The sequence below is a fragment of the Lonchura striata genome, chromosome 24 (assembly GCF_046129695.1).
Source record: "Lonchura striata isolate bLonStr1 chromosome 24, bLonStr1.mat, whole genome shotgun sequence".
Taxonomy (NCBI): Eukaryota; Metazoa; Chordata; class Aves; order Passeriformes; family Estrildidae; genus Lonchura; species Lonchura striata.
This window is the reverse complement of record NC_134626.1, coordinates 8,181,622-8,253,036: the sequence shown is the minus strand read 5'-3', so window position 1 is coordinate 8,253,036 and position 71,415 is coordinate 8,181,622. Positions and strand designations below refer to the sequence as shown.

The 71,415-nt window shown below is 47.1% G+C and overlaps 1 protein-coding gene across 1 annotated transcript; it reads left to right on the top strand.

The window, feature by feature from the left end:
* The first annotated feature begins 15,189 nt into the window (after window positions 1-15,189).
* On the top strand, window positions 15,190-57,228 carry ZBTB40 (zinc finger and BTB domain containing 40). The gene is given in 16 exon segments (XM_077788085.1): window positions 15,190-15,209; window positions 17,206-17,809; window positions 17,811-17,883; window positions 18,480-18,613; window positions 23,892-24,117; window positions 24,619-24,714; window positions 24,717-24,760; window positions 32,822-32,910; window positions 32,912-33,001; window positions 35,632-35,784; window positions 36,269-36,444; window positions 38,206-38,263; window positions 38,265-38,337; window positions 56,034-56,107; window positions 56,358-56,530; window positions 56,685-57,228. Coding segments are annotated over 16 exon segments (2,112 nt in total). The 3' UTR covers window positions 56,714-57,228.
* The last annotated feature ends 14,187 nt before the right edge of the window (window positions 57,229-71,415 follow it).

Sequence of the window (71,415 nt, the reverse complement as noted above, 5' to 3'; positions counted from 1 at the left end):
CACTTTATTATCTAAATGGGGATACGATTTCTGGAAGAACAGACTCTTCAGCCCAGGAATGGTGTTTGAAGCACTAGAACAGCTGAGAGAGGTGTTGATGGGGGCTGTCACCAGAAAAAACGAGTGTACGGAGATACTGTTTTTTACATAAAGCCAAGGCACGGGAGAAGAAATAGATACTCGGTTCTGAAGCCAGGAACTCTGCAGCAGCAAGGATCTGCAAAGGGAATAAAACAGTGGAAGAAGTGCTTGTGGTCAGTGCCCAGGGCAGTCTGCAGCTTGCAGATCTTGGAGCAGGGATCCTGCCAAGCCAGCAGTTTGCTGCTCTGCTAACAGCAGTGACAGAGAGGAGGGAGGTTGTGCTCACACAGAACAGGAGCTGTTGACTGCAGTCTCTGGCATGGGAGAACTGCCCAGTTCACTGCAGCACAGACGCTGAGCCATCCCTGCTTACCATGAAGCCCCTCTTGAGGAGTCTTGGAAAGAGGAAAGAGTTCAAGTGGAGCTGGGCATCCCTTTCACCACAAACAGATGAATCTTCAGTCCATTAGCTTGTGATAGTAGTGGTGTGGCTGGCAGGAGAGGCCCAAGGGATGTTTCAAAGATCCCAACAGACATGGATACTGAGGCAGGACAATAATTTGTACAGCAAGGTTGGTGAGATCACAACGAAAATCAATGTGACAGGTACCAATAGCTGCCTGTAGCAGGTAAGAGGTGAAGTCTGTGCCACATTTAATGTGGGATTTTGCTTAAGAGGCCAGGCACTCAATAGCAGGGGACTGGAGAGCTGACATCATGTATGGATGCCTAAGCATGCTGTGAGTGGAGGATGAAGGTATGCCTGGAGTGGTGCCAGGGCTGGATATTGATGCTTAGCTAAAGACAAGTGCTGTGCCCCATCCTGGAAGGAATCTCTGCAGCCTCCTGAAACTCCAACCTGTCTGTGGAAAGACTGGAAGAAACCTGATCGCATTTAGTAATGGACCACAGATACGTGATAGCTGCAATAGCAACCACGGAGCCTGGGAACTAGACCTTCTAGAGGCTACAGAAGTCAGAATCTGGTGGAGAAGCAGAAGATGGCCTTAAGAAAGCCTGATCTAAACATGTTCTGCTCAAACTGGACCACCACACTCAGCAACAGAATGAATACAGTTCATTATCCTGTGGGAAGCTGAACATAAGACTTCTTTCCCTATGGCAAATACCATGGAGATGGTCTCTCCAGGGAATTACTGCAATACAAAGTAATCAAGTCAAAAGCCAAGACAATTCATGGACCAGGAACTACAAGAAGGCATTACAAAGTCAGCCTGGGTGCCAGCAGTCCATGTCTTCAGGGAAACTTCACTTTGGCTGGAGAAACACAGAAGTAAAATATTTAAAATCCATTTACAGTCTTTGCTTCTTAATGGGAGCAGGGACTTCCCTTCCCCAAGACACCATCCAACTCAGTTTTGAGGGCAATTTAGGTAAAATAACAGGGCAACTTACAGTCTCTGAGTGCAAGCCTGGTATGTGCTGGCAAAGGCAAGAGTATGGTGCAAAGGGGGCCAGAAACTCCTCTGCCATGAACCAGCTGCTCCAGGGGCAGGAAGGAGAAGGACCAGGGTGGAAGGAAATTTGATTTGGTACCTGGAGAGTGTGCTTTGCTTGGTAACTCCCAGTGTGCCCTCTGGGACAACTTGGAGGGGTTGTGAATGGTGTTCCGCTCCATTAGCAATTCCTTTATGCCAGCACATGTAAATAATTATTCTGGCACAGGCTCCCAGTAGAGAGCTGTATGCAACCCTTCAGAGCCAGTACAGCACTGACCCCCATCACAGCCTGTGCTGCTGCCTTTCTTGGAGACTGGCACCATAAGCAAGGAGATTTGTGTTCACACACGGACAGGCTGCATGCCCCTGCATCATCAGTGCTTCTGAAAATCAAATAATCTGTGCAGGTGAAGTATAACTCCATGTTATCAAACTCTCTGCATCCCTTCAAGAAGTTCATTGTGCAGCCCAGCCTTTTTTCTGAGATCTGACCCTCATGAGAGAAACCTTGGGGTTAAAGAGATAGGAGAAATATTTACAGGAAAAAAATAAGATCAAAGAAGTACTTGATATTTTTTGTGAAAGGTTTTGCCCAAAACAGAGCATGCAGGCCAAAGCTACAAACCCCTAAGAACAGAAGCCACAAAACTGATGTGCCTCTGCATGGTAAAACACTGAACAAGTATTTCGCCCCAGGAATCTGCCTCTTTCCAAACTCCAACAGTGCCCTCAAGTGCTCAAAGGAGAAGTCGCAAGCCAGGGATGGATTTTGCTACCACCCAGGCTGCGAGGCAGAGGAGACTTACGAACGTGGAGGGGAGGGAGGTGGTTGCATGACGTTAAGCGTGGCTCACTGCTCTCCCTGCCTGAGATAAGGTGAAATGTCTGTGTTTTTTCCTACTTCTTTTCCTCGAATGGGTAGAGCTGTGCCGATAGCCCATCTGTCACCAAGAGAAGCTCCAAGAGCATCAGAAACAGATTTAATGTCTGTGTTGCCTGGAAGAGATGCACACGTCACAAGCTTGTGGAAACAGCATAGTTTGGATTTGGCCACTGGAGTGATCCCACACAGGCAGACCTCCTGGATCCACTCCTTCTGAAGACATGACCTCGGGAGAGCAGAGGACTGCATCTCAGTGTCCCAGCTACAGAGGGGAGGTTGGGTTTCACCCCATCTGACTCCCTGCCGTGAGCTTTCCAAGCTGTGTGGATGCTGTTTTGGCAGAGCTATGCAGAGCTGTTCTCACTTCTTCAGTGAGCTGGGTCTCTCAGAAGACACTCTTTCAAGGGACAGGAGATAAAGCCTGTTTGGATATGTGGGACTTCTGCCTGCTCCCAGTGAGAATGGTGGCTGGAAACATGGTACATGGTCACCTGCACTCCTTTGTGGGACACACAGGTGATCCCTAGCAGGATACTGAACTCAAGTCCAGCTCACCTTGCTCAGGTCATTCCCTGCGGGTTCCCTGGAGAGTCACCTGGTAGAGCTTTATCCTGCAGTCCTACACCTTGGGGAAAGGAAGCACTCAATGGTACAGCTCCACTCACCAGGACTTGCTGTATAAGAATTAAGATGTTTTCAAGGGACAACTGAATGTTACTGTGCTGGGAATTGACAAAGCTACACTGGGGACCTGAAGAGGTCCTATAACTGTTTCCTCACCCTTTTTCATATTTGGGGAGACTCCTGGATAACGGCATTGGTTTGATTTACATGGCATGGACAAAAATCCCATTGAGTTAAGCAGCAGAGGGCACAGAAACAGGGACATGGGGACAGGAACTTCTGAGTCTGTTTTTGTCCCTGTAGACAGAATGTCATGGTTCCTCTGACCACCTTACCGCAGCCTTTTCTCTGAAGGCATGTGTGTTCTCTTCCATCGCTGCTCATCATGCCACAGTCCAGTCACCTTCACACATCACCATCCATCCCCTCCAAGGTAGAAGACTGCTTTTCTAGCAGACCACTGTCATTCCATTGGGACCCCATGAATCACAGACGCCACCCAACAAATACCAATTTCAGTTCCAGAGCTGGTTTCAGCAAAGACCCACCCCTTTATGACTTTTTGTTTTACTGCCTTGATCTGAGCAGGGACATTCATCTTCTTCTTTTCTCTTATTCTGGCAAAAAAGCTGTTCCCACCAGTGCCTGCTACAGGTGCTTGTAGGAAGTAGTATCACAACACCAAAGACAGGCAGGCTCACAAACCTCACCCATTTTAGTGCCAGAGCTGCAAGTAGCTTGCATAAGGAACAATACTCAAGGTATCATGTCGGAATCTGAGGTATTAATGATTCCGAGGTTGTAGAAAGTCTCTGTCTTTCTGCCCCGCTGCCAAAGCAGAAGCCATAATTGGTCTGTGCTGGTTTCCAGGTTGTTTATTCTGTTTATCTCTCACATGTTCTGCTGCCCTGCCCAGCTCTGTCCTGCAGGGCAGCGTGTGGGGCTCTGCCCTCAGTGGGATGTGACAAACATTAAATACCAGAAACTCCCTGGGCTGCATTTACAAGAACGTGCCAATATCTGTCACCTACGTTGGACAGTGTGTCCCCAGCCTGAACCAACAGAAAAATGCCAACACCACAGTGAAACATGCAGGGCATGAAGAAGGAGAAAAAGGACAAGACACACCCAATTTCCTCCATCTTGACCCCTTTGGACCCCTCATCTAGAATCCTAAAATTTTACTTTTGCACCCATGCCACACTTAATTATTACTCATATCAAACACTCAGAGCTGGTAATTCATGCTGTAAGATTGAAAATCTTTTCCATGGACAGGGATCACAGCCAGTGTCTCTGGGGGCTCTGTCCAGGGGGGTTCCTGACCCCCTGCCAGGGTCCCAGACCTTCCAGGGCAGCTAGAGGGAAGCTCTGAATTCCCACAGTATCAGAGATATCAGGACTCTTCTCTGCCATTAAGGATGGCCTTGCAGGAAAAGTTTTGCTTCTTCAGGGAAAGCACCTACTGCAACACACAGCTCCTGTTCTGCTGTGGCTCAGCATGCCTCAGACAGCATGAGATGGCCCTGCAGCAAGTGTAGATCTGATAGTGATGAAGATGTTGCTTTTAGTGTGGCAGCCACTGTCCTTCATCTCATCAATACTCTTTGGCAAAAGCCAGCCTGTCCCCCAGCAGCCTGGAGCAGGTCATTCTCACAGCTGGAGTGTCATCTCCAGGTCAGCTGCTGTCATCAGCCATAGAGCAAGAGTCACTGGTGACTTCTCAAGGTATCACCCTGCTGGTGATATCATTGGTGACTTCAAGGCATCACCTTGCTTTGATCACTAGCCTGGGGCTAAAAATAACCAGATCTGCGTCCAGGTCTCTCACAGGGATCTCTTCAACACATAGAATAAGAACACTCAGGAGAACTCGTGGAGTGACAATTGACAGCTGTAGCAAAGACAGCTTAGTGCAGGAGACTGGCAAAGGACCATAGTCTGAGCAAGTCCCCATGAACCTCTCTCTACACCTCCACAAGAAAACAGCCTGTCCTGCTTTTGTTGCATTCACCAAAAGTGACCTTGAAACCTGCTGCTGCGATGCCATTTCTATTATAACAGCAGAATAGCTGCCATGCCACTCTCAGCTGACAGGCTCACTAAAGAGGCATTTCCTTGGAAGAGCAGAGGCCCCAGAGCAGAACAGGTCTCATCATGAAATTGTGGTTTTCTAATTAATGCCCATTTGTCTGTAAGATGATTTACTTGACTACATGCCCGCCTCAGAATTTCATCATCTTCCCTGAGGACAGGGTTTGGCAGTTGCCAAGACCCGCAGTCCTAGGCCCTACTGCCTGCCTGCTGCTGGTCACCAGGTCACACACAGCCCAGGATATCACTCTCCACACCTCTGGACACCTATCTCAAAATTAGCACTTGTTCATGCAAATGAATCAGTTCATTGGCTCTCCTCTGCAATCTATCAATAGATGGAACAGATAACGCCCTTCCAGGCCTGGGAATGTGAATGACAACTACCTTGCTACTCTATGTACTGCCTGGTGAGATAGCATGGGGTTTTTTTATTATTTTTATTATTTTTCATATAAATTTCAGCCAAAATCTTTCTTCTTCTTCAATGACACAAGTCAGACAAAACCTCCCCAGATCTCTGCTAGAGCTGAGTACAGAGGGACCAGCAGCTTTCAGGTGTGCAACCATACAGAGAGCAGAGAATGCCTACTCCACTTTAGTGGGAGAGGAGTCTCTATGAGCCGGCCAGGGCACAGTCCCCATACAGCTGTGGCTTAGTGAGGCCACCGGGGACACTCGCTGCACTGGCTGTTGGTAGCAGGGCCAGTCCCACTCACTGAGGCCATCTGGAAGCTCTCAGAGCTGCTGAAAAAAATGCTGCTGGAGGCCCTTTGTGAGCCATAGGCTGGGTCAGGTTACCGACAGAGGGACAGGGAACAGAAATACAGCAAGGTCTCCTGGAGGAGCAAGGAGCTCTCCTACAATGGCAGAAATACAGATGGGGTCTCAGGGAGGAACAAGGAGTACCTCTGCTGTGGCAGAAACACAGACTGGGGTCTTGGGGAGGAACAAGGAGCATCCTTGCTATGGCAGAAATATAGACTGGGGTCTTGGGAAGGAACAAGGAGCACCCCTGCTATGACAGAAATATGGATCAGGGTCTTGTCACCCCTGCCCCAAGAACAGGAAGCTGGCAGAAGCTGGCATGTGGGCTGTGAGAACAGCCTGGTCCTACCCTGCATCCTGTTGCACACAGACTGACACATGGGCTGACATGCACAAAACATGGGCAAGCATGGTGGCATTCAACATCAGGGGGCTTCTTAGCTATTTGCATATCCTAGGGGCAGCCACACACCCCAGGGTCTCTGCCTGTGACACACGCAACCTTCAGCACCCCAATTCTAGACCTGCTGCCCCAGGTGACCCTGGTGCCTCAGGTGTCCTCCCCAGCACACCATAGTGAGATGCTGCCAGGAAGGTGCAGGGAGCTGTGCCTGCAGCATGCAGGGGCAGGAAAAGGCTGGAAACCAGGCAAGCAGGTAATAGAGCAGCAGATCAGGACCAACAGCCACGGCTGTGTCCACCTTCCCCCTGTCCTGCAGCCAACACCCTAAAGTACACCCAGAGTGTGGGCTGGAAGGTCCAGCACTGCCCAAGCATTCCCTTGGCCCAGGCCAAGGCAGGTGACCCTGAGGCAGACATGTTTCCTGCTGCCTCAGCCCCACATGCCCCTCACTGCTGGCTGCTTGCCCACAGCCTGCACCCAGCCACCACTACCACCTCACCAGGGAATAAACCCTGGCTCTAACACAGGAAGGTGATATTTCATTACAGAATCACATGCCTCAGAGACCAAGTCCAACCTGTGATCTAACACCACCTTGTCAACTAGACCACGGCACTAAGCACAATGTCCAGTGTTTCCTTAAACAGCTCTAGAAACAGTGACTCCATAGCTTCCCTGGGCAACCCCTTGCAGAGTCCAATGGCAGCAGCATCATGAGGGCATGAGGTGGGGGTGTGACAGCAGTCAGCCATGGCCAGCGGGTCCCTCAGGGCTGCCTGGGAATGGGGCACCAGTGTTACTGGTTTAAGGAGCTCCCAAAACACAGACAAAACATCTAGCTCATAAAGGAGACATTGTTTAATCTGCACATGGTTTAAGATGGAGGTTTCCACAAATTAGGTACACCAAAGGGTAAGAAGCCGTATCTTTTATGCACTAACATTCACATGAACCTGCCTATCTAACACATATTCTCTGCCTACCTAAAGCATATTTAATTTTGGTGATGTGACTGTGCAATGCTTGAAACACAGAGTTATTTTCTTCATTAAGCAACTTCTGTTGTAGAAGTTATCTGATTACATCAGTTACATTTACAAAAGGTGAGAAAATTCAGCCAGGGGACATAAAATTCAGCTGGAAGACAGCAGGGCAGAGGCCGCGAGAGGCCCTGCTGTGGCCCTGTGATGGCGGTGCTGTGATGAGGAAACAGCCTGGACAGGGGAGGCCGTTGTTGAAGCTTTATTGTTCCCGCTGCTGCCGCTGCTGCCCGCTGTGTCCACTGCGCTGGGTCCAGTAAAGGCAAAACCATGGCTGGGGCTGCTCGGCATTGGGGGGTCAGGGCGGCTCGGCTCGGCTCCCCCGACGCCGCCGGCTGCCCCGGCTCCAGCCGCCCCTCGTGCCCCACCTTGGAGCCAGACCCGCGCAGGGGTTGGGGCGCTTCGCCTCGTGCTGGGGAGCCAGGGAGCCAGGCGGCGGGACGGACGGTGCCTCCCCCACTCGCAGAGAGGGACCAGCCCCTACGAAGCCTCTCCGGTGGATGAGGAGGTTGAGGGGGGCTGAAGGGTGCCTCTGCCTTCAACCTGGCCGGGTTCAGGGACCTCACACTCCACACATGTTAAATCAAAGTCAGTCTTGTAGGAGCTGACTACAAAAAATGCAGTCCTTCTCATTTTAAACACTCCCCACATCCCATCTGCCATCATTGCCTTGTGGCAGGGGACTTTCCTTTTGAAACCTACACATAAAAGTTGTTTCCTCTGAAATTTTGTCTCTTACCAGTGAGCCAAAGCCTGTCTGCTGGGTTCCATTACCCTCCAAAAGTGCTATATTACCTGTGCATTAGGGCTGTGCCACTGCTTGGGCAGGCGTGACCCTCCAAGAAGTTTTTAAAAGAGATGCATGGAAGGGGTTATCTTGTGCTTTGGTCACAGCAGATACTTCTCCTTGCTTTGAACCACTGCTCACATCTGTTCTTTGAGATGATCTATCAAGACTGACCCATCAAGAGACAAGTGAACAGTTTTTTTTTTTCACTACACCAAAAAAATGAGGAGTCTCATTTGGTTTCCTCTGTGATCTCCAGCTCTTCTGAGCTGCTGCAGGGGAGCAGGGAGAAGAGAGCTTCAGGGCTGTGTCTGTCCCCAGGCCAGGTGAGATGTGTTACCGAGAGATGCTGTGGTGGGTCCTGACTAGGACCCACCTCCTCCCTGCAGAGGGAGAAGCTGCACAGTGAGGTGAGGCTCAGGGGCAGTTTCTTCTACTGCACTGGTCAGGAAGGCTGACACACTTGATTTATGGGCCAGACATAACATAAGGCAGCAGGGTCCTGCAGGGTTTTGGTTAAGATATGCCAAGTGTTGTTGTATTGTGTTTTTATGTTTTATGCACGTATGCTGTAATGGTTTGCTCCTCTACCTCCCACTTACCCACAATAGTTTACCCCAAGTTCTCCCACTTCTTTCCCCAATGTCAATCATCCCCAAAACTGTCAATTCATTCCCCTGTCCCTTCCTTGGTTCCTTGTCTGTAACTTGGCTCCCCATCCCACTTCTCCAGAATATTCTTCCCTGGGTGTTGAGTGATTGGGCGAGAGCTAGGGGCCCCTCCCTTGCATTCCTCCCATGGGACCCTGTATATGCCTGTTCTCCCACCTTCCACTCCCCCAGATCCCTTCATTGGTCAGTGGGTGACCCCTTCCCCCTGTTTACACCCCCTCTTTATAAGTTGTTGCCAGAGCTTACTCTGGGCTCTTCTTCAGTTGTATCCTTCAGAGTAGACTCTGTACTTTTACCCTGATACAGCATCTGCTCCCTTCTTTCACAGATTGTCGCCTTGTCTCCTCTGTGTTAGGGCTGACTGCGTTGGTGCTCAGCCCTAGCTGGTCCCCCAGCCTCGTGCAGGCACAGGGGAGTGTCCCCCACAGCCAGCCATGCCTGAGCTGGTGGGCAAAGCCAGGGGGCTTCAGGTGGACACAGCAGCAAAGTGTCTCATGTTTGAGGAGGAATTTGGGTTTACACCCTTGTTCAAAGACAGGGTGGTGCAGGAACAACCTGTTGGAGTATGGACCAGAACAGAGAGGTCCTTTCCCAGCCTCCATGCCCTACTTATTCACTCTTGTTTCCTCTCTTTCCAGTATATTGTAACTGCCTGGATGTGCCACTTAAAGAAGGTGGCCAAAATGTCCCTGTTGTCCCTCAAAAAGCAGCTCAGCAATTATAAAATTCTTCCAGGAGATGGAGGAGGGCGTGTTGGCTTTGTGAGGCGAACCCTACTTGGCTTTCACAATGCTGCATCTTCCTCTGCTGTTTTGGAGCAGCTGCCCTCACATTTGAAGAGTTATTGGAAGTCCTTCTGTCTTAGTGGAGTTTTAGGGCTGAGGAGGTGCCTCTCTGATAGCCTGATGCAGGACGTGACAGTGATGGAACTCCAGGCGTCTTGAGAGACTCAGCTCCCAGTAAATCTGTGTACTTACTGAGAAGTCTGAGGGAATCAGACCCATTTAGGGGTAACCATGCCTGAGAAGTATAATTTTAAAGGCCTTTGCATCAAAGCGTCCTAGGGGTGTGTAAGAGCCATGTCTGCCCTTGGCTGTGGAACAAATGGCTCTTATACTTCTGCTGATGCAAAATGAGTCACAAAAACTGATCAAAGTAGTGTAGTTTTGTTTTTCTTAATAAGTCACTAAGCAATTGCAACATGCTGTGATGTAAACCTACCTGACAAAAAGCAGTTCAGATGCCCAGCTTTAGGTTTTTTGAGGATGTTCAGGGAACCTGCAAAATACAGTTAGCACTTTTGGTGTTCTTGGTCACAGTGATCCATGGCTGAGCAGTGACTGGAGCAAACTGTGGCTGTTTCTTTGGGTTTGTGCAGGTTTTCAATTGCACAATCTTTGCTTTTTGGGGCAACTCTTGGTTTGAAGAAAATTTGCCATTAAGAGTTGTAGCAGACCTGTTTGCTTTTTGATGTGTTGTATTTCTATTCAGAGCATCAGTGCAGACAGCCAGCCAAAATGTATGGGGTTTGAGTGGTATATTCTGCTGCCTTTAAAGACTGTGGAGTGCTGAATTTAGTCAAAAGTGTTGCTTATTTTCCTCTGTTACTAGTCTGCACTGATGATCTGAACTGCAACAAAATAGATTGAAAAACAAATTGGTATGCCCTGGTTCCTTGCGCTGGATTTAACATTATCCTTTGGGTGAGCTGCCTGTTCTGCCCCTTTAGAGCACCCCAGAGACAAGTAATGACCCCTTAGCCTCTTTCAGCACTTCAAAGGCTGAATTACTTTTTGTGGGAGAGGTAAGAAAATCGAATTGCAGTCCTTGATTTTCTGGCTTTCCAATAACCCTCAGTGTAAGATCATCATCTTGGTAACAAGAAAACAGGAAACTGGTAAAGAGGTGCAGAAAGTATTCAGATTGTGATTTAAGGCTGTCACAGCTCTTACCTCCCCAGAGCTAAAAACAGAACATTGCCCCCTCCCTCAGAGGCCATTGTCACTATATGCCCAAGGGACTTCAGGCCTGAGCAACAGAAGAGATGTATCCCAGCTTTTGGTCCTACTTCCTTCACTGATTTTGTGAGGGTTGTGAAATGAGCCTTTGATTGAGTTCAAATGGGCTGGGATGTGGCGACTTCTCACAGGGCAGGTAGCCTTCCTGGGCTGGCAAACACTCTCCTGCAATGACCACTTTGGATTTTAGCTCCCCAAGCAGAGAGCTGAGTATGGGGAACAGGAGGGTTGTGGGAGTGCTCCTATGAGCCCCTCTGCTGAGCTCCAACAAAAGTGGCATTAACTGAGGACGGATAAGTTGGATTCTTTCATTTTGCTTATCTCTTTCTGTCCTCTTTTTCCCCCTGCCTTCTTAATTTTAGCTTTTTAGAGCTTGCATAGGACTCCCCATCTTCTAGTTTTGCACCATGTGTGCAGGGTGATTTTATTCAGCATCATTATCCATGTGAGCACTGTAAGTTCTCTGTCTCTGTATGGCTGCTGCAGAGCAGTAGGTTGTGGGTCTGTGCCACACAGAACAAGTATGCTTGGACAGCTTCATCATTTGGCAGTGAGACAATAGTTGTTGGGTTTTTAATTTTTTTTTTGTTTGCTTTTTTAAAGCTGCAAAAAGCCCGCTCCATGTGCATCTCTGGTGAGAATTTCAGACACGGAATACATCCTCAAGCTAGCCACTGAGATGGATACAGGAAGAGCTTTTGTTGTTATGTTACTAATGACAGCAGCTGTGTTGAGCACACTTTGTAAAAGTCCTTAATTATATAGCAAGGGTTACACAGAATCCTTTTGCTTAAACCTTAGAGGCATTACATTTCTTCCTGTGCCTTGTGATGGATGTTCTGAAGGTATGGGTACTGTGGCAGCAGGAACTGTGAGGGAGGGATAGTCTCATCCGTGCACCTTTGGAGCACCTGTCTCTGTAGAGTCTGATTGCTAAAGTGCTTGGTCTTAAATTTCAATTATCTTTTGATGGACCTGGTGATGTGCATGGCTTTTGAGTCTGTTTGATCTAGGTGCAAGTAATTACATGAATAATGAAGAGAAGTGATTTAATTTGGGCACACTTTTCAGTTCTGTGGGTATAACTGGGTATCCCCTTTCCTCCTTCATTCTTCCTTCAACTTCCCCGAAGAAAGAAAGTTTGCTGCCTATCTATTCTGTTGTAGAAGATCTTTTTCCTCTTCTAATTTAGTTTAAAGAAAACAACATGATAGCCTCAAACTATGGAAGTGTGGGAGGAAGAAATAAGTGGAAAAAAAGCATAAAGAGCTGAAACTGGACAGTGGAGGGTGATGTTTTCTGCAGAAATCTTCTGGACCTCCTATACTTCTGCAGTTCGGAAGGAAAAGGGTAATGTTTGCTGAAGTGGGTGTCCTGAGAGCAGCTGCAGATGACAACTATTGCTGCTGAAGTATCAGTTACCTGCTCTCAGAGAGATTCCCACTTCTTCCCAGTCCCCCAGCCAAATCTCACAAAATCATCTAGAGGATGGCTGGGAGACATAGTCTCACAAACTCAGGTGAGAAGCCAGACATAAATTAACAGTGTAGCGATGGAGGGTACTCCACTTAAAAATCAGTTATCATGATTGGGCTCCTTACTGGAAGAGAGACATTAGCCAAACCTAAGTTACTGAGCCTGGAAATCTGGGAGGCAGTGATGAATGCGCAAGCAGATTGCTGATGGTGGTCCCCTCTGGCTCTTGGGTCCTCTGAATAGGGTGCAAATGCCTTGGGCCTGGTCTTGGCCAACACCCCTTGTTATAAATGCCTGTTCTCTTTGATGGTACTGAATGGTTTGGGTCCCTATAATTAAAGAAATAAAATGTATTTAAACAAATATATCTGTACTAATTACTCAGGGCACCTTTTCCAGTGCTCTGAGTTGCTGTCATGAAGAAGGTGAAATGCTAGCAGGCTGCTTAGAGCTTCACTGTTTTGAGCATTCATGAGCAAATATGTCTTCTGTATTCCTGCCAGGAATAGAGGGAGCAGACAGTGCTTGCCAGCAGTGCAAGCAATAAATTTCATGCAGGAGGCTATTCATGGCAAAGTGAGCAGATGTCTCTTCCAGGACATTTTTCCTGCTTATCATTTTGTAGGAAGAGCTGTAGCTATTATTATTTAATCAGCAGACCCAATTTCAACTCATCTGAAGAACTTCTAGTTGAAGTACTCCAGGGAAGGAGTGAGTGGACTAAAACCGCTATTACATGGAGTCTGGTAAAATAATCGGGTCTGTCTCTTCTCCCACAACCAGGAGCAACTCTGCTGATGGCAGCTTGGTTCCTTTTGATTTAAAATGGTGTGGGAGGAGAGCAGAGCCTGTGTGTTGGATTGAGGAAGCACAGGTGATTGGCCTTGTGCATGGGGGAGGGGGTGGATCTGGTACTTGGAAAGATGCGTGCTCGCCCTGACCACAGATCTTGAATCCACTCAGCCCCAGCTAGCTCTCCAAGGGGCGAGTAGGGCAGTGAGAAGCACTCCCTGTGGGACCCGGATGGGCTTTAGGGAGTGCCTCCATGGGTCCTGAGGTGTAGCTGACCCCACCAGCAAGTAACAGAGAGTCTCTTGTCAGGGGTAGAACTTCACAGCTTTATTGAGACTCCAAAGAGCCCAACCACATTTGAACACAACCTCCTGACAAGAACAGCAGGAGATGCATACCACAGATTAAGTACAGAGAGGGAGGGGAATCAACTAGCCAATGGGAAAACAGTAGGGAGTGGCTCTTGTACAAACTGACACCTATGATATCCAATGGGGGAGGAACAGGGGAGGGGCCCCAGGCCCTCATCCAACCTCCTGGCACCCGGGATGGAAGCTTCCAGATGTAAGGGAAGGGATGCCGAGTGATGGACAAGGCACCTGGGAGGAGACAGGGGAATGACTCTGCTCTTTTAGGGTGATAGACACATGAGGAGAGGTGGGAAAACTAGGGACAAACCAAAGGGGTACAGAGGGGTACAAGGGGATAAACCATTCTAAAATTGAAGTACAGTGAAAATACAATAAAGTATAAAAACACAACTCCACAGATGAGTTTCAGATCAGCCAGCCTTTGATAGTAATATGCCTGACGAAGCTGTGGGTCTGGGGGGGCAGTAGGGTGGGCCCACTCAGGTTTTTCTGCCTTCCAGAGAAGGATCCACTAACCCTGTGCTCTTGCTTCAGAAGTACTCAGAAGTACTGAGGAGTGTTACACATCTGCTTTGAGGTGATGTCAAAACCATTTGTGATCTTCTCCTGGTGCTTGAAAAACAAGTTTCATAGCACTTCATCTTTAAAGCCTGAGGGAGCCCTTGGCTGCACACGAGAGCTCTCCTACATTTCTGGTATGAACCAACCTTGTTGTTCAGCCTTCTGTAGCTCGGGATGAGGTGATGTCTCTACTCTCTTCTATTCTTCTATTCTCTGTGTTCCCACAGCCACCACAGGGAGTGCCATGCAAAAGGACGGCTGGGGTCCTGCCTGCCTGTGGACAGGAAGTCCTGCTTCCCACAAAAACTGAGCTCCAGAGGAGGTGGTGCCTTGAAGAAGTGAGATGTCGGCTCAGTCTGCACCCAACATCTGCTTATGTGATTTGGTACGAGCTGGGAGTTGCACTGAGCCTGATTTCATGCGAGGCAGAGCTTTGAGATTGGTGTATGTACATTGGAAGGTTAAAGCTCATAGCCTGGTGATAGGCTATACTAGTCCTGTTATCTATAAGAGGGCAGGAAGCTGAGTGCAAAATTGTTAAATGTTGAAGGTCATGTAATTCATGACTATCCAGGTGCTCTTTCTCTATTGCTCATACTGTTCTGTTTTGCCTACCATGCCAGTGTTAGGCATCCTAGTGTGTGCACAAGGCAGTAACATCTTTATCTTGTCTACCTTAGATTAAAAACTCCAGATGACCCACTGATAAAAATTCTATTAGCAGATGTCCTATCTGTTTTCCTTCCTGCAATGGGGTGGGGAAGGGTGGAGGTTAAAGAGGGGCTCTGGTAGATAGGATTAGGTTTATGGACTTCTCCCAAAAATTATATTTTAGGGGAAAAGACTCATAAATGAATGAGCTGAGACCATGGTGTGCTAAGAAAGGGATGCTGAAGGCCTTGGGCAGAGCCCTGTCTCTAATGTTCACGTGGCCCTGCTCATCTTACCAGTGATTTGGGGGAGAAAATGAACTGGTCCCAAATCCCTTAGTGCTTTGTAGGTTCCAGCTAACACCTCAGATTCTCCTCTGTGTTTGGGAGATGATCTGAACAGGTCTTCATGCTCTGCTTCCTGTTCCAGCACGTGTCCAACTGCTGGTGATCTCTCTGACGGGGCTAGCAGCAGAACAGCTGGAGATGGGTCACAACAAGTGGTGGAGAATGCGGGCACCCAACATGAGGTACTGAAGAGCATCAACCCCTCAGCAAATGTGGGGTATTGAGGATGGCACAGAGAGACTTCCAACGTGAGGTCCTAGAATACTGTGGGCTCTGGTACTTGGGAGCAAGGTTTTGTGAGGACGAGCAGAGAAGAGAGGGGATGTAAGCTTTCAATTTTAAGTCTTGCTTCCATTTAAAAGCTGCCAAAGAAGACCCTAAAACCATTACATCAACACTTTAAGATCAAAATAATCAACCCCCACTCCCCTCTAGAATTTTTCTTAAACAATTGATTTATTTTCAGATGCATTTATTGTGTTGTTGTTTTGTTACATTGTTAGGATGCTAAGAGATTATTTTTCATTTCAATAGGCAACAATCATTTCAATTTTCATTTTAATTGTACAATATTTAACAGACTTCCTTTCCCAGTTTTCGCATTCTGACCCCCATGTCCTTGAACCTACTGACCCTGAGAACAGAATGGGAGATGGAACCTGCCATAGAGCACATGCGAGCCACTTGCCGTCTGCCATCTCCCCTCCTTTTCTGTCCCCTACCCAGGACAGCACTGGCCACGCTGCCCTGCATTCTACCCTAACCTGCTTTCCATCAGCCCTCAACCCTACCCCCATTTTCCTGTTATATTAAATTGGCAGTTCCCGATTTTTGTTATAATTCATGTTGCAGAGATTGCCAATCTTTCCTGTTTAATTATGTCGGTGAGCCTCAGAGTTAGGCCAGTCTGCCCATTTGTTTAATTATTTTATTTATTTGGGTGATCCTCGGAGTTAGTCCAGTTGACCATTTGTTTATTTATTTAACTTTGCATCATGAACCCATCTGTTTAATTGTAAAGTTTATTTACAGTATTCTACATATTTTCGTTCTCAAGTTTAGCTAAATTGATTGCAAAGTCCATTAAGTAGAGTGTAGTTTTAGTTAAAATAAGACTATTATTTTTACTGTAATTGTTATACTTTTACATTTTAAATAAAAGAGGGGGAAGATGTGCAAGCTTGTCCTGGAGGGAACAGGATAGGGACTGGCCACACAGCCACACCCCAGACAACCAACATCAGGTGTCAAGAAAGACAAAGCCACAACTGATGACATCCAGGCAGCTTATGGTGAGAAGCAAAGGACTCGCAAAAGACTCTGGGACTAGTCAAGAATGGCCATGCAGATCAACAGCCCATGATTGGCCAGAAGGCTTCTAGAACATTCTGAGAGACTACATTCTGTGAGAGACTATATATATGCATGTTGGCTCCGCCTCGGGGTTTTCTGAAGCAGCCTCTTTATGTTTTGTTTTACACCCTTGTTTGTGCTCTTTTATTTATTTAATTAGTATCTTCAGTTTTGACACTTCAGCTGTACCTGTCCCTTCCTTGTTGCTGTGCTACTCAACCACACCATCGTTGAGCTTCCGAGACCAGAGGCTTTCCCCATGCACCCTGCATATCCCTCGGGTGTTGTTGCCGACCTTTCCCCAGCCGCTCCGCTGCTAGTTGCACCAGAGAACACCTGTGGTTGGACACATGCTGCAACAGCTTCCCCACCTGCCCTTTCAGAAACCAGCTGGTGAGTTCAGCATCAGCTCCAGCCCCTGGCTGCAGGCACAGCTTGAGACTGCAGTGCCTGATCTGATGGGCACTCACACCTCCGTGAGATGTATGGCACATCAGGGAGGCTCTACTCCCTTTTTATAGCTCCTAGGACTCAGTACTCAGTCCATATCTACTCATTTAGGTTTAAACACTATATAGACTCTTCAGGTGTCAGAGTAAGTTGCTGCATTTGAGGAGTGTGAGTTCAGAATGAGGACCTTGCTGTAACCAAAGAATTGAAGCATAGTAGACTTCTAAAACATGTAAACTGAAAAGTAATTTTCTTACTATTTCTTTCTGTCTTGTAGAGAGAAATGCTACCAGGACCCATTTCCTTTTAATTATTTGGGCTTTGTGAAAGCAGTGTGGAGACCAAAGCAAGAGGAGGCCAGTAGGAGCATCCCAGTTATGGCTGGCAGCTGCTGACCCAGTTGTACACTCTCTGCAAGGAGCAGCACTTCTGTGACTGCACGATCTTAATTGGGAATGTGCATTTTAGAGTGCACAAGGTGGTTTTGGTTCCTGCCAGCCTGCTGTTTGAATCTGTGTTGGACAGCACGCTAGACACCATCTCCCATTGATGCTTCTGTGGTAAAACTGAGGAGCTTCCACTCTTATTTGAGATTATGTATAGTGGCAAACTCCCACTGGGGAAACACAGTGTCTTGGAAATTATCTCTGTGGCAGACAGTCTGCAGATGTTTGATGTGGCTGTTAGTTCTAAGAACCTCCTCAGGGATCTCATAAGTTGTTCTGCTCAGGTCCAGGTAATGAAAGGAGTCTCCAGCCAGGAAGATTCATCTGGAAACCAAGCTGAAGCTAATTACCTGCCCCAGTCTGGAAGACCTGATGAAGAAAAAATATTTATCATCCTCACTCAGAGCATTTCTCCTTTACCCTATAGAAGCAGAAATGGAAGCAGATGTTACTGGGTTCATCAGGACACCATGTCGAGTGACTCCAGGTCCCTCCAGGAGGATTCAGGCTCTGGCCCTGACCAGCCCTGCCCATGCTGAATGGAGTGGCTGTATGGATGAGGAGCTTGCTGTGCTGCCAGAGGGGAAAGGGCAATCAAGGGATTTAGGTGAGATGTCATGGGTCTGGGCACATCATTGCCTCTTATTTGCAACACATTGGCTCATATTTGCCTGTTTTGGGGTATTTTTAGTTTCCATTTACTTTTTTTAGTTTGCCCTGGGTTAGGAGCAACAGCAGCATATCCCCCTGTTTTGCAGAGATTTTCTTCCTTTGGCTTTTGTAGTTGCTTCATGCTCATTGCTTTGCCAGAGCTGTAGTGAGCAAAACTTTTATTGCCCAGGCATGTGATTGCCATGCAGTGGGATCTGTGTGACTGCAGGACATAGGGCTGATTAGGCAATATGTCTAACAGCAAGTGAATAGAGTTGCTTGCTAATGCTACCTTATCCTTTAAACTCCTGTTCATCATGGGAGGAAAACAGAGGCTGTACTGAGTTTAAAATAAATGTTCCATTTATAACTGTGTTAAATAAACTGTTGGTTTTCCCTCCAGGCTGTGTGATGTCTTCAGAAGGGATTTATAAGTCACAGTTTTCCTTTTATAGCCAATGTGCTGGTTACAAACTGATGCCTTTCAATCACATCCTGCTTTCTGTGAATCCATTCAATTAGCAAATAACTCATCTTGTTTCCCTTGCACAGCAGCAGAGAGCAAAAGCTATAAAATGGGTTTCTTTGTTTGATCTGAAAATGTTTTCTCTGAGGCTCTTTCTGATGCCCAGGTTCTGCTGAAAAGTCTTGAGAAGTGCAGAGAAATTGATGCCTCTCAAAAGGAGGTAGGTGTGTTTACTTCCATAAATCATGCAAGTTTTTCTTCACCCTGTAATGAACAGGGCTTATGCCTTTATTAATGTTCAGATCTTTATTAAAAAGACACAGATCTCACCCCTGCTGTTGTAGCTTTCCGGGTAGCTGAAGGTGGAGAAGGCTGCAGAGTCTGTCCCTGGAGTCTCCGTGCCGGGGTAAAGACACCCCTAAATGAAGAACTAAACACAGTTGAGGTGGCTGGACAGGTACAATACGCTGGCTGAGGAAGAAGAAAACATATCCCTGATCGACATTTGACCTGTCGCCATAACCTGTGGAGGACAAGACTAGAGTGGGCTGTGGAAAGTCAGAGCAAAGAATCAAGAATTTTCTGGTGTTACTATGAGGAAAGGAAAGGGGACAGCTGCTGCTGGACTTCAGCAGCAGACTCTGCACATCTCACTTTTCAGCTGCCTGCGAGAGCTACAACAGTGGGGGCAAGTTCCCTGTCGAGCCCCTTGCCCAGCTGATCTGTTTAATAAAGAGCTGAGCACGAATAAAGGCATAAGCCCTGTTCATTTCAATGCTGACAGGTCCTGTTCCTGCCTCCCCGTACGGCTGGAGGCAGGGCAGAGCTGTGCTGGCAGAGTGCCCAGGCAGGTGAGCTGCAGCTTCTGCACTGCACGACAGCTTTGTTTGCTATTGCTTTGCCATCACTGCCGTTTCCTGCCATTTCGTGTTCCTTCACCACTTCAGACCCATTAGTGAAGGTTTACAGATCCATTCCTGGTCTTTTGTGCTCCCAAATGAGCTGTTACAGCAGGAGCCAAGGGAGAGGTTGTAGAGCTCAGAGCCAGTTTGGGTGTCTGACCGCACAGTGGTAGCTGGACAATTTTTCTGCAGGTATAAATAAGTGCTGAATAAATAAGAAATGTATTTTCTTTAAGGCTTCCTGAAAAATCACTTTTCAGCTGTGACAAGCATGAAAAGTGTCAGCCCCAGGGCAGTGGGAGAACAGGCTGGAGCCTGTTATAAGCAAGAGCTGAGCCAGATCTGTCCCTCTCTGATTACTGCTCTTCTGGGACCAGCAGGACCTGTGGACCTTAGCACTGAGAGTGTTTCCAGCACACAGAGCAGCTTTTCCCCACAAGAGCCTAGTGTTTCTTTGGGGGGAAACACAGCAGTGTATTTTTAAAGTCATGCTTGAAGTGCAAGTTCAGCTCCAAAGAGCCAAACTGGGATGTATAACAGGCTGAGGTTGTGCCAGTAGATGTCAATGGATTTTTTTTTTCTCTCATTTTTCCCCCTCCCTTTCTTTGTATTCTTTTGCTAGTCATTTGTTTGAAGTCTCGAGTGCATTGGGGCAAGTGAAAGTTGTCTGGAAGTCGGTGAGACACTGTTTCTGTGTAGAAAGCATTCTTGCTGGGTGTGCTTGCCCTGCTACAGGGGCGATTTCCCATTCCTCGGGAGTATTCTCTTGGGACCCTTCTGGAAGGAGCTGATCTCTCTAGGAAAGCACCAGTTATTTTGGGCAGTAAAGTTTTGGGGACTTTTGTCAGCCTGCCTATTGGCACCAAGGCTGTCCTGGTGTTCAGGCTCCGGTGGTTTTAGTGGAATTTGGCCTTGGATGCCTCTATTTATTTTCCTTTGCTGGTGAACTCATCCCTGCATGGTATGTTGTTCTGTGCAGCACTCTGGTCTGCTCCCCTCTACTGTTCCTGCCTATTTCTTCCTGCCTCCAGTGAAGACTCATTTTGTTGTAGGGTTTTTCCCCAACAAGGCTTGTGGGGCAGGGCTGGCTTTTGCGAGAACTGTTGCTTCTCTCTGAGTTTGATATTCTGTTCCGCTCCCCGTACTGAAAAATGCAGATGAATTGCATGTCAGTTTAGGGAGATGTGATTTTTGGGGTTGTTTCTGTTTTATAGTTTCTCTGTATATTTCACATAAACTATTCCTGTCTAATTTGGTTTTGGCTTAGATGAAATCTGCTTGGAAAGGAGAACAAGACTGAAATTGCAGTAATTTAGGGAAGCGCAGAAGAGCTTTGCTGATGTCAAGTCTTATCTTCCTGTGCTCTCTTAGAGAGACTCAATTCAAATTATTGCACAGCTCATTTGTTCTCTCTACTGCCAGGTTCAGATGAAGTGGGGGAGCATTGATTCTCCCATGTAGAATAAATGTCACTGTGTTTGTGGATCATTTCCATTGCCTGTGGGCCTGTCCAGTCATTGTCGCCTTTCATTTGCAGCTGCAGGGATTTCTGGATGAGGCAGAAGAAAGAAGTCTACTGTTATCTTTTGCATCCTGATTAGGAGAGATATCTTGTGAGGATTTGGTTTTGTTTTTTTTCATGGTGGCAGAGCTAGAGAACTTTTTTTCACTCTGATCTGGTGCATTTTTGTACAAGTTTGGGCTGAGCTTTTGTTCTTGTTGTGTGGACCAAGCAGGGGGTCAGTGTTTTCCAAAGAGCCTTCCTGGGGTCTCCCTCAAAAGTCATGTACAGATGCAGGCTTGAAAAAAAAAAATCCCTTTAGGTTTCTGAAGGAAAAACATGAACATAGTTCTTCTTTGATTATTGTATACACAATACAATAGTTGACTGATGGTTGATTGACTTAATGGTGGGGTCACAGCCAGGGGACTTCTCTGAGGATGAGGTGTGTGGAGCCAGTCCTGCAGTTGTCCATGCCACTGACCCTGTGAGCAGCAGCAGCCTAGGGAACAGTGCTGCCCAGCTTCCAAAGGTTGGATAACCATGGAGCCACAGAAGAGCCAGCAGTGAAATAGTCCGTAATCCTGCAGGTTTCCAATTGCTTTTTTATATTTTCATCACCTTCTGTACATCAAAACCCAAAGCAGTGTGCATTTACAGGGGACTGATGATTATGGCTGTGGAAGCTTCCCCACAGTCCTGCAGTGTACTGAAGTATCTCTCAGAGCTGAAGGGAGTCAACTTTTCCTGCCACCCTGAACATGTGTTTCCCAATCCATCTCTTGTAGATATGGATGCTTGCATTCACTCTAAAGCTGATGCTTGAAGGAGATCACTCAGAAATAGTCAATAAAGTGGCTTTTTGCTGGGATGTGCTCTCATGGTGGTAGCAGGAGCATGGATAAGGCATGAAAAGCCATAATTGTGCTCACCCACCTGCAGAATAGAGTTAATGGCCAGCTGGGCTAATGACTGTGCTGCGTGCCTTTCCTCTCTCCTCACGTCCCTCTTTAGTCTCAGTTATGGGCCACTGCACATTGCTCGGGGGGGGGGGGGGGGGTGTGTACATTATTTGCGCATGTGGTTGAGTCTCTGGAAAAACATTGAAGATGTGGAGATGCTATAGAGACAGAGATCTATCTATCCTTACCCTGCACATGTTCCTGTTCAGAACTTGCCATGGGGCTGCTGTGGACATAGGCATGTTTGAGATTAACTGGGAAGGCTGTTCTATGGTATGTGATGTGTTCCATGGTGCTGAGGTGGGAGTGCTTTGGCCACCAGAACTGATAGCCTCAGTGGGGGTGAGAATTCTGGAGTGGTATGGAATCTGTTTGGTGGCACAGCTCTGACACATAAGCCAGGTCTTGGTGGTGCAGTTTCCCGATGCAGAAGGCAGACTCTTCCTCGCATGTGGAAGCTGGATGTATGCTAATTGGTGCCAACTTGGCCATGAAGAATTTTACAGTGTCCCTGGCAGTGAAAGCCTGATGGATCAGGCTGTAATGTGGGGGGCACATTAGGACTAAGTAGAAGCTGGGATTCCTGCTGGTATCAGTATTTCTCCATTTTTTTTCCAGGATCTTTGGGAATTGTTAGTGCTTCAATGTAAGTGTGAAGTATACTGTGTGCTCTTTCACAACAGTGTTAAAAGGCTGTTGCTCCCACTGAGCAAAGTGTCAAAGGAAATGTCTTCTGGAAAGAGCCTATAAATAGCAGAATATTTCAGTTATTGAAAACTCAGTTCTATTAACCAAATCCATGTGCTGAGGAAGGGATGTTAACCTGGGGCTCTGGGTAGCAATGCTATTCTGATTTTAATTAAAAACCCTTAAAATTGAAAAATATATTGCAACAATGCAAGTTACTTTTCATCCATATTAGTGCAAACATGAATTTGGCAGGATCTGAACAACTTTAAGGTGGTGAGATTGGAGATATTTTGTGTTTTACATGCTCATTTTGATCTGGAAGGGGCCAGGCACATAAACCTTGAGAACAAACATGATCTGGTTATCAAGTCTCATTACAAATTATTGTTTGCATGTAAAAAATACCTTTGTATTTGTTCTTCAGCACATCTGCGTTTTCATTACACCAGAGCCCTTCACGTCCACGCTCTGTTCGGCAGGCAAACTGCTGTGAGTGGGAAGAGCTGGGACTGCTGCAGTTTTCCCTCTGCAATAGGTCATTGCACTGCCGAGCTGCCCTAATGTGTGAGCATTTACATCTGCTAGGAAAAGCCAGTCCAGCCCCTGGTGCGGCCCCAAGCAATTGCATACAGCCTTTTTATCATCAGAATAAAAATGACAATGACAGCAGAAAATGGCCGTTCTCCCTGGAGCAGAGCTGAACTTCCCACTTCAAAGGTACCTTTATCAAATCCCTGGAGTCTCCAATGAAGGCTGCCTGCTGCAAAACGCTGGCATCTCTCCTGGAGAGCTGGGAAGCATGTGTTTTCAGGGGCAATATTTACAGCATTAAAGGACTCTGGGGAAATGGGAGTAAGAGTTCCAGCTTATTTCTTTGCCTTTTATTTCCATATCTGTACAAGCACATCTGCCTCTGCTTGCTGTTTCAGATCACTGAAGTAGATTTTGGAGCTCTGGGTTTCATTGCCAGGTCTGCTGAGAGCCCATGGCATTCAGAGTTTGTGTGTCTTCTCTCCAGAGTTTTCTCTAGGAGACAGAATTCTATTGTGATTAAGAATGGAGATTCCTGAAAGTTCCACTTGAAATACCCTAGCTTTGCCTTCCAAAGTAGCAGTGTTAAATTCATGCTTTATCAGGTCTTTTACACTTAGTGGTCTTTGTCTAGTTGGACATGAGGAAACATTTGGTGCTGGAAGCTGCTCCAGTTTGTGGGATTTGCTGTATGGATAAGGGCTGGCAGCAGGGCTTGTTGTCCTGCTTCCCAGGGTGGGTGGTGACACACCAGAGTTTGCATTCAGTGGTGTGTGTCTGGGTGGTTATTTTTTTTTCCGTTTAATTTTTTTGTCCCCTGACCTAAACTCCAGGGTTCTTCTTGTTGTATCTGTCTGTATAGGGCAGTTGACTCTGCTCTGTAAACTTTCCTGCATTTCTGTTCTGCTGTAGGCTCTGGATGCCTGTCTGGGCAAGGCAGAAGAACATTCAGTGTTCAAGAAGCTGCTGGGCAAAGTTAAGGATGCTCACACTCAGGATAGTGACACTCGGGATGCTTGGCCCCTGGACACTCAGACCCTCGTGTCTTTTCTGAAGCTGTTTCAGGACACAAATCCTGAGCTGAGAGTGGCTTTGCTGGAGAGGGAACCGGGCAGCGGAGAAGCCCCACAGCAAGCAGGTAGGAAATTGGGTGCCACCTCAGGCAAAGTGAGTGGATGACCTTACAGAGCAACCCTGTATCCGGATGTGGGAGGTTTATCATGTGCTGGCCGAGATCCTGCAGCATTTCTGCCTGTAGCAGGAGGTGTGGCTGTGCCGGGCTCTCCTTACTGCTGCCTGGAGGGCTGGATTAATGGCTGGCAGCCAGTGTGAGTGCAGCTGAGGCTTGGGATTGAAAACTTCTTTTTTACTCGAGTTTGACACAAAACAGTGGCCTTGCAAACCTGGTGTTAACTTCCAGCTTGCTTTATGGCTTTGTGCTCTATTAGATAAACGAGACATTTTCCTTTCACTGAGTTTAAAGAGAATAGTAAAGTGATTTTCCTCTGCTGCTTGTGCTTGGGATGAGCTTTGCTATTCACTTAGATCTTTCAGAGAGTCTCCCTTACTTCAGGAACCTGTCAGTTTCTTCACACTGACTTATTTCTTGTCTTGTGTTTCTGAATCTTTTTCCCCGCAGAGAGCATAGCCGAAGAAGCGATGCTGAGTGCTCACTTGCTGTGCTGCAGGGAGGAGCTGATGCAGAGCGTGACACAGCTGAGCCCCATGACAGAGTTTTGGAGGCAGCAGAAGAGGGATTCCTGACTGCCTTAGAAAAGCGGGTAAAAAAATCTGAAATAGGCAAATTGTGTGGACAGGGTGGGGTGTGTGTGTCTTCAAGGTAGCATCATACATGTTTTACCAGATGATGGGCAAGCCTCACCTGGCACTTCCACCTGCCTTCTGCATAGCATCAACTGCACATATGTGTGGTCTCAGGTCCTTCTGTGCTGGACTGTGGGAATAGTGAAAACTGAGCAGTGAAGGCAATGGGAGATCAGGATCACTGTCAGACTACCCCTGCAATGGGAGCCTGGGCCAGAGGAGGTACCTGGTACTCCTCATACCCTGAAAAAGCCTTTTTGGGAACAAGGACAAGGCTCTATGGGGAAATTTGAGCAGAACCACCAATACCTCTCTGCTACCTGCTTGTCAGTTCCTGGTCAACAGCTTCCCTTTCAGCTGTCTCCCAGCTTTATGTCATTTTTGCAACTCTTACCACACAGTTGCCTACAAGACTAGAACATCCACTAAATAATTTAGTTTTATTTTTTATGTGTTGCAGGCAACAGTTGGTGGGGAGGACTGTTGCTTTCCTTTTCTGTAAGCAACTGCACTCTGTATGCTGATTTGCAGAAGTCATAAAGGACAAAATGCTGTTTGTAACCTGCTTTCCTTTGTCTTTGAGGGGAGCTAGCTGTACCCTGTGCAGCTGGAAATTACAGGGTGCCCTCACATGCTGTGATCAGGACACAGCTTGACCTCCTGTCCTAGTTTGTCACATCATTGAGCTCCCCTGACACAGGATTATGGTGAGTGGAAAGTTGTGCTCAGTGGCATGAATGATCTCTGCTTTCTCTCTGAGTAAGCCTGACCAGAGCCACAAGAGGTGGGCTGAGAACTTCTTCCCAGCTCATAAGCCCCTCAATTAAGGTTCCATGGTGCCTCACCACGTCCAGCGTGGAGAATCCCCAAGAACAGACATAGCTTGGAATAGGGTGCCTAAAAAGGTATTGCCAACAGAGGCATGTGTCCTGCCCTTGTGAGCTGGGGTATGACTGGTGTGACTGGGGTGTGACTGGTGACTGATGAACTTTTGCCTCTGAAAGTACACAGCTGAGCCTGGAATGGAGGTGTTAAGAGGAGAGAGCAGGGTATAAGTACAGCAAAGGAGTAGGCATTTGCTGGGGGCATTGTGGCTGTCAGCAGAGGCCCATGTGGGGGGCCTGGAGCTGAAGCTTCATCAGCAGTAGGAAGATTAGGTTTTTCACATATGCCTGTTTGTGTTGCAGTGCAGCCTTTCTTTTAAAGGCTTCACCTTTTCCCTGCTCTCTTCTCTTTGTCTTCATAGAATTAGGTGTTTAAAATTCAGCAATTCTTTTTCACCCTTCACATTGAAAAAACCAAACACAACACCCTAATAATAAACCAAAACCATTCTGCCATCATAATTCTGGTTCTTGGGAATAGGATACAGCCTGTAACTGCATCATCATGTACTGTAGAGCTCCTGCTTAGTTTGTGGAGGAGCAGTGTTTCTTTTCATCCTCACCAGATACTGTGTGCTCCGTTTGCTACAGAGCCCCCAAACCCTGCTCTGGATACAAAATCCTATTCCTCTGTATCGGATCCCTTCGTGCTCTTGTTTCAGCCCACAGTTTCTATCAAATGACAGATCTATTTGGGGAGCACTCCAGTGAGGCGGTGGGCAGAGCTCTGTCCTGCTGTGGCACAAGAAAACAAGAGAGAAATTGCCAAATGTAGACTGACCTTGGAGGGGTTTATTTGTTTAACTCCACTCTTTCTCCCCCAGAAAGTGGGGAAGTGTTTAATTATTCCAGAAATTAAACTGATTAAAATGATGGGCCCATGGCATGTATGCAGGTGGGATCCGTGGTGTTTCAGGTGTAGGACTGGGAAAACAAACATGGAATTATCAGCCACCTCTGAAGCTTTTGTCTTATCTGGTTCATCCAGTGTTGCACTGGAGCTCTGGGCTGGGAGGGATGGGATCTAGCTCTCCAAAGGTTCATAAAGATGAAGCTTTCCTTTTTCTTCTCACTGTCACTGCATCATTAGCTACACACTTATTCAGCAAGACAAGTATGAGTGTCTCATAGAACAGCCTTTTTTCATGGCAACTGGGTTCTTTCTGTAACTGATCCGACCTGTGCAATGGAGCAAGTTTGATTTTCTTTGCTGGAAAACCAGTACTTGATGTTTTGTGAAGCCTCTTTGTAAATCTCTGTTTTTTCCTGGATAACTTTTGCATCTAGCCTTTCTCTTTTTTGAGTGATTAACTTCTGTGGCTTTTTTGGTGTTTCTGTAATTGGGATGGGGTGGAGGAAGGATTTGGATACAGGTTATCACTTAAGAGAAATGAAGCGGATACAGAGGAAGAGTGGGTAACTTCTCCTGCATGGTGCACCACACCACTTAGGTTGTTTCAGAGTTCAGAGTGATCAGTCCACAATACAGCACTGAACCCAGAAAATCAGAGTAGGTAGTAGAACCATCAGCCCTTTCCTTCCGTTTAGGCTCTCTTCTAGAAGGCACCTGGGTATTCTGAGCTATGTGGCTTCTCTCCCTTTTGTCTCCAGTGCCTGCAGACCTTGATGCTCAAACCAAGCTGCTTCAGAGCTCAGACAGGTATTAGGGATAATACAAGCAAGTTGTTGGCCACTGCAGGAATCTTAACTGGGTACACTGGGAATGGAAAAATCCTACTGCAACCAGGATGGGGGCATCCTTTCTAATTTTGTCACCTGGTGGTGTCAAAATAAGTCTTAAAATGTCACCACTGCGTCTCCCACTACCAGGGACATCTCCTCTGCTTGGCAGCAGTGGTAGGTTACAGCAGGAGCTCCCCAAAGGATGCTGCTCTTGTACCTCTTCTTGTGTTTTCTCAGAAGAGGACTTCAGACTAGGGGATCTAGAGGCAGGTTGGTGTGAATTGAAAGGGAAAATACATCAGCAGGTTCACTAGCAGAGTTTGGTCTATAAAAGGAAAGATCTTCAGAAATGAGAGAAACTAATTAAGGAGTTCAGGTGCTCATTAGAGCGAAGGAGGAGCTGTTGGATTCGTTTCTTTTATGTTTAAGGTAGGGGAACTGTCTGAAGTTGTATCCTGAATGAGAGAGAAGATCTTATATGAGAGGTTATAGACATGAGTGAATAACTTGAGGAAGAACTTTAGGATGTTCTGGGAATGGCTGAAATGTCTGTCAGGCAAACAAACGTACTGTGGAGCTATGGAGAGGCTTGTGGCACATCAGGCTGCTGGGCATCACAGCAGATATTGTCTGACCAAGAAAAAGAATAAGGAGAGGAGATGACCTGCAAATTCATGGCTTAGACTGGAGCCTGATCCAGGAGAAACACAGAAACAGAAATTTCCTGCAGGTGAAGAAAAATCACAACTCAAATGACATCCCTCAACAACCCATTAGGACCAATCTGAAAACCTTCTATGATGGCATGGCAGGATGGGTTGATGAGGGGAGAGTGCTGGATGGTGTCTACCTCAGCTTCATCGAGGCTTTTGATATGGTCTCCCACAACATCCTCATAGGTATGCTCAGGCAATGTGGGTTAGATAAATGGACAGTGAGATGGATCAAAGAACTGGCAGAATGGCAGAGGATTGTGAAGAGTGGAATAGAATCCAGCTGGGGGGTCTGTAGTGAGTGGCATTCCCCAGGGATCAATACTTATTCAACTTATTTATCAATGCTCTGGACGAAGGGATAGAATTCTGGGCCCTGAGCAGGTTTGGTAATGATACAGAACTGGAGGGAGTGACTGATATACCTGAAGGCTGAGCTGCCATTCAGCAGGACCTTGATAGGCTGGAAAACTGGGTGGAGAGAAACCAAATTAGGTTCAGTAAGGGCAAGTGTAGGGTCCTGCACCTGGGGTAGGATAATGCCCAGTACCAGAACAGCTTGGGGGCTGAATTAGTGGAGAACAGCTCTGCTGAAAAGGCCCTGGGAATCTTGGTGACAAGCTGTCCATGAGCTGGTAGTGTGTCCTCTCAACCAGGAAGGCCAGTGGGATCCTGGAGGGCATCAGGAAGTCAAGGGAGGCCACCCTGCCCCTTCCACTTGTCCCTGGTGAGGAACACATGGAGTGCTGTGTCCAGTTCTGCCCAAGAAGGAAAAGGGGCTACTGGAGAGGTTCCAGCAGAAGTTACAAAGGTGAGGAGTGGCCTGCAGCATTTCTTTTTCAAGGAGAGACTGGGAGCTGGACATGGATAGTCTGGACAAGACTGAGAACAGATCATTAATGCATAGAAATATCTCAAAGGGAGGTGCCAAGAGGATGGTGCCAGACTGTTTAGTGGTGCCCAGTGACAGGACAAGAAGCAATGGCCATAAAATAAAACATAAGAAACTCCACCTCAACATGAGGAACAACTTATTTTCATTGAGGGTGGCAGACAACTGGAACAGGCTGCCCAGGGACGGTGTGGAGTCTCCCTCTCTGGAGACAATCCAAATGCCTGTGGATGAGTTACTGTGTCACCTGCTGTGGGTGATCCTTCCATGGCAGGGGGGTTGAACTAAATGATCTCCAGAGGTCACTTCCGGCCATAACTATTCTGTGATTCTGTGAACAGATGGGAAGAACTGACCCCTGTGCCATGCAAGTAACAGAAGACATCTTACTTATTGTTCTCCAAGTTGAGAGTGGTCCCGACAGTTGATGAGCAGGACCAGACATTTTGGAGAGAAAGGCAGTGATCTGAGCTCTTTGGGACAAGCAGGAGAGCACATCTAAGTGAAAGTTGTAAGGAAAAAAAAGAGAAAATGCAGTAAAGGATGTCGTCGTGTTCTGCTATAAAACGGGGAGGATTCTTCTAATGGATTTCTTGAACGAAAATAAAGTGCAAATACAACAGTATATCTGAGAACTGTTTATTCATAAAAACGGTTAAGTGTTCCTACTAAGGGGGATAGGAAAAGGAACAGAGAGGGCATAAGAGAGAAGTCGAAAGCAGACAGGGACACCGTTACCACAATAACCCCGGTGGTCTGTCGGCATCAGCTTAGCAGGCAAAGCGTGTGTGCTGTGAACCGCCTTGCGTCTCCGTAGCTCCTCTGGTGGGCTGGGCATCATTTCCGAACAGTAGCAGAGTGCGTGTTCTTTAGGTCGGGGGTGCGGGCTGCTGCGGCCAGGGGCGCGGCCCTGGGGCAGCCGCGAGTGTTGGGGGTCGGGGCGGTGATGCGGGCGGTGATGCGGGCGGTGCTGCGGTGCGGTGCTGCGGGCGGGGCGGTGATGCGGGCGGTGCTGCGGGCGGTGATGCGGGCGGTGCTGCGGGTGGGGCGGTGATGCGGGCGGTGATGCGGGCGGGGCGGTGCTGCGGGCGGGGCGGTGATGCGGGCGGTGCTGCGGGCGGTGATGCGGACGGTGATGCGGTGCGGTGATGCGGGCGGGGCGGTGATGCGGGCGGTGATACGGGCGGTGCTGCGGGCGGGGCGGTGATGCGGGCGGTGATACGGGCGGTGATGCGGGCGGGGCGGTGATGCGGGCGGTGCTGGGGGCGGTGATGCGGGCGGGGCGGTGATGCGGGCGGTGCTGGGGGCCCGGCGGGCGGCAGCGAACCCGGCGACAGCGAACACGGCTGGGTGCGGGCAGACTCGTGCTGCGGCCGGCGGCGGCTGTGCCCGGGAAGCACGAGGGCAGCCGGCCGCAGCAGCGCCTGCTTCAGTGCGGAGGCAGCAGAGACCGAGGGCGTGGCGGTGACAAGCTGGTTTTGCGGTGAAGCAGGGAAGCAGGACCACGGGGACGAAAAGGCGAGGAGGAGGGAGAAGGGTTGAGCGGACCCTACAGGCCAGCGCCCGCTCCCCCCAAGGTACCCAAAGAAGAAATGGGTCCTGTTGTGTTGCAGTTAGCTGCTTTTGTGTGCTCACGTGCCTCCCACAGTCTCATTTCCTGGGAATTCTTGGCCGGCATCCGGGCATTTGTCCCGCTGGCAAAGTGACGGGGCGTGGGGATGTGTGTATCACTCACGGTCCAACCGTGGAGGCTTTCTCTGCCTTGCTTGACTGCCAGGCGAAGCCTTCCTGGGGACAGGGTTGCAAGCACATATAAAGCCACTTTAAGAACATAACGTATGTTGAGGCATAAATAAAAATCAGATTTGTCCCTCTCAGGTCTTCACCGAATTGCTTCTGCTTGACCTGGTTTCTTTATTTGATGAGATAAAAATGGGGTTATTTTCCTGCCTTGGTCTAGATCTAGAGCAAATAATTTGAATTTCATGTGAGGAAGTTGTTATTCTAGGGGAAACAGGGATACTAAAAAGGATGCATTTCTTTGGGAGACAATGATAGGTTGTGCTGAAGGCAGGACTCACAACTTGTAGCAAGGTCACTATTGGTATTCTTGGAACATACTTAATATTAACACTTATGTTATGGACACAAAAATACCAAGGCATGTTTAGCAAATCTTGATGATGAGCACAATCAAAATCTTTTGTCCACACAGAGGAGGATGTGCAAGAGAGAGAAGAAGGAACTGTGCTCAATTTTGGGCCCCTCATGACAAAAAAGTCACTGACGAGCTGAAGTGTACAGAAAAGGAGCACAAGGAGTGGCTGAGGGAGCTGGGGCAGCTCAGCCTGGAGAAAAGGAGGCTCAGGAAGGACCTTCCCACTCTCTATAACTCCCTGAAAGGAGGTCCAAGCCAGGTCGGAGTTGGTTTCTTCTCCCATGTAGCAAGTAACAGGATAAGATAAAATAGCCTCAAGTTGTGCCAGGAGAGGTTTACACTGGATGTTAGGAAAAATTTATTCACTGTGAAGGTTATCAAACACTGGCATAGGCTGCCCAAGGCAGGGATCGTGGAGTCACCATCCCTAGAGAGGTTTAAAAGACAGGGGTTAAAGGTGAACATGGTAGTGGTGCTATTGATAGATGATCTTGATGATCCTGGAGGGCTTTTCCAGCCTAAATGATTCTATGATTATATGAGTTCCATGGCTGAGGAACTGAGTAGTGAGAACTGACCGATGTGGTGGTATGAAGTGAAGGGTGTGTGTTGGGTGCAGTAATAAGAACTAAGAGTTAAGACCTCACCCAAAGTTTCTGCTCCAGTCTGATTCAAAAAAGGTGAATTCACACTGAAACTTGACAGAACTGCAGTGGGAAGTCCAGGGGAGTGTAGAAGCTGTTTTATAAGAGGAGCTGCCTTATTTAGACGAGGGGAATGAAGACAGAGAGGGAATATGATCATGCTCTTGTAATGAAATCAAAGAGGAAAGGTAGGGTAAACGCCTCAGATAATTTAAAAGGCTTTTAACGCGAAAAGGTAATATTGGCACATGAACAAACAGACATACACTGTCCATGAATAAATTTCAGCTGAAAATTAGAAAAATCAGCAGGGGACTGAGGCTGTGGAAGAGTTTACCAGCCAGGAGAAAGGGAGCAAAAATGTACCTAGTTTCAGGATGGATCTTAATAATTTTATTGGCAGGACTCTGTAGTGCTTATTGACACCAGGGAACTGGGCTGGTGCCTCTACAGAGAGGTTCTGCTCAGGAGCACAGTGATAGTGGAAAGGAGGTCACCCTGTATTTGCAAGTGCTTCTCCCTTGTAGGAGCCTTGCAGGTATTTTACTGGCATCCTAGAGCTTTTCCAGACTACCATGGTGGCATCTCACATAAGAGATGTTTCGCGTGGCCTTGTCACAGAAATAATAGTTCAGTTAATAGGTGCTTATTTAAATAATAAGAGTATTTTCTTCTGGCCATCAATTTTTGGGGAAACGAGACTGACAGTTTTAAAAAGTATTTGCTAAAAATATTATGTGAAATGTTTTTAACAGTCTCTTTAAGTCAATTTTTTTTTTTAAAGTAGTTTTTGCTAGTCAGCCACTTCCAAGAGCTGGACTTGGTGGAAGAACCCACTAGGTTTGTTTTCAAGGTGACATGTCTGTTACACCTTGACCATGTTTTGGTGTTCCTGTAACTGCCACCCTACAACCCCTTCCAGTTAAATTGTGTAAGCAGTGGGTAGTGCAGTATTGTGGTACTCTTGCTGTTTTTCTGATCTGTGTTCAAATCTAAGAGTTTGTAGGAAGCTGTCAGAGTTTTGTGGCTGTTTCTTTGTTACAGGTAGCTTTGGATTGCTGTGAAGGCAGCTCTCAGAGGGAAGCCATGGGCAATATGCTCAGGAAGGTGGATGAAGTGAAGACCCTGAAAGTGGAAACTTCTGGGGGCTGTGAAAGGATACTTCCCTGGACTCCAGCTTCTGCCAGACAACTTGGTGGCAAGTTTAAACATCTCTGATGGTAAAGGTATGAGTAAGCTAAGCTTCCATTGGTAACTTTACTGTATGGTAGCGACTGCCTTTGAAAACAAATACCTAAAAAATCCCCTAAACTGGAGATGTCTTGATGTTAAATACAGTGTCTTACTTGGAATTCCTTGTGATTGAGGAAGATGGGGGAAAAATTTATTTGGGCTGTGCTTCTTTCCTTGATCCAAGTAGCATTTCTGCTTGTGTTGGTCACTGACTCATGGTCCCCTGTGTGGAGCAGTGTGCTGATGGAAATCCTACACTTAGTGTCCCCATTACACATCATTCTGTTGGATGGCCAGGCCACTCCTCTTACTCATTTTGGTGAGATTTTATTGTTTGCTCTCTGCCTGTGATGGCTCAGGGACTCAGGAGCCCCCGTGTTTTGCCTATGGGACAACCTTCCAAGTTTAGATAGGTTTAGGCGCACCCTGAACAATTGAGATCAAGAGACTCTGAAGTCATATAAAATTTAAAACTAAATTAACATGCAGTGAAATGTAAATGAGGATTTAATAGAAAGCAAAACTGCACTCATAATGCTGATAATTTCCTCTGTAGCATACATTCCCAACAGGCACTTGGCTTTGTCATTTGTTAAGCACGATTGCTTTCTCAAAACCAGATTCCCAGCATGGTTAATTATCTCATGGTAATACCCATTCCAAGGAGGAGCATTACTTAATTACACAGAACTGAGTTTCCTTAAATTGCAGCTCGAACAAACAGAAGCACAGATATTTCTTACAATGAAAATGAAGAGGGAGGGGATGATTTGAGTCCGCTGGCAACTGATGAATTAACTGGTGGTACCTTTGGTGTCCCATGCTGTCCAGCTAATGGGGAGCAGGAGGTCCTGTACTGTGGCACATGGTATGTGCTGGTTCTTGAGATCACCTTGGCATGGTGGCAGAGCAGTGAGGGCATTCATAACAACTCAATTTTGTCATAAAATCAGAAGCATTCTGATGGGAGAAGAAGGAAAATATTTCATCTGTGAATTTCCCTCAGTTTTGCTGGGAATCAGATTGATGTCTCCAAGAAGTCTTTTTTCAGGGAGCTGTTCATAGTAGCTCAGAATCTTCCACTGAATATCCCCTGAGCCTGCTATTGCTTCCTTCCCATCCCAGGGAGTTTTCTCTTCTCTACATGGCACTGTGTATTTTCTGAGTCCCAGAGACTTTACCTTTATTTCCCAAGCTGTGCTTCCTGCTTTTCTCCCATGTAGTGCTGTGAGAATGATGGATTGTTCTGGTTGATACCAAACCAGAATGATTAAAAGACACAAGCACAAAAATCATGCATGGATATCTGGGATGAAGGTTTGCAGTTTGGTTTCTCCCACTGAAGTATAACTGTGTATCTTCTTCAACTTAGTAACTGTAATGGTGAAAAAATCTTTTTCAGATTAATATATTTGCCAATTTCCAGTTTTATTTATCAAGTGACAAGAACAATCCTAGATTACTTTTGGGACACAGTAGATTTTTCCCAAGTCTCTTCATTATCCTGGATAAACACTGTTCCTCTTCCTGACTTAGTCTATCATGTCCTGATGCTGAGGTGTCTTTAAGGGGTTGGGGAGTCATTATTTTTCTGATTCATTAAGGCAAATTCAGCAGATCAAGCTTAGAATTAGATAGGAGAAAGGAGTAAGGTTAAAGCTGCATTTATTTGGTGTAAGAGTGAGAAGAAGATACTACAGCTGCTCTGCAATTGCAAGTCTGGTTTGTGTTCCTTTAACATTTTCACCAAGGGCAACTCAGCCCACTGAGTTCTTGATTACCTTGGACCACCTGAGTGTTAAATGTTGTTGTGTTTGATAGTCATACAAGGTCATGAGAGGGACATGAGCCAGGGCATTTCTGAGCTCCTTCTCAGTCGAGTGGATCAAACACTGACTTACAGACCTCCTAAAATGAAACTCTAGTTAAGAGTCAGTAATGGAGTCTTTGTAATTCCAGGGTATCAGAAGAGGCTGGTAAACATCTTGAGGTGTTGGCAGTGTTGCCTTCACAGATATGGCAACATGTTCATCTGATGAACACTGACAATTTTTTCTCTGGGCTCAGACTGGGACTGATACTCAGGAGACATTTGCGTGCCAAAGATGCATTTCTGTTTGCGCGTGGGGATAGAAGATATTCTGTATGGTCTCTGCATTTGTCATGTTCATCCTCTTCTTGAAGATGAATCTGGGTGTGCCGAGCACAAAGCCCTGAGCGTTAGTGACCTAGGGAGGACTGGGTTCCTGGGCCTTTCCTGTCTCCCCTACCTTTGAAGCCCTTTGTGTCACTAGAGGACACGAGAAAGCACAACACAGTCACTGTTATTGTCACGATAAAGAGACTAATTTGACTCTAGCATTTATAGTTTTCCAAAGGTGACAGTGGATTGGAGGGTGAATGTGCCCCCTCTCCAATGACACTGGACAAACTACCAGTCCCTCAAATTTCTCTGTCTCTATGAAGGAATGCAAAACATTAGGTTATTTACAGAAAGTTGTGTGAGAAAATTTGCTACAAGAATGTAAACTGAGAAGGCTTTAGAAAATATTAAAAAATCAGGGTGACACTTTGGGAAGATGCTGCAAGCTGAGGTGTTCCTTTTTCCATTCACTGAATTCGGGCAAATGGAACCCAGAGGATTATAGGGCCAAACTGTTGTGACAATACTGAGAGAACTTTATGGAGCTCCTGAGGGACACTCAGGTGCTGCTGCCGGGCATCTCTGCTGCATGGAGCCTGGCTCCTGCAGAGACAGAGATGAACGGGCTCCTGCACTTGTGCAAGCAGATACAGAGTTTTCATCCCCATCTGGGGGGAAATACTGGAATTCTTAAAGACTTGATTTACTACTTGCCATTCTGGGTTTGGGGCAGTCCTCCAGCAGGACTTGGTTTAATGATTTTTTAGTATTCTGTAGTGGGAGTGAGGCAGGGTAATGTATATGAAGCTGAAAATTAGCAACTAAGAGTGGCTGATTTGGGCTCTAAGGAGAGATGCTTGTTCACAGCAAGCTGAGGGAATGGCTGATATGTTGAGGTTCAAAGTGGTCACCACTTCACCACTGTGAGCCAGGTCTGTAGCAGGTAGGAGCAAGGGCAGGCTGGGTCTAGATGAGCCTTGGTCATGCTCTTGTTCCTTTCAAGTCAGGATATTCTGTAGTTCTGGGGGATTCTGTGTCTGAGTGTGATGCATGAGCCAGGTGGGTGGGAGTCATATTAGTGCCTCCCCGAGGGTCTCTCCAAGGTGATGGAGCAGGTTGTAAGCAGGAGCTGGTGGTTTCACCTTCCTTGTGTTGGCAGAGCTGGAGCAGCAGTCCTTGTCTGTCTCTGCTGTTTGGCAGCTGCTAATGGCTGTGCAGAAATCTGCATCCCCAAAACTATTAATGAAGGATATCTAGAAACAACCCAGCTCGTAATTTTTCTTCTTCACAAGTGTTCTCCTACTCTTTCCCTGAGTTTGTCCTGCTGCTGGCAGCAGTTGCTTTCTAACACCTCATCCCTCCCTGGCCAGTAGCCTCTTTTCTTCCAGTGGCTCTCAACACCCATGTCCTTGGTGAAGCAATTATAGCTGGAAAAGGACTTTGGAAAACACAGCTGCTTTGCTTGTGGCTCTGTGCAGGTTTTATAATGAGCAAACCTTTGAGAGCTGGCCACCGTTCTGTGGTAACAGTCAGCTGGAGGCACATCAGTTTGAGAGCCCAGGGCTCATCGGACGTCTCTGTGTGTCGGAACTCAAAATGTCCCTCAGACATTTTTGGAGGTTCCAGGCCCAGGTCAGAAGCATTTGAGACCCTGGCAGGCAGCTGGGAACAGCTGTGATTTTGGATTTGAACCATGGAATGATTTACCAACCTTGCAGGAAGTACAAGAAGTCACAAAAGTTTAGATATTATAGTAGAAGTAGTCACAAAGTAAAGGGAAGAATTTTTGAGTGCTGTACAGGGGGGGTTTAGTTTTGTACATGGGGGTCAGAGGTTTTAAGCTGGATTTGGGATTTGGGCCTGTCCTGTCCTCCCGCTTTCTTCTTCCTTACCTCCATGTTCTTGGTGATGTTGGCACTCACAGATTGGTTTAAAGTAGAAAAGCACCATTTAATATAGGTAATAGGCATTGGGGAAAAACTGTAAACATGTAACACGTAATGTACATATAAAAGATAGAAAAGCACCATTTAATATAGGTAATAGGCACTGGGGAAAACTGTAACCATGTAACACGTAATGTACCATATAAAAGATAGAAAAGCACCATTTAATATAGGTAATAGGCATTGGGGAAAAACTGTAAACATGTAACACGTAATGTACATATAAAAGATAGAAAAGCACCATTTAATATAGGTAATAGGCACTGGGGAAAACTGTAACCATGTAACACGTAATGTACCATATAAAAGACAGCAGCAGCCCTGGGTGGGAGAGAAGAAGCAGTCGGGGTCAGAGAGGATGTCAGGGTGTGTGTGTGCCTCTGCCTGAGCTGTGAGCAAACCACAGCAGCCCCAGAAGAAAATCTTTTAGATAACTTACAATAAACTGCCTTGAGACCAAACAACAGAGACTGCTGAACCTTTCTTTGGAAGCTCGGGTGGGAGGAGAGACTTTTCCATCACACGGAGCCACCTCTGACCTAGAGGTGAGCTCTGGCATCTGTGCAGCAACCATCCTGCCCTCCCCATAGCCTTGGCTTTCAGTTTTCCTGGTTTAAAACCTAAACTGTGTTTGTACCTCTAAATTGTTGTCAAACTCTCACACAAGTGTGAGGAGTAGTCAGTTTGGTGGTCTCTGCAGCAGAGCCTGACTTTGTGTGTTGGCCCTGTGTTGGTCCTCAGATGAGGCAAATTGTGCCTAGGAATGCCTGTTCTCTGCAGAAGTTGGAATCTCTATAACTAGGGAAAGAAGAAATCCTGAGTCTTGGGAGAACCATGCCTTGCCTCTTGAAGTTGTCACTGTCTCTTTTAGCAATATATCTTGGAAAACCTGGTCTTCTTGCCTGAAGTTGGACAAGCAGTGAGAAGGGAGGTCTGCAAGGACCTCATGCTGGATGTCAGTGCTGCAATTAGTACAGCCAAAGCTTGAATGTGGTAGTTTGCTGTTTTCTGTGCCATGCAGAAATCATTCCTGTTAACAGGTCAGCTTCAGGTTCTTCTTGGGTTTGTGCGTTCTTAATACCTTTGCTTTTTATTTTCACCTTCAGTGTCCATCAGTGAGAGCACAGCCACTGAGATCATTCTGCGCATGGCAAGCTGATCTTCAGGGCATCCAGCAAAGAGAGGACCTGAAGGGCTCGGCTTTGGGGGAAGCAGGGCTCAGGGAAGCAGTGAAAGAGGTATGATGGGATGTTCTCAAAGGGTGGACAGGTCCCAAGGTGCCCTAAGATCAAGGGTCATTGCTTAAGCTAGGGAAGCCATCTGAAGTTGGAAGTGCCCCTTTGCTGAAGTGAGAGTATCTGGATATTTTATTGGGTGTTTTATATAAATGAGGGCGTACAGAAAGGCTGGAGAGGGACTTCTTTTACAGGCAAGGAGTGACAAGACCAGGCCAAATGGCCTTAAGCTGACGGAAGGCAGATTCAGATTAGTTATGCGGAGGAAAGGTCATGACAGAGCACACTCGTCTAGTGCAAAGATGACCATGACAATGCAGTTTGTAGTCCCAGACTATTTTCTGAGTTAATTTTCTTAGAATGCTTTGATTTGGTCTTGCTCTGTATGCACTTTACAGATGAATACCCCCCTATTATGGTCTGACAGCAGTAGGACAGTGTTGCATGCTATACTAGTTTGGCAAAGTTATGGACAATACAGATACAGATAGCAATTTTTTAACTCCAGAAAAAAATGCAGAACAATAACCACAGGTAAGTCCTACCCTGAGCTTTCCAGCTGAGCCCAATTGTAACTTTGCATCCATCATTTGAAGGAAAAATGCTTAACTGAATTTGGTGCTTTAATGACAGGGATACCAGAGGGTCAGGAAGGAAATTGCAGGTGTGTGTTTTCCTGGAAAGGGTGCAAATGTGACTTGCTTATTCTGTTTGCTTACATATATTTTCATCTGTTTGCCAGCATATCCCGATTATTTGGACTGCAGAATCCTCTGGGATGTGCACAGTGTGGTTTTTAGCCAAGTACAGGCTCAATCCATTCCTATTTTCTCATGGTGCCAGAGCTGCTTAGCTGATAAGCAGTGTGAAAATGCCATCAGATTGCTGGGGAGTTAGAACAAAAAGCAGTTTGCTGTTAATGTGTTGGGGTTTTTTAGGGATAGAAGATTTGATTACTTTATCTGCAAATTTGGGTCAAGGCCACTGGTCTTTATGAATGAGCACAAGTCTTGTGCTTTGAGACTTGCCATCATTTCATGGGTAGCAGGGACAGGCAAAGCCTGTCCCCCATGTGCTGGGGGCAGGTCTTGTTGGCCTGCCTATGGTCTGGAGCAGTGAGGAAGTGCTGCTGGAGTGGAAGGTGGGAGTGGGTGACTGGGAGCAGGGCAATAGGTAGAAGAAACCAAGGATTTTGATTGTACAAAGCAACATGACGCAGAGTCCCCAGGCAGGTGCAAAGGAGAGCTGCTTCATTGGAAAAACCAGGCCTTTTTACACAGTTAGGACATTATCAGTTACATTCCATTGAAGTATAACAGATATAATTCAACCAGCCACTGTAAACCACTGTGTGAGCACATAATGGTTATATAACTTGTTTTTCTACCTCCAATTCAGCTGAGTCACTTTCCCATAGTCCCCTTCTGCTTAGCCAAAGTAGCAGGCCTGAGCTGTGATTTTACAAGGGTAACAAAGCCTTTATTTTATAAGGTTTTACCTATATTCCACACATGATGACAGCTGTAGTTGTAGGGCTTGAAGGATGACAGCACATGCTCCATTCCCATTCCTTGCCTCAGGTCTCCTGAGAGAGGTCCTATGCTGCAAATCCAGTATTCATTCCCAGTTCAGATCTACGTCCTCTCTTCTAGCTGTACCAAGAGCTGCCACCAATCCAGCTGGCATTTTCACCTGGTCATGGCTTTGATTTCTAGGGAAAGGGTGACTCTTTCTTATCTGCCATTGATTCTGTCCCTTTCTGATGCTGCAGGCACTTGTCCCAGTCCCCCTGACTCTGTGTGTCTGTGGGATGGGCCAGGGCTGATGCCCTGATGACTCTGGAGCAGATGAGCCAACAATTCATGTGTCTGTGAATGCACAGCCTGAGTGAACTCCTGGACACCTTGGTGTGTGCAGCAGAGGGGCCCGGGGAGTCAGTGGGACTGCTCTGGCAGCTGCTGCCTCTCTGGCAGCAATATCAAAGAGAGCAGACTGCTGCCACTGCATGGCTTTTCAGGGCTTCGAGCCAAGGTTGAGATGAAATCAAGCAAGAGCATCATCAAAAACAAAAGCCTTGGAAAATATTATTTACTTGGCAAAAACATCTATTCTAGATGAAGTGTCCAGAAGAGGATTTCCAGGTACCAGCTTCTTTCTGAAATCCTACAGATCTTTCCACTGAATTTCCGTATCTTAATTTCGAGGCCAGCCTACTCAGCTCTGACATCACTGCTTACCAGGCCCACACATTGCAGGTGACTTTATGGACCTTGTAGCTTTTGGCATGAGATATGAGTGATAACTGCAGGCCTCATGTCAGAGAGGTGTGAGCTTCCTATTAAAGCTGAGAAGACCTTACATTTCTGAGAATGTATGTGCTGCATGGAGATACGTTCCATTTGCACATCCACAGGAAAACAACAGTTTTTGCATCTCTACTGCAAAAAAACCTCAAAAATTTCTGGTAATTAAGTTAGGTGAACTGAAGCATTTGGAAGACATAGAGCATCCCTGTGGAAGAAACTGCATCCATCTCCCACTATGCTTAGCACTGCAAGTAATTAACTGGTTTCTTTGGTAGAGGTACAACATGGAATCTCTTGGTTTCTCCTTTGAACCCTGCTGTAGTCAGAGCACTGTCACTCTTGGCAGCTGGTGCATGTAAGGGCAGGTTTTGGCTCCTTCAGCCAACTCCATAACCTCCTCCGCAGCCATCTGCTTCTAGGGCTCTCTAGTCATTTAGGAGATCATGTTTGTCAAGACTGCTCTTATTCTCAAATATCAGAAATGTGTCAAGAGCTCTATAAAAAAGCCTTTTTCTCTCCATGGTCTTGCTTTTAAAAAAAAGGACAGTTACCATCTCACTGGTAGATTGAAAAATCATTCTTCACTTAGTCAGAAAAACTGACAGGGCTGGTTGAAGGGATGTGGAAAGAAATCTTAGAGGTCACAAGTTAGTGATTTTGACAGGAACAGGACACACTGGAAACCAGTTTTCCAGTTTGCTGTTCTCCCTTTATGTATTTGCAGATTATGGATCACCACTTACTGTCTTAAGATTTCCAGGTCCATTGAAATATGTCATCTGGTCTTTAACTGGTTGGAAATCTGGGACAGTGGTGCTGTGTGAGGGGACACTGTGCTGAGCTCTTCCCATAGAGAGGAAGGAAGAGATGACGTTTTTCAAGCACAGGCTGTGTTTTCCTGTATAGTGGCAAAAGGAGAAGTCTGTGCCAGTTTCCACGGCCACACAGTTCTGGGTTCTCATTATAGTAAAGAAGACAAATGTATCTGTTAGTATTTTGATTTCTCCCATACATACATTTCCTGTGGGTCTTTTTGGTAGATTGAGATTGTGGGTGAATTTTCTTGCTTGTGCTTTTTGAGGTGATGGTGTTAGAGGGACTCAGGAAGGCATTTTTGCTTTCTCAGAAATGAACACAATAACTGGTTTAAAATACCTCAGGGCCCTGAGCAGAGGACTCAAAAAGGTTGTAGCAAGACTTTATGTTCCTTTTCAAAGGGATTGTGTTTGTGGAGTGTTTCTGAGATTTCTTGTAATTAAGGGCTGGATATCCACTCTTAGTGACAGATTTTGACAGTATCATATCTGAGGCTCAGGTCTGCAAACATGGCTGTAAACTTCTTGTGTCTGAGCAGGAGGCAAATGCTTAAAAACAAGAGTTTCAGAAACAAGCTTTTAGGAAAATCTGGCCCTGGCTCTTAGCATCTTATGCAGACCCTTGCATGTGTGGTGGAGAAATTCAAGGATCAGTCTTTATGTTTCTAACTGTGCATGGCCAGAACCACTTCTGCACAGAGCTGTGTGTCACCATTGTGATGGGACAACATGTCTGATGCATGTCTGCTGCATCTGAGCAGGGAAAACTACGTAGGAGCATTCAGGAGATGGAAGACTGAAGGACAGGTGCTCAGTCCTACTGGTCACCACCAAAACAGTAATTATACAGGTCTCTTGATTGAGGGAAGAGGGCAGAAACCTGGAATCAGGAGGTGGATGGTGAACAATGAATCCCAGTTTGAAGTTCTGGACAAAGATAAGGAAAAGGCAGGAGGTGCCAGTGCCAAAGAAGCAAAGGAATCCAAGAAGCTTCTTCCAAGAAGAGTTTTGTCTGCAAAGCCTGTGATAAGGTCTTTCACTTCTACTGCTGCATGAAAGTGCACATGAAATACTGTCAAGTTGCCAGAGGAAAGCAGATCCAGTGTAAAGAGTGTGGGGAGGTCAAACTGACAAAAAATGAGCTGGAGAAAAGCCAGCTGGAGGTCCACGGTGGGGATGGCCAAGAAGAAAAAGAAAAAGAAGAGGCTCCCCATGGCATGTGACATCTGCAAGAGAGTTTGCTTATGCCTCAGGTAGGGTTGCTGGGAGCAGAGGTGTTTAGACAGAAGTTTGGACAATTTAATAAAGTAATAGTCTGAAATCTTGTCCTCTTCCTTCCTTCAGCTCTGTGTGAGAGAAACGTGCTCCATGTGTGAGAAACACAGCTCAGCTCATTTTTCCTGCCCCACTGGCACAACCACTTTCTAATTAGTTCTTCCCTAATTAGTTCTTCCACATAGCTCATCAAGGAAAAGTAGGGCTACTGGCAAATTTGAAAGTCTCCAAAAATAACCAAGCTGTTCCAGTTCCTGGCTGCTTTACCAGGATGTGTGTGAGGGGCCAAATCTCTTTGCCCTTCCTGGGGCAGCTCACAATGTTGTGGCAGACCTCCACATTGCTGCAAGGGAACAAGAATTCACACCAAAAGGAGACCTGCAGTGCATGAGACAAGGATCAGCTGTATTCAGCTGTATTCAGGTCATCAGGGACAATGGAGAAACAGAGTGAGGTGTTAGTGCTTGTCCAGTGGAAGGACAAGGAGGTCTTGTATCTGCTGAGCACAACTTCCCTGTTATGTTGTTTTCCAATGGTCTCTGGATGCCATGCTGTCCCTGCAACAGAATCATAGAATGTCAGAGTTGGTTGGGTTGGAAGAGACCTTAAAGCTCATCTTGTTCCACTCCGTGCCATGGGCAGGGACACTGTCCACTAGCCCAGGTTGCTCTAAGCCCCATCCAGCCTGGTCTTGGAGTCTTCCAGGGATGGGGTATCGGAAATCAGGTGACCCCCAATGGGAAGAAATGATGATGTCTGGCTCCACATCAGAAGGCTGAAGGATTGCTTTATTAAAACTATACTATATTACATTAGTATACTATTTTAAAGAGATACTGTATCATACTTACTTACTTACTGTCAACTACTGCTAACAAAACTCGGGACTCTCTCTGCTCAAGAGTCCCACATAGCTGGATTCAATTGGTCCATGAATCCAAACAACCTTCACCGGAATCCAATCAAGCAGTCACCCTGGGTAAACAATCTCCATACCACATTCCATGTGAGGCAAACATAGGAGCAGATAAGAATTGTTTTCTCTTGTTCTCTCTGAGGCTTCTCACTGCCTTTCCCAGTAAATCCTTGGGAAAAAGTTGTGCCATGCTTTTCTGTGTAAAGAGAAATGAAGCAACAATGGGGCAGTCACAGGTTCTCTGAGCAACCTGTGCCAGGGTCTCACCACCCTCCCAGGGAAGAATTCCTTCCCAGTATCCCATCTGAACCTGCTCTCTTTCGGTTTAAATCCAACAGCTCTGGATGGTGACTGTGGTTTGATCCTTGTCATTGCAGCAGTTGTCAGGGCTATGTTATCACAACAGGGCTCACCACCCCGATGTCTTTGCAGCTCAGAATCACTACTCCTCCAAGTTCTCCTCCCTGTGGTGCAGCTGCTGTGACAAAACCTTCACCAGCACTGCTGCTCTCCAAAAACACGTCAAGGCAGAACACACAGGTAAGAATCCATTGTGACTGCTTGGAGAGAGAGAATCACATAGTCATTTAGGTTGAAAAAGCTCTCTGGGATCTAGTCCTACCATTAACCCAACACTACCATGTGCACCAGCAAACCTTGTCCCCAAGTGTGACATCCACACATTTTTGAATGCTTCCAGGGATGGTGACTCCACCATTGCCCTGGGCAGTTTGTTCCAATGCCAGACCATGCTTTTCATGAAGAAGTTTTCCCTGATCACAGAATATGCTGAGTTAGAAGGGACCTACAAGGATCATTGAGTCTGATTTCCTAACCCTGCACAGCACCATCTCCAAGACTTATACCATGTGCCCAAGGGTATTTTCCAAATGCTTCTTGATCACTGTCAGGTTTGGTGCTGGAGCCACTTCTTTGGGGAGCATGTTCCAGTGCCCAACTACTCTCTAGGTGAAAAGCAAGTTTCCTGATATCCAACCTGAATTTCCCCTGACACAACTTCAGGCCATTCCCTCAAGTCCTGTCACTGGTCACCACAGAGAAGAGATTAGTGTCTGCCCCTCCTCTTCCACTCATGAGGAAGTGGTAGATTGTGATGAGGTCTGACCTCAGTCTCCTCCAGGCTGAATAGACAAAGTGCCCTCACCAGCTCTTCACATGGATTCTGCTCAAGGCCCTCCACCATTGCTATGACCCTCCTTTGAACACACTCTAAATAGTTTAATATCTTTCTTACTTTGTGGTGCTCCAGGACTTGAGGTGAGACTGCCCCACTGCAGAGCACAGCTCCCCTCCCTTGCCTGGCTGCCAGTGCTGTCCCTGATGTCCTCCAGGACACGGGTGGCCCTCCTGGCTGCCAGGGCATTGCTGACTCAGATCCAGCTGGCCCCTGACCAGGACCCCAGGTCCTTTCCTGTAGCTGCTCTCCAGCCTCTTGTTCCCTGGTCCACCCACACATCCAGGGTTGCCCCATGGCCAGTAAGAATCTGGCACTTTCCCTTGTTGAGCTTCACATGGTTGGTGATGGCCCAGTCCTCTGTGCTGTCGAGGTCTCTCTGCAGGGCCTCCCTGCCTTTGAGGGAGGCAGCAGCTCCTCCCAGTTTTGTATCTTCTGTGAACTTGCCTCATATTCCTTCCAGTCCTATCTCCAAGTCATTTATAAAAATGTGGAAGAGCACAGAGCCTAATCCTCCCCTGGTGCTACTTTTAGCCATATCCTTTTGTCCCATCACTTGCTATGTGGGAGAAGAGACCAATTCAGTAATAACTCTGATAGCACAAGGTTGCACATCCCATTTTCATGCATGTCACAGTAGATTCTTGTGAACTGTAGTAGTCTCTTCTGGCTCATCTCAGTATCTTTCAGCTCGCTTGCTCCTGGCTGCTCCTCTGAGGATGATACCTATGCCTGTGTGCAGGTGTGGTGGTGATGAAATGCTGGAGAGCTATGGTCCAGAAGGTCTCTTGTAAAAGACCCTGAGAGCATATTTTTGTGTTCTTGGCTTTGTTTGCAGATGTGAAGTTCCATGAGTGTGAGTCATGCATGAAGCTGTTCCCCACACTGGCTCTCCTGCAAGCACTCAGCTCTGTCACTTTTGCTGGTGTTCAGGTTACCTGTTGAGCAGTGATGGTTTCTATTGGTGATGTCAGAAATGTAAACAGGAGGGTGAAGTGGGACATGGTAAGGAAAAAGTGTGAAGAAACAGAAAGTAAGGATGAACTGGAAAACACTGGGTTTGGGACATGTAAAGCCTTTGGCCCTACTGGAATAATGGAAAGTAATGCTTTTGATTGTTACAGTACAGAAGAGACGTAAGTGTAGGTGAGGACACAACAGCATGAGGAAATGATGGATGGAACCCCAAGAACTGGGTTTGTCTACATAGTTAGTGGGAGACTGAAGAAAAAGGGAGTGTAGCACTAGAAAGATGAGAGACAAACCTGGGCTTGGGGACACCACATCAAGGACCCTTTAAATCATAGAATTTTGGTTTGGGTTGGAAGGGACTTCAAAAATCACCCAGTTTCATGCTTTGGCAAGTTTGCAAGCTGTAAGGGCAGAGTGAAGTGGCAGATGGTGGGTCCCCATGGCGGAGCATAGGATAGCAAGAGAGAATACAAACCAGGAGACACTGGCACTGGAGAGAGCAGTGTCACTGCGCCTTCCCACGTCTCAGCTAGCACTGGTACCCCTGCCGGGAATTGCACCCGGGCTGCGGCGTGGCAGGGGGGAATGCTGGAATGCTACTGCGGAGCCACCAGGGCAGTTACTGCCTTCCCACGTTCTCGGCTAGCCAGTACGTTTAGCACTGCGGCAGCAAAGGCCTCTCATGGCCCGCTGTGGGCACGAGATATGGCCAGTGGGAAGACAAAGCCACCAGACTGAAAGACACACAGAGCGACTCAGACAAAAGCAAAGAGCCGTCCTTCTGGGGGTAGCTGTGTTCCGAGTTTATTGGCTCGAAGAAGATAAGCACCAAAAGGCAATGGGCACCGTGTGCCCTGCTTGTTAAAGAGGGGTGGTATAACACCTGGGGGTGGTAACAGGGGTGACACACAGGGGAAACTTCCAATGAGGTAGGAGGGAGGGAGGGGACGGAGACCAGTTTATCACTCAAGGCCCTGGATGGAACTTTCTAGGTGGAAGGGAGAGGTCTCTGAGAGACAGACAGGCTCCAGGGTGAGGTTGGGGTGGATAACTCAGCAGGAATACAATGAACTGGGTGGAGGGAGGAATGACAGGCAGATTGAGGGGGGAGGAAAGGGAAGCTGGACCATTTTGCAAAAAGGGGGAGAGGGAGCAACCATGACTGGGGGGAAACTTAAAACACACTCCAACAGAGCAGCCAACAGCAGCCTAGAGAATGACGAAGAAGACCTAGAAAAAGCTCTCTGAAAGTGGAGAACTGCTGGATTGTGTAATGATTTTGGAATAGCTGGATCAGAAGATGCAAGCTAGGCCAACAAAGAACAATGCTGGATGGTGTGAGGGAACAGGAAGAAGGGATTCCTGTGAGCAGGAACAAGCACAGCTGCAGGTAAACCAGCCGGACTTCTTAATGCCAGTGCTGCAGGAAGCCAAAATGAACCCAAGCAGCCATAAACTGTTTGATAGGCAGTGGTGCAGCCAGGAGAAGGGACACTAGCACATGCCAGTTCCTCCTGGGTTTCAGCCCTGTGTGCCCTGGCCACTGCAGCTCCCTGTGCTCTCAGGCTGGCACTGGCTGTCCCAGGCCAGACTCAGACAGTACTTCTCCCACAGCTTCCCAAACGTGCTGCTTGTACTGCTTCATGGCCTTCTGCTCCCTGGGGCCCTGCAGAGCCACATCACCAGCCAGCACTTCACACAGATAGCACCTTCGTCGGTGAGCTCCCCCTCCCAGAGCAAGCTGGAGGGGCCCCTCAGCACTGAGCATCCCAAGGTGGCCTTCTCCCAGGCACCACTGCCCAGACTATGCAGGTCAGCACTGCTCTGTGTCAGAGCCACTTCACTGTTCACCCATCCTCCTCTCCCATGCTCTTATTCTTCCCACATCCACCCTGTGGGCCCTGTTTCCCTTCTGCTCCATGATTTCCCATTCTTGGAGGGGTCTATGAGGTAAACCCCCAGCCCACAGTACTCTGGGATTTCTGTGAAGCAGGTTTGCTGGAGGGAAAGCAGCTCAGTCATGACTTTAGGAGCTGAGGAGGAGGATTGGCAGTATGTGTGGAGGTGCCTGGTTACTCAGGGGTTATTAACATCTCAATGACACCCCATGACACTGCAGCTGTTTTGTTGGAGGCCCAGTGCTAGGTTTGAACCCAGCCTCATCCTCTTCAACATCTCATCCATCAGTCAAGAAGAGTTCCTTGGATGAAGGAGCCCAGTGTGCAAGGTACCCTGGGATGGCATTCCTTCAGTGGATAATCATAGAATATTTACTTTCTACAATTGCTTGTGGAGCTAAATTATAGCAATTTGTAGAGAGAAATATTTAAATTACTCTCCTGTCTTCTTTTACATCACTGGTGTGTGTGGTTTGGTATTTCCTATTAGTCTCATGCCTGTTGTAATTGCAGAAGCTGTAGTGTAAAGCTAAATGTTATTACTTGAGCTGAGGCTGGGAAAGGTGTGAGCAGCAAAGGGATCCAGGGGAACGTGGTGCTGTATGTGTCTGACTCTTGGGTTTTGATGATGCCAAACATGTGATGTTGCCCAAATCCCAAGTGAGCCAAACTGGCTCTGAGGTGGTGGCAGTGACTAAAGAGAAGTTGTTTGGTGACAATCGCTCTGGTGTGTGAAGAAATCGAGTGAGGGACAGGGGAGGTTGCCTGGGCCTGGCACATGGTATCCACTAGGCTTGTTCAGGAGCTCAGTGTCCTGCTCCACCTGGGAGATTTGGGGCTCCTTTGGGAAAGCAATCCCAGGCATGCAGCAAGCACAGCATAACCACGGACAGGACACGGTTCATGGACATTCACTGCCTGAGAAGTTCTCCTGCACTCAGCGACTCGTAGAACACTTGTCTCCCCTAACACATGAGAAATAAAGCAGCGGAGGAAAAGATGGGAATCAGTTGTGATCCTCCACTGCTGTGAATAGAGAGCAGAGGACTGGTACAGGACAAAGCTGGGGCTTATGGATACGGGAAACCAAAATAAGCTGTCCTGAGAATTTAGGTTGGAGATTTTTATGGCTGAATCAGTGACATGCTCACAGGTATCTTCTTCTGCAAGGTGTAAGGGCTGCTTTGTTTCTTCTCCTCTCACCTGCATTGTTGTGCAGCTGGAAAACTCTTCTAGCACAGAGCTGAAGAGCTGACCTTTGGGCCTCTTTTCTCCAGTAGAGACTTCCTGGGAGTTGTGCTAAATTACTTCAGCACTGTTTGGATGGCACCTGGTGCCACACAGGTCTGATCCCATCCATGTTTCTGCTGTGGATCTGTTAGGAAGAAGGGTCCCAGGCATGTCTGGGCACAGCCGTCCTTTCTGTGAGCAAACAGCCCTGAGATTTGCCACCCTCTAGTTCACCGAGGACATGCTGAAAAAAGGGAAGGAGCTGTCCCTGTGTGCCAGTGTCCCTTGTGGTGTGGTACTAATGAAGGTGTTAGAGTGTGAGGTAGCTGCTATGACTGCATGTGAACCTTCCCCTGGCACACAGGGCACTGCCTTGTAAAATGCACTCAGTACCTGCTGTAAAGTTTGCTTCTCTGGTACTGGCATAATACAACAGCTTCATTGTGCACACCAGTTCCTTTGAGACTAAATTTCATAAAGCTTTTTTATCTGCAGCTTCCTAAAATATAATCTGATAATTAATGGCTTGCTGAATCCATTATGAAGTGTAATTAGATGCAGGATTCCTGTGGCTCGGGGGGGGGAACTGGTAGCATTTATCTTCCTTTTCCTTGTGCCAAAAGGTTGAACCCTGCCACTGTGATATTTACACACAGAGTGGTGATCCTGCTGGATCCTGGAGCCCAGGAACACACTGTGAGCAGTGCCTGTTGTATTCTGCTGCCCAGAGCCACAGCAGCACAGGAGGGGGACAGATTGGAGCTTTCCAGAAGCATCTTGCACCAGCTGCTCAGTGCCACCAGGCAGAGATGGTGGCACAGGAGTGTGCCAATGTGGCTATGCCAGTGTGAGAGTTTGTTCCCGTTAAAACTTGGAAGGAAGAAGAGAGCAGCAGAGCTGTCAGGAGAGGGGCTGGGGGAGCTCATGGCATTCTGTGTGTCTGGCAGCAAACATAAGAATAACCCTGCTGAAGTGCTGCACCTCTCAAAGGGCTCCCAATTATGGTTTGTCCCCGCAAACTTTGCAAGGACGGTGACACAGAGGAAATAATGAGGTTAAGTTGCCACTAAATCCATGAATGACCAGGAGATGGTGCTCAAGGCCTTGAGGATTAGTGCTAGTGCCCAGGTGCACCTTTGTGGAAGGTCCTCTGAGCCTTCCCAGACCTTCCCCAGCTCCTCGGCTGCCACCTGTGCAGAAATCTTGAGTTACTGCCAGGCTGAAGGAAAACTCCAAGCCCTGGACAGGTCACCTCCAAACCCTGAATATCACTGCTTAAAGAGCCTGAAACTGGGATTTGGCCACCTGTAGAGAGAGTGAAATGCACTCTCTCTACAGGTGAAGAGGTGAAAAACCAGGGATGCCCCTTGCCCAAGAGGAGAGGTGCCAGAGGGTGAACTGCTGGAGCCCATCTCCTGCCTGCCTGGGCACTGTGCATACCACTTTGGATGAGCAGTGAGGATAATGACAGAACAAGCAACTATGTCTTGGTGGATTCAGAACAGATGTGTTGGGAAGAAAGCAGTGGATTTTGGCCCACAGGCTGGTGAAATTGGAAACTGTTCCCCATTTTCTGACTTTGTAGGGTCTGGGAGTTGTGGAAGTCCTAAACAAGCTGTGGGACTGCTTTGGTGTCCTGGCCTTTATGTGTGAGTCAATATCTGCAGGGAGCACTACAGTGAATCTGATGTCTCTTTGTTCCTGAAAAACTGTGAAGGGAGGAAAAAGGTTCAGCAGAGCTTGAGGAGAAGTTGCTTTATTTCTAGTCCTGTCCTAGGGCAGAGGCAGCTCAGACAGGGCAGAACATGAGCATGGAGCCTGTTGGCTGTGCCTTTGGGCCTTGTTACTGGAGTGTTACCGTAGCTGAAAGAGGACAATGTAGATGTTTACATCAGGAGTGGCTCAGGCTCATCTGTCCTGTTTGGGGCTGTCTCTCCTGCCTTTCTGCCCAGCAACATCCTGTATGGATGTATCCTCAGCAGAGTTGTGCAGCTTTACAGAGTCCATTGAGCATCTCCCATATTATTATGAAGAGATAATAATTCACATCCCCCCATTCCAGTTCCTTCTTGATGGATGAGATGCACACAGCAGAGCAAATTTCAGCATTAGCAACACCTATGTTTTACCCAGGAGGGAAATTAATTTCCCAGGACATGTCCTGGTCTGGTGTGTACCACACTGGACATACTGAGTGCTGGTGGTCTTCAGAGATCCCTCGTCTCCATCCATCCAAACTGTCCTGGAGTCCAGCGCTCCTCACAGATGGTTTCTTGTTACGCTGTGATATTTATTTTTTTTTTCCGTGTAAAATAAAATATGGTGAAGGAGAGATGTATCTGTGGAGTTTCATGTGAAGCAATTCTCTGGAAGGAAAAATCCTTCATTTTTGAAAACATGATTTTTTCAACTCTTGTCCTGGGTGTTGGGTGACCTGTTGAGTTTTGGGGAGGGTCCTGTGCCCCTCTTTACTTTGGTGTCATCCTCTAAGGAGGCAGAGAAGTTGTTATAAGGTCAGGCTGGACCATGAGATCATCTGGCCCTTCACTATGTCCTGTTGCAGCTGCCAGATGCATTTGGGGAAATGGCAGAGTGCCTGTAACAAACTGGGAAGTGACATCCCATGGAGGATGTTAGATCAGGTAATGGTGGAATGACAGGACAAAGGGGAATGCCTTTAAGCTGAAAGAAGGTAGATTTAAAATGGAAATTAGGAAAGAATTCTTCCCTGTGAGGGCGGGGAGGTCCTGGCACAGATTACCCTGAGAAGCTGTGGCTGCCCCTGGATCCCTGGAAGTGTCCAAGCCCAGGTTGGATGGGGATTGGAGCAACCTCAGATAGTGGAAAGTGTGCCTGCTATAGCAGGGGTGGGACTAGCTGAGCTTTAAGGTCCTTTCCAACCCAGATGATCCTATGATTCTATGACTTATACATCTCTGTCCTGGTTTAACCCCAGCCTGCAGCCAAACCCCTCGCAGCTACTCGCTCACTCCCCCACCAGTGGTATCGGGGAGAGAATTTGAAGGGTAAAAGCTGGAGTACTCATGGGTTGAGATAAAGACGGTTCAACAGGGAAACTGAAAGTTACACACACAAGCAAAGAAAAACGGAATTAAGTCCCTGCTTCCCATGAGCAGGCAGGTATTCAACACTCCCAGGAGAGCGGGCCCTATCCCATGGAACAGCAGCTTGGGAAGACAAGCTGTAAGAGACGGTCCCAAGTTCCCCTCATTTTTGCCTCACATTTACCGCAATGGCAGAGACTGAGATCCTGTAGACCCCGACTGGGGTTCCGGCTTGGAGAGGTGGATGATTATTTTTGCAGGTATATTTGCCGTACCCCCATGGACCACTGCTTCGAGCAGGACCTGGCAAGGACCCGGCAAGGAGTGGCTTGTTCTACGTGCTCACACCTGCTTCACCCACCTGCTCAACCCACGGACTTTCCCACCTCTTGGCCAAATGAACTTTGGGGTAACTCTGGTGATCTCCCATGGAAGACCCCTCATCTGCCTCCTGATCACTGTGACAGATGGAGATTGAAGCCTCTCCCAAGGACTGAGACTGAGACCCCCACCACAAGGAGCAGGGCTGGCCTGATCATTGCGAGATGTTTGCCCAGGTGTGGTTGATGGACCAAGAAGACAATGGCTCTCACTCACTGCTGATCTGTTCCCCCTTGGTGGCTTCAATGGACTTATTTCTTCATTCTGCCTGTTCCCTCTCAATGATTTCAATAGACTTTCATTGTCTTTTGCCTGTTCCCCTCTTCGATGGAGGACTATAAAAGAGCCCTGAGATAACCAAGACTTCCAAGATTCTCCCCAGTGTGGCAAGACAGATCTCCATTGTCGTGACCAGTGAGGATTTAGTCTGTGTTGGTAGCTATAATCCCCTTTCCCCCTTCTTTTTTTCCTTTTGTCTCCTTTTCTGATCCCTCTATCTCATTTGCTGTTGGCACTCTATACTAAAGGTGCATTTGTTGTGATTAAACTGATGGTCTCCTGCTGTTTGCCTTTTGCATTTTTGGGATCAGTAAATGAACCATCACAACACCTCCGAGCAGATCATGACACAAGCACCATAATTACAAATGTCCCCCCCTTCCTCCTTCTTCCCTCCAGCTTTATATATTGAACATGATGTCATGTGGTCTGGAATATCCCTTTGGTCAGTTTGGGTCACCTGTCCTGGCTGTGCCTCCTCCCAGCCTCCCATGCACCCCCAACTTCTTCCCCAGCATGGCCTTAAGAAAAGCAGAGCAGGCTCTGGCCCTGTGTAAGCCCCTGTGTAATAACAAAAACACCTCTATATTATCAACCCTGTGTTCAGCACAAATTCAAAACACAGCCCCACATCAGCTATGAGGACAGTTAACTCCATCCCAGCCAAAACCAGCACAATCTCCTTGCAGGACTAAGCCTGTGACCATCAGGAAATGTCTGTTTTCTTCACAACTCCCATTTGTGATCCAGTGTCTGTCCTGTTGCTGTGGGATCCTTTGGAAGAAGGCAGAGTACCCTGGATACACTAGTGGCCCTGAGCAGCCCTCACTTGACATTTTCCATGTAAAGTGTAATTTCACAGCCCCCAGGTGTTATTTTAACACAGTATATGCAAATTTGTTGTTCTAGGCTTCATTTTGGGGTTAAGGTTTTATAATTTTAAAATCCAACTTGTCTGTAATTAGGTGCAAAGATTTGCTGCTTGCTCAGAAGTGAGGTATGGCGGTGGTGGGAGCACAGAGGCCTTGAAGCCTCTTGTGAGGGAAAGCAGGAGAAAAATGGATACCAGTGGTCTGAAAACCCTTCTTGTGATTTGGACAAACCCCAGCAGCCCCAGCTGATGCTGATGTCTTGGCAAATTTTATTATTTATCTGGCAGACTGCCAGCATGTCCCCAGTTAATTTGGGTACTGGAAAAGGGAAGTGATGTCTCCAGTGGCCTACATCCAGCTCAGCAAACCTGAGTGTCCTTTCACAACACAGACATGAACTGCTTCAGCAGCCAGAGGGACTTCCCAAAATTTTGGTGGTTTGCTGCAGAGCGTGAGATCTGAGGCATATCCCCAGGAGATGGGCTCCATGACCTGTCCTGGGGAAGAGCAGGCTGGCTGATGGGTGCTCAGCTGTGTCTCCAATTTATGTACCTGAACCCCCAGTATCATCAGCTGCATGGGGCCCCCTTCAGTAAGTCACCATAATTCCTGATATCCTGTGTTAACACAGTAATTCCTTTTATTGGGAGCAGAAGCTCTCACTTTTTTTTTCCGTGCACTGTGTTCACTCAAAGTAGGAAATCTACCCAGACTTCTAATCACTTTAAGCAAACTTGATAAAGTGTAGTTCTTAGTACATGTAATAGTACATGTACATAGACATATGGATGCTCTGTAAGTTGAGATACATAGCTCTCATCTGCAATGGGGTCGGGCCATGGCACTTGTTTCTGTGATCAGCAAGGCAGCAGAAAGCCCTTGCTGAGACAGAGGCTGAAGGAGCAGTAGGATCTGAATTGCCCAGCACGTGGACACAGTTGAGCAGCTCAGCACTGCTAAATGTCAGACCATCTGCCTGGGAAGAAGTAATGCTGGCTGCATGGGGACAGGAGGGAACTGGTCAGATGTTGTCTTGGTTCGACAAGACAGGAGTCTGTGAAAGAGGGCAAAGCCTCCTGTGCAATGGAGAACGGCAAACCCCCCTCCCTCTGAATTACCAGGATCTTTAAATTAAAAGGCTCTCAGGCAAAGATGTGGGAATGGGAGTAACAATTCTTTACTAGGAGAAAACTAGACAACAATTTAAAAAGGCAAATGCAATCGGTACAAACAAAACCAGTGAAAAAAGTCCAGAACCTGAGGAGTCGGGGTGCCAGTAGCAGTTCTGCTGGTACAATTGATCCCCTTGCAATGGTTGATGAATTGCAGCTGAAGTGGTGATCTTTAGAAGGGTATAGTTTTCCTCTGAAGATCTGGTGGCAGTGGGGCCGGTCTTCCTCTGTGCCGGGGTTGCCTCCGAGCTCCGCCGCCGCCGCCTCAGCGTGCTCCGGCTGCTTCGCTGCGAGAGCCGCCAAAGAAAGCTGCTTCCCTGGGAATCCCGCGAAGAGAGAGAGCCAGCTGCCTCTCTCCCCAAAAGCTACCCCTTTAAACCATAATAGAGTGCTTGGCTTCCCCCTCTGGGTGGGACCCCTCACAATAGGATGGTGTTACATTTACTAGCCCGGCAGTGAGTCAGTCAATAGTGTATAAACAAACCATTGCCTCTACGGGGCAAACCATTGTCTCTGAGAGAGATAACAAAAACCTGTCCAACCGGTTTGCCTTCAACAGATGGCAAATGGAATACAAGCTTATCTTACAACCCAGGACAGATGTGTAACTGCATCCTGAGGGCGGCTGGTCAGAGCTAGAGGCATGCAGAGTCCTGAGCTATGTTTGTGAGCTTTAGGAGCTGCTTTTGGCAGGTCAGAAGGCATTCTCTGCTGCCCCTGCTCTGAGTGTTGCTGCAATGACATGTCATTGCCTACAGCTGCTCACCACAGCAGCATGTGAGATGTAAATGACAAACTGGAGACTGTTTAGGAAACAACTACCAGCACGAGTCAAGAGCTAGGAAATCTGCCAAAGAGTACAAGAGTGAAGGATCTCACACTGCTTGGCATGGCTGAGGAGTGAACTGGTGGCAGCCTTAACCCCTATGCTGGTGCTCACTGCCATCTCTGCTCTCTGGCAAGTGCTGAAGAGCATCAACAGTAGTCAGGGATGATCTATGCAGAGCGCAAATGCTTAGACTGGTCTTATTTCCCTTGTCTTGGACACCCTGGAGATACCCAGCATTGTGGGCAGTCCAGACAGTGACCTTTCCACCTCTAATGGGAGTAGATCAGTCTGTGTCTTGCTCCCAGGGAGCTGTGGGTCAAGTTTGTTGGCCTGTGTTCCTTCATCCCATGGATCAGGGATGCTTAGAGGCCTGCAGCATACAGAAAGGATGGTTCTGGTGTGCATATCCTCACTAGCAGCACAAAGGAGCTGCCAACAAATGGGTCTGTCTGGATAGATTAGATCTAGCTTGTAACTGTGCAAAATTGTCTCAGCTCATAGGTTTTCCACCCACTGGAGGCTTCCTGCTGGAAATGGAGTTTGCCCTCCTCCTCTTGGCTGAAATAAGGTAAGCAGAGCCCTGCCTCAGGTTTCAGGTTGCCTGGGGAGATAATCTGTGCCCCTCCAGCTGTGCTGAACCTGCTGATGGCTTTCCCTAACATGTGAATCTGTCTTTGTCTGCCCAAGGAGGCCAAGGCCATAAGTCACCTACATGATGACCTTGACCTTCTGGCCACCACTTTGGTAGGGAAAAGTTAAACTCCAGCCCTTGCCAGCCATCCTCGTCCCTCCACTTTGCTGTTCTTCCCCTGAACTAGGTCCCCTGCTGACTCACCCCAGCCCTCCAACCACATTCCCCTGGTCTGCCATGACCCAGATCTTCTTCCAACAGCATGGGCTTTGGGAAGAGGCTTCAAGGAACATGTGCCTGCCCATGCTCTGCTCTCTGTAGAGATGTGTAGAGGCCCATCTGGAAAGTCTACAGCTGCAGGTAAATAGTTTTCATTCTGGCCTTCTGCAAGAGTCACAAGGAGAGCTCTGTGCTGAGTAGAAGATGGGGGGGTTAACTGGAAAAAAACCTTTGGCAATTACAAGTGAGGGGGTTGTTCCCTTTATCCAACTTGTGTTCTTTTTATTTTTTCCAGCTCAGAGAGTCCAGTGGGACATTGCTTAGACCGGAGCTGCCCCATCTGTTCATCCTTAATGCCATACTAGCATCACCTTGGTTTAGTACATTGCACTTCAGACCTGAAGTTGCTTCTTTAGTCTCTGAGCATGTAAAGCTGTTATTATTGAGCTGTGCGGTAGATAGGGTCTTTCTCCAGCAGGATTATAGATGATGGTGACTTTGGTGGCACTCAGGAGCAGGTCAGATGATCCCCATGGTGCGTGTGAACTCCTGTTTATCCCCACTGTGTTCCCCTTGCTACACAGCCGGTCTCTGTGAGCAGTGAAATCCCTCTGCAGAGGGCTGGAGGGCTGGAGGGAATTCCCTCCAGCCTCTCACACAGACTAACCCAGATAATCCTTTGCTATCTGCCACATCTCAGTAGATCTATTAAATACACACGAGTTCTTGTGTCTTTGTGTGTAACCAGGATATGCTCAAAGATTTCAAATCCCCCAGTGTAGGATTCTTATCAAAGTTTTGGTCAAAGTCTAAATAAATACACCCCTTGTACTCATTCATTTCTCTGTGGCTCTGAGGGTTTTTGTGTTTTAAAGGCAAGGCATTGCTGTTCCCCCTGATGAGCTGGTTCACATCATTGGTGGTACAGCTGGCCAAGAGCTGATGCAGCTGATGGAAATCCATGGTAGGGAATTGGATTTGGGATTCCAGGAGCTTTGCACAAGTGAGGCTGGGTCTCCCTACAGCTCTAGTGGAGGATGAGGACAGAGTGGACTTGCTTTGGGATTGACAGTGACTCATTTCATGGTGATGAAACTAAACCCTCAGCCTTGCCATGGATGTGCCCAGGTGTTTGCCAAGTGTTGGCACTTAGGAGGGCCAGCAGAGCAGATAGCATGGAGAGCTCATTCCTACTGATACTTTCCTTGCTGGGTGCCAGTACCTGTCCCTACCTCCCTGGCTCTCTGCAAAGGACTCTACTACTCCTGCATTCCTAATGCAAATATTGCAGGAAGATGATGCAGCACTTGGCAAATAATTGCAGATGCTCCAGGGATTATTTTGAGCATATTAGAGCAGCTCTGGGAAGCGATGGGATGCTCAGGTCCCTGCACTTCTCCATGTGCCAGCCACAGCCCACGCAGGGATGTGGGACATTGCCCTGGGACAGCCCCACACACTACTGACTACTGTGCTCCTGTCCCTGATCCTGCCCGGCTGCTCTCCCCCTTCCAAAACCCTTCAATGCCGGCAGGGATCCTGCACTTCCCTTTCCCCTCAGGGAGCAGGCAGATCATCTTGCCAGAGTGATCAAACACAATTTCCTTTTTCTTTATCACAAGCTCGTTCCTGGGGTTGTGCTCAGGCCAGGTGCTTGCAGGGAGAGCTCTCCTGTTGGGAACAATGCATTCCCCTGCTCTGGGGGGATTCCTCTGGCTGTATTTTGAGTGGGGACTAACTGGTGTTGGTTTAAATATGGAAACTCCTGTCTGCCATGATGGGAAGCAAAAGGAATCCAAAAGCAGCTGGAATCAATGACTGAATGTCAGGGGATAAACTGAGTCCCAAGCTGGTGATAGGCTTCAGCAGGAGTTGTGGGATCTTCTCATCCCTTGGGGACACTGGCTGGACCCTGAGGGTTCAGACACTCGCATCTCCAGTGATTTCTGATCCTCAGAGTACCTCTGCTGGCTTGGCCCTGTGCCCCGCTGAGCCCCAGCACTGACAGCAGTGCCTTGGAGGAAACCACACTGCTGGAGCTCTGGCGACCCTGAGCAAGGCTTTGGCAGTTTCACCTGCAGAAGCTCTTTAATTTGGGGCAGTGATGAGGGCTGGCACAGTCTTCCTCCCTGCTCTGAGGGGGACTATCCCCACCCTCTGCTCTTGTGTGTTTGACTCAGGACTCTGCTCAATGAGGGGTTGCTCCATTTTCTTCTGTCGCTGCCCACCGTGCCATGTCACTCCCTGACTTCAGAGAGCTCTCATGCCAAGTCTTCCTCCATGCTCTTTACTGCATGTGCTGGACAGGCTGGAAGAGGTTTCCCCTCACAACCCTGTGGAATCATGGCCTGCATGATTCCACTGTCTGCTGAGCCTCTTTACTTCTTGCCTCGTCCTGGCATTGCTGATTGCCCAGTTGGCACAGAGAACAGGGAATCAGCGTGGTCACTCTGCCCTGGAGGCAGCAGGGAGATGATGGGAGGCTAGGAGTTTCCCACCTCCCGCCTAAGGGATGGTCTAGGACGGCATCTTATATGCATGCACAGGTGGATCAGGGCACTGGATGGCTCCAAGGGGAAAGAGGGGAGCAGGAAGGTGCACACACGAGCCTGTCCTCAGAGGAGGAGCAGGGGCAGACCCAAGCGGCTGTTGCTGGGCAGGATGATGGAAGAGGATTATGACAAACAGTATTAACAGAGCGTGCTTCCCCCGCCTCACTTTTTTTTTTTTTTTTTTTTTTTTTTTTTTTTTTTTTTAATACATGCTCAGATAATGCAGAACACAGCCACAGAGATTTTGTCTCAGATTTCCCCAAAAAACCCTGTGTGAAGCTTGAGACATCTCTGGCACAAAGAGTTGAGTTTTTTTAAAGTCATCAACACCTTAAAAGAGGGGTATAGGAGGTAACAACCTTTGGTGTTGGCTATAATCTCACGGCATGAGTCTCTAATATCCCTTGCTCACAGAAATACATACACCCAGTTACTTGCAGAGCATCCTTCAAGAAAATCGATGAGGAAATGGAATTTGCCATGTTGGTCCAACTCACTCAGGGTCCCCTCTTCAGAAGTGATTGGACTCATGCACTAAAGGTGCAAATCCTCTGCCACCCATATGAATATTTCTGCAGCAACCTGAGGGGAAAAGAAATCCTTTTGGAGCACTGTATCCCCTCAGATTTTAAGTAAATTTTGGCTATCACTGTTAGAGGGCCAAACCCTGTTACACTGCTGCAAAGCTTATGGTGTTTTCCAGGTTGGAATTAATTTAGGGATTGGTTGGCAGGACTTGCTCCAGGCTCCCCTTATCTAGGGGGCAGTTCCAGGAAGCTCCAACAGTTAAATCATTACCTCAAAAAGAATGAAACAGAAGTGATATCTGATGGGCGCTGTTGATGTTAATGTCATCCATAGAAGGATGCCAGCTGTATGTCCTGCTGTGCCTCTGTGCTGTTACACCCTGAGATGTGACCAGCTCCACCAGCATGCCATCTCTGAAGGCCTAGTGCAGTTGGGAGAAAAAGGGACAGCAATGATCTGAGCAGGGTGTTGTGGTGAACTAGGTGATTTTCCGTCCAACATCTGTTTACTCTGTGATTCTGTGATTGCAAATTTTTGACAGATCTCTTAAATTTTTCCCCTGAGGGTTGAATCCATGGCTTTAGCTGTGTTTCTCTAACTGGAACAGGAACTGGAACAGAGAACTATCATAGAAGCTTACAATGTTTTGGATTGGAAGGGATCTAAAAGTTCCACCCCCGCCACAGGCAGGGACACCTTTCACTATCCCAGGTTGCTCCAAGCCCCATCCCACCTGGCCTTGGACACTTCCAGGGACAGAGCAGACACAGCTTTGCTGGGCACCCTGTACCAGGGCCTCCCCACCCCCACAGGAAAGAATTTATTCCTAATATTCAATCTAAATCTACCCTCGTTCACCTTAAGGCCATTTCTTCTTGTCCTGTCACTATAATGCCCCTGAAAATGTCCCTCTCCAGTCTAAGCAAATCCTGAACTCAAGAGTCCTGTTTCCATTCTTCAGCTAGACAAAAAATGGACCAAACCCAAAAGACTTTTAAGTGTGGGCTCCAGTGCAATCCTAGTGCCAAGACAAGTTGGAGCAGGACAACTCAAGGTGGACAGTTTGTCTCACCAGGTTCCTGAGGGAGGAATATCTGACTCAAAGTTATGCCCTTATCCAGGGTGTGTGGTACTTCAGTCTGCTCTGTGCAGAGCCAGGGAGGTTTCCTGTGGTTCAGGTAACCATTTGATATCTCTTTACCCACTGCAATATTCCTGTGAGAGCACTGTTATAATTTTCTTCCTTTTATGATGAAACAAAGAGGCAGTTTCTCACCTCTTCCACTTCCCACAGGTTCTACCAGCTCTGTCTTAATGTGATTTGGACCCAGCTCTGGGAGTATCAAGTGATGGGTCCCTCTATCCTGTGCCTCTGTCCTGGTGATGTTCATCTGACCATGCAGGTTCCATGAGTATTCAGACATCCAGCTGGATATCAGCCCCACTGCAGTGCTGGGGCATCAGGCTTGTTGTCACACCACGAGGCATGTCCTAGAAGTGGTGGGACCACACACCTGAGCAGTGCATCACTGTGAACTTCCTAACCAGCGCAGGCAGAACATCAGCACTTCTCTCTGTGTTCAGCCTCTGTGCTGGCTGTGGCTGTTTGCTATCCTGATGCTGTACTTCCAGGGGTTTCCTTTCTTGGAGGGAGCTGGTGTTACTCAGCAGTGCCTAATGCCTGTTCCTCTTTTCCCTGGCAGGGCCAACCATCCTCCCACCTGTGCAACAGCTCTAGGGCACATGCTCCATCTGTGCCAGGGACACAGTGGTTCTTGCTGCCTGCAGGCATGTCCCAGCATTCACAGAACTGTTCTAACTTTGCCCTTCTGCCTTCTGTTCACCAGCTTCCAGATCTGCCCTTTCTTGTTCTCTCCACACTGTTGTCTCCAGGACTTTTCCAGCTCTAGGATGATGTCTGGTCCTGGACGCAGGATATTCCCACTCTGGGCTGTCCTCAATGGGAGTGGACAAAACTCTCCTGGTACCAAGGTGAGCAATCTGGTAGTGTTCACTTCAAAACCCCAGTGCTCATCCAAACTGTAAATGCTCCAGCCTCTGTTATTACTACCAGGAACCATGTCACAGGTTAGCTCGAGTTTCTTTCTTTTAGCAATCACAGAATCCCAAAGAGATTGGGTTGGAAAGACCTTAAAGCTCATCCCATTCTACCCCCTATTTTCACCTTCCACTATCCCATGTTGTTCTAAGCCCTGTCCAATCTGGCCTTGGACACTTCCAAGGATGGGGCAGCCACAGCTGCTCTGTCAACCTGTGCCAAGGCCTCACCAGCTTCCTAGGGAAGAATATCTTCCTAATAGCTAATCTAAATTTTCCATCTCAGTTTAAAGCTATTCCCCCTTGTCTTATCACTACATGTCCTTGTACCAAGTCCATCATTCTGCTCAGAGCAGCCTGCTGACTCACTGCTGGCCAGAAAACTGAGCTGCAAAACCCACCCACTTGTGTCCCACTGCTGCTGCAGTGCTTCTGCCTGCACTTTCTTTGGGTAAATTCAGTCCAGTTGCAAAATTTCCTCTCCAGCAGGGTGCACAGAGTGATGTGAATTTCTAATGACAGCTGAGATTTGAGAGTATTGACTTCATTATTCAGTGATTAAAATATTCCAGCTTCATTGCAACACAGGGGTGCATTAATGATTTATAGTATTGCATTTTGATTTGACACCCTAGCAAACTTTAAAAGCAGCTTGTGCCATGGATTCTTCTGAAATCTGGAAATTAGATCTTAAAATTTAGCAGTTCATTGACTTGAAAGGTAGGGCAGTGGACTGGACACAGCAGGGCAGTATGGTGGCACCAACTGCCTAAGGGAGTGGCACTGGCTGGGGGACACACCATACATTTCCACACATGACATGGGGCTGGTGTGGCTGTGCTGACTCTCTGTCATTCTTGAGGGACCTTTTTCAGAATTTTATGTCTTTTATAAAGTGATGGGGTCCTGGGAGCACAGGGGCTTACAGGTGTATTTCTGGGCTGTGGCACTTCTCTCCATGCCTCTGTCCCACCTTTCCATGGGACAGAGCCCTGTGACCATCTATCCCAGAAGAACACCCCAGTCCTTCTTGCTCCTCTAGTGAAGAAGGCTGGGAATGAGACACAGCCACTTGTGCCTCTGCTGTCCCTACAGGGAGTCCATCACTGAGTGTCCATGTCCATCTTCTGCCTTACCTGTTATTATCAGCAAATGCTTTGAGACTTGCTTGTACAGCCTCTTGTACACAGTGGGGGTCCCCATCGATCACTTCATCTCTTACCACTGCTCTTAGCAGACCCCTGGGGCTGTGTCATTTCTTCTTGCCTGTGTTCTGAGGAGAGCAGGAGGGACAATTTCAGAGGTACAGATGGGAGGAGGGATGTTTCATTCTAGACATCCTCATAGCAGAATTTCCCCGTTGAACTGATGCCTGCAGCAGCCTCAGCCCCTGGGGACCTCCAGGCCCCTTTTGGGAGTTTCCCCCTATCCCCTTTTATCTCCACTTCTTCCTATCCCAATTTGCTGTTTGTTTAAGGTACTGCAAACTTCCCTTGATAAGTTTACCTAATTGCTTCACTTAAGTTAATTACTTCTTGGCTGAACAAGAAAGCAACATAATTGATGTCAAAGCATATTTGTCACTTCCATTAATGTCCCTGTCCATGGGAGAGGGAGAACTTGGTTCTCTACCACCACAGCACCCTTCCTTGACCAGGCGGCCAGCGGCACCCTGCTCCCCATGGCTCCCAAAGGTTGTAGGAGAGTGGAGGTGGGTGCTGCACCTCAGGCAGCCCTGCCATACCCGTGTGCGCCCCTGGGCAGGTTACAGCATGCTGGCAATGCTGCCTCCTGCCCCCAGTTCCTGCCAGACCCTGGGAACAGGCAGCAGTTTTGAGGCAGTCTTGGTAAATCCCGTTATCCAGCACTGCCTGTCTGATGCATAGGCAGGGCAGGTGAGGGCAGGGAGGCTGCCCAGAGCACAGGTACTGAACCCCATTCCAGGCAGCAAACACCTCTGGCATTAACCTATTGTGGGTAAAGGGATGATCCTCATGGATCCAGCCTGCCTGACACGGGGAGCTGAATCATGGGGGCACCCTTGGCCAGAGCCAGAGCAGACCCCACACAAGGCTAAATCCAGTCCCTACTCTGGTTGAATGCAGGCTGGATTTGGGCCCAGATACTGCCTCAAGTGACTTTCCTGAGTCCTGGCTGTTCACTGGGAGTTAGGAGAGCTGTCAGGATGCTCAGCTGAGATCTTTGCTGCTAAATGAGGCCAGCAGTGATTGTCAGGGAGTTTACGTCTGATTCTTTCTTTTGGAGGGTTCTTATTTTTGTTCCCTTTGCATGTGAAAGGATTTGAGGCAGTAGGTTAGCTCATAAAAAGGTTTCCCTGGGAGCAGCTGCCTGCCGAACTTGAGGTGAATGCCCTGGAGAAAACGCCTCCCAATACAGTGAAATCTTCCTCCCGTGACCTGCACTGGGAGGTGAACTTTTGTGCGAAAGAAAGATAATCCCTTTTGCTCACTGGGACTGAAGGCGCTGTGATAAAAGCTTTATTCAAGATCAAAGACATATGATTTTTTTTTTTTTTTTTTTTTTTAACTACTACCTCAAACAAAAAGTTTGGTTTATGCTGGATTGAAGCTCAGAGTGGTGACAGCTCCAGAGCTCATCTTGTTGGCTGGTCAGTGCCAGTGGGGATCGGGACAGTGTGGCGATGGAGGGCACCGGGACCATTTTCCCAGCACAAAGAGGGTTTAGGGGCTCAGCTCCATTTCCCAGTGCACAAAACCACTCAGGGTTCAGGTTCCCTTTCAGTCGGAGGGATTATCAGGCAGCTGGAGCAGTTGTGGGGGCAGGGGGAAGCCTGGGGAATGGTTTGTGTTTGATCTTGCTCAGCAGTTTCATCTGTGCTAGTGTCCAGCAGGAGCCGCGCTCAGGGGTCCAGGAAACCTTCTGTGCTGGAGGTGACATAAAGGGCTGGGGCTGTTCCCAGGGTGAGCTGGGTAATGGGGGATGTTGTGCTGGTTTGCACTTCAAAAGTCAGAAGATGGGCTTCCAAAACTCTCGGCTCAGCTACAAATTGCAGGGTTGTTTCTTCATTATCAGAGCCCTAGTGCTGGGACCATTTTTGTTGCTTTCTGCCCAGGTGCAGATATTTCCCTGCAACCAGGCTGGTACCCAGTAAAAGTCCACTCGAAATGTCTCTTCTCAGGGTGCTCAATGTCTTGTATCAATATGTGTGTTGTCAGGACTTTCCGTTCTCTGGGATACCCTGCAAGTGAATATAACCTGTGTGGTTGGGTGTATCACAGGACACCCAACTGCAGGCCTTCCCATGTCATGGGAGACCCCCAACACACATACTCTATGTCCCCACATACCCTTTGGTCTAAGACACCCCATGCCCCATCCTGCAGAACAGAAGAGCAGATACAGCATGAGAAGCTTGATTGCCAGGAACATGTTTCAGTCAGTGAAATAAGTCCCACATAACCCCACTTTCACCCCAGCACTGATTTTCACATCACAGCTGTGCAAAATGACAGAGGTTGTCTCACTTCCACTGCTATATCCTCTCCGTGTTTAGCCCTTTGTAAAATGAAGGATCACAGGCTGAACTGTGTGCTCAGGATAACTCCTCTGAAGCTAATGGACTTATTATGGTCCCTTATTTCAGACCTAAACTCAGCAAACCTGGTCTCAGGGGGAAAAAATCTCTCCAGGGATGAAATTCATTCTGCTGTGTGCAACACGTTTTGCATGGACATGAAGTTCCCTCTGTGTGTCTTCCACAGAGCTTGGTTCCCTTGCTGTCCCCAGGCACTGCTGGGCATGCAGCCCACAGCCTGGATCCAGCTCTGCTGCACCTGAAGCAAAGTCTGTGTCCCAACTGTGCTAAGCCAGGGACATCAGATGATGTTTTCCAGCTTGTTCTGGTCAAAAACCTAGCAATCTACAGGCCAGAGCATTGGAAAATACCTACTCGCCCTGTGCTGTTAATATTTAGAGAATTTGTTCTCCAGCATCCTCCAGCTGGCTTAGGCACAACTGTCTCACCAGATCAGCATTAGACTGGGAGAAGAACCTCCCTGATAGGACCAAGGAGCTAGGAAGGGTGGACCAGCAGCTGTATTGCTGATAGGATGCCACCACCTGCAGCTTTGAAGCCTCTTTACCTTATGCTCCTCCTGCACAACCTTCCCCTGCACCCACATGCAGATGCCAACTTGGATGTGTGAACAGGGCTACTGAGATTGAAATGAGAAAGCAGGAAGCCCAGGGAGCTGGCTGAGCTTGGGTTCTCATGGCTCTAGCAGAGAGAAGGGGTTACCTCACAAAGATTTGAGAAAGGGGGATGTTTTCCCTGTGGAGCTGATTGAGACTGTGGCCATATCAGAGGCTGCTGCCAACAAATATGTTTTGAGAAGCTGAGATAGAGATTGCTCCTGATTCCTGCTGGGAATCCTCAGAACAGAGAGGAAAATCACTACAACATCCTACATCCCTCCAGAGACAGGAGTGACACAGACATCCAGTCCCACTTTAAGGGTTGCAGAGCTCTACCTTGCAGTCTTGAAGTTTGTCTTTAATTAAAGGAGAGCAGTTGAGCTGGGATAGTTCCCAAATCTTGGCGAGGACTTCCCTTCTCTGGAAAGAAGATGAAGGAAGTTTTTGATGTGGGGAAGGGCTGTCCCTGAGGCCTTGGTCAACACTGAATTCTTCTGCTGTGCCTGTGGGGTGGAGCAATGTCCCAGTCCATTCTTGTGGCTGCCAAGGACGTGGACACAAGCCACACAGAGCTGTCTGACAGAAGCCAGGGAACAGGTGGATAAAGGAGAGGGGCACAACCCAGACCTTCTCATAGGAAAGCTGTCCTTTTCTTTAGAGTCAAAGTTGCACTGTCAAAGGGGTCATTCTGGACATGGGGGACTGGCAGCACAGTGGCTGATGGAAGTGCAGTCTCACTGGGTAATCCAAGAACTCTAATGATCTGCCTTTGATCTCCTATTCAACAGGGAGATTTATTACAGCTTTCATTTCTAGTCAGAACTGATGAATTTCAGTGGACCTGTTGAGTGGCTACAATCTGGAGGCATTTATCTTTCAGGAGGAAGAAACCATCTCCTCTCTTTGTCTCTTGAAATGATGGGGGGGAGACACGGTACCCAGCCAGTGAGTGTCAAATGATGCCTGCTTCATGACAGCAAAGTTTGCCTTGCTCAGGGCAGGCTCTCTGCTCCAGCTATGGCCCAGCAGCTGTTTCAGGGGCTTTTCTGCTCTGGCACAAAGTTAATCTGCTAATTACATGTTGCTCTCCCTCTTCTCTGCTTCTGCAGACAGTCCAGAGGGACTGAGATCCAGAATCAGACTCCCAGGGCCATTTCCCTGCAGCTGAGGATCCTCTGGATCTGGAAGATGCCTCTGCTTCTCCAGCAGAATGTGACCTTGAAACCTGGCGTCCAAAACTGTCTTTTATGTTTTAGATTGTGCAAAGGACCTCAGTTTCATTTAAACTATTTTCTGCATTTAATCAGAATCTACACATTTTGCTTCTGGGTGCTCATAGGTCCTGGGCAGAGCCCATTCCAGGGTTTTCATGTAGGTGCAGTTTATTTGTCTCATCTAACTTTGTTTTCCCTCAGCACCCCCCTACTAATGCAGGTCTCAAGCTGCAGATCCCTTAAAGGAGTGCTGGGATGGCACGTGCTGTCCTGCAGCAGGGGAAAAGCTGGGGCTCTTTGCTGAGTAATACCAAATTTAGCATTCCTAAGAGCCACAGAAGGGCTCTTAGGCACTATTTTCAGTCTCTTCTCAGGCTTCTCCTTGTCAGGATGCTCTTGGGCAGCTCTTGATAGTGTTGCTGCTGGCCTCTCTCCATGTCATGTGGCTGCAATGGCAGGAGTGTGTTTCTGTTACATGTTGGCACTGCTTTGGGATTTGCACTGAGACATGCAGTTCAACTGCATCTGCAGCTATTTCTCCCAGTCTCCAGAACTATTGCTTTGGTTCACCCTCTACCTCATCCTGTCCCCATCTCTCCCTTTGAGGAAGAGGCTTTCCCCTGGTCAGAAGCTGCACCTTCTTGATGCTCTGTCTCAGTGCAGCAATGAGTGTCCCGGGGCACCACACAGGTGAACACAGCATCCATGCAGCTCCTGTGTCAGCTACTCTTCCAACCCCAGAACCATCATTCAGGGGCATCATGGCAGGGTTATGGCACACACAGAATGCTGATGCTGCAGCACATCGCTGTCAGAATGGCAAGAGGACGCATTGAAACATGGAGATCTGTTGGTTATTACTGTGTGCTGACCCGCTTACAAGGACTTGGGCTACTCTATTATCAGAGACCTGTGGAGAGTGGGATAGGAGAGTTTGTCATTCAGTTAACAGGTGATGCTGCACGCTCAAACCCCAGAACACAGACATCATTACAAGAACTCTGTTAAAACTAACTTTGTTTTTTCAGTGAGCTGTGGATTTTGACAGGATTGCTTATCAGAAAGATGCAAGGCTAGGTGTGCGAAGGTAGTGTCTTTCCCCATGCTGTTTGCATTACATAATTGAGTACTTAGTTACATTGAGTCTGCTTAGTAAGGTCTAAATTCTTCAACAGAAATACTGATATAGTGCATGATTGGTAAAACTTGCCATGTGGGATGAATACTGCCTTTTCAGGAATTTTGATTTAAAAGTCTGATTGAACTGAATTAATACCAATCCTTTGCTAAGTTATAATGATGTTAGCTGTTACCACAACAATTAGAAATTTGAATATCTGGAAAAATATTTGCAAGTCAGTACTCTCAGAGCCACATTTTTCACTATGTGGCTAATGTTATAGTTTGTGGACAGGAATATTAATATTTGTAAGATATTGTGACTCCTTGGAAAATTCAGTAGATTCCTCCTTGGATATATTTCAGGTGGATATTATTGGAACACAATGTTAAGCCACAGCAATTAATGCCACTCATAAATCAGGCATTCCTTTGCTTGTGTGAAGGCAAACCCTGAGTGTTATCTGCAGAAGCTATTAAAGAATTAGATATAATTAGCTCACGACTCTCCACTGTAAAGGTAAGCAGAATTGTGCTGGCTTCACCTGTTTGCTTGCTTTTTACCTCACAGCTTTAATAAAATAATTTTTTGGTGAATCTTTTGCCATGAAGACACATGTGACAGCATTTCAGTTAGGTACAGCTATTTAGTGATTCAAGCATAGCTATTCTTCCTTGCCACTTATAAATTGAAATTGGACTTGATATTAAAACAGTCTAAATTGATGGACCACAAGTACAGTAAACAGTAGCGCACCCCTTTAGAATCATCTGAAATCATGACTTTGTAGCAGTTTAGGTCCACATGTCACTCTTACACACCCACTGACCTAAGTGAGTTACATGTGCAAAATTCATGGCAGTATTATATAGGTCCTTAATGTTTTATCCCTAAATATTTATATCTCATTACCTTTAATAGTCCAAGCTCAAGTTTATTGTACAGACAATCTTGAAAAGCTGCCTTACCATCTCTGAACTGAACAGGTTTGAAGTACAATTTGGCAAGATATGCAGTTATTTTTCTGAGCAAAGCTGCACTTGAATAAACCCTGGCAAACTTACACCAGAAAAGTCTTGACTATGAACAGGTATTTTCAATAATATTTGCACTTACCGTGAACTGTTATCTAAACTAAATTATATAAAATCACAACGCATTTGTCACACCTTTATAATCTCTCCAGTAAATCCATGCTGCTGCTATTTCAGTTACAAGTCAGTTGTTTGCCTGCATATTGTTCATTGATGCTTAACTGTTGTATGACAAATTTTCAACAGCTTTTTTGTAATGATGGAGTCAAAATCAGCTTTGTATCTGAAACTTCTAAAGGAACACTCTCAACTCTGACTTTAGTTTTGTTAATTTTCAGTTCTGTTATGTTTCAGTGATGTTAAGGTTCATTTCTGTTAAGTGTTATGAAATTTATGTGATGTTAAGTTTAAGTTCTTTTAAATTTAAGTGATGTTAGGTTTACATTCTGTTAATTTGAAGTTCTGTTACATTTAAGTTCTGTCAAGTTTAGGTTCTGTTAAATTTAAGTTCTGTTAAGGTTAAGTTCTGTTAAGTTTAATTTATGTCAAGTTTAAGTGTTGTAAAGTTTAAATGAAGTGTTGTTCAATTTAAGTCTGTTATTTTAGGCTCTGTTAAGTTTAAATTCTATTAAGATTAATTTCTGTTCAGTTTCAGTAATTTTAGTTTTAAGTTTTGTTAGGTATACTTTTCGTTATGTTTGGGTGACGTTAAGTTTAAGATCTGTTGAAATATGCTCATTAAATGACAAGGTAGAGTTTTCGTTATAGAGATAATATGGAACTGACTGAAACAATTATGATGAAGAATTTGGTAAACAACTGTTTAAGAATATAAGAAACTAAGTTGTATAACAATAGTGAGGATGCAGTTTATTAGATCTTCAATTTCATAGAAAATTATATGGGTATAAACGTTCTACACTGATCAATTAACATAATTATTCATAACATAAATCTTCCATAGGTAGTACAGAGGAATAAGTAACAATTCCAAATTATGGCTGTTACTAATTGTAAGCTTTCTTTCTTGCTTTTGTTTTGCTTTATTGTTATATATTCATAGATGTGTGGAAAAGCATAATCTCAACTTCTTAGCATGGTTACTGTTGATGTATTAAGGATTCTGAATATGTTGTTGATGTCACAGTGTGAATTCGCTGACTTTTCATAGTGGGCATTATCCATAAGATATTATTTGAGGTTGACACATATGCATTGCTTTGGTTGTTTACAAAGCCAGCTGTTTTACAAACTTTCCCATACTGTTGGTAGGTATCTGCAAGACATGTACAATTTTAAGGAACTTTTCCAACTGCTATTACTAGAGGCTTGTTCATAGACCATGTTAGGGAGACTCTTCTAGTTAAGGCCTTCGCTCTGGCCAAGTCCCAGCCCTAGCTGGTTGGAAGTATGCCAACAGACCCAGGTGTTTTCTGCACTAAAACTGTACTCAGGTCACTTTGACTTGCCAATTTGGGCTTATAAAAGCTGGACCCCCTTTTGAGGTAAACCTAGAAACCTTTCCTGGGAATGATTCTCTGGGTCCTCATTGTGAAACAGGGCTTGCCAGCTACTGCAGACTCTAGTTGATGGTACAGTATTTAGGCAATTGATGATGTATCATTCTAAATCACGATCCTTTCTTTTGTGGGCTAATTATTGCATGTATACCTTGCTTATTTTTGCTTGGTGTGAGTTTATTGCCTTATCACATGTATTGCTTTACTTTTATGTTGCCCTTTTTTTCATAGTGAGAGATGTACATTTTGTTGAAAAAACAAAGAAGGGGGAATATGGCTCCTCAAGAACATTTATATAATGCAATACTTGCACAAGAATTTCTGAATGCAGATCATTAATTTTGATCCCTGGCAGAGCAATACTGCTCTGAAGATTTGCATTTGCAGAACCTGTGGAGACCAGAAATCTGGCCAAGGAAAAGCTTGCTGCACTCCCCTGGAGGATTGACCCCTAAGCCACAACCCTTGTGGTTATGGTGAGCAAAAGGAGCATCCCCAGAATTCTTTGGGTTTTTATGTTGGCCCTTCCCCCTTGCTCCAGCCCTATGCCCTCATCCCATTGGCCCTGGTGTTCTGTCCCACCCTTTGAGATCCCTATATAAATCCCTGCTTTCCCTGACTGAGTGGCTCTTTTGTGCCGGGATCCCTTTGAGGACGAGGCTCAATAAAGGCTGTCCTTGGAATGCCACACGATGACCCCGTCTCTCCTTCTGCATTGCCCAGATCACAGAAGAGCTGAAATCACCTGGTGTGGGCAAAGACGTGCTTGTACCTCTGAGGTGTCTTTTTCAAGACTCTTCTTCAGGAAGGTCACAGCACTCTGA